Genomic DNA, 72,089 nt, shown 5'->3' with positions numbered 1-72,089 from the left:
TACCTGATACTGTAAAGACCCAGATCCTGGCCTGACCTAAATACCCAGACTCACTCTACAGACCCCTAATTGTTTGTTTTACAGCAACACGGTGCACCAAGTCACTGTGCTGGAGTGTTTGCATGGTTTCTGTGCTCGGCCGCTCTTAGTACCCTGTTTCCCCGATAGTAAGACACCCCCGATTGTAAGACGTATCGGGGGTTTCAGGGGGATCGGCTAATATAAGCCATACCCCGAAAGTAAGACATATGTCTTACTTTCGGGGAAACACGGGGGTATTGCCGGGGGGGGAGCCCGATGACGTGGCTTCCAAGCTCCCCGCGCGCCCCTCACCTTCGCCTCGCCGCGGCGCCACCGCCTTTTCCCCAGCTTGGCAAAGCGAAGGACGGCGCTGGTCCGAAGCGAGCCGAGCGGGCGGCGGCTTGCAGCGAAGGCGCTCGTCCCAGCAACCGAGTCCTGCTGAGGCTCGGCTGCAAGCGGCCAGTGAGGCCGACCAGCTCCGAGGCGAGCGGCCGGAGCTGCGCCCTCCTTCGCCCGCCTCCTTTCCGGCAGGCAGGTGGGGCTGCCAAACTGCGCAGAGCGGCTCCTCCCCTCCAGACACACGCTTCCCAGACACGCGTCTGTGGCTCCACGCGTGCACGCCGCTTCACTGTTTTCTGATGATTAAAAAAAATCCTCTCAAAATGGATTTTTGAGATGCAAGCACATGGAGAATGTTACCAAACTGCTGAGGCCACTTCACAAGTCGCAGTTTGGGATGCTCCGCCTCTGGATTTCACTGCGAAGGGAGCATCAGTGAAATCGCAGCATCACAAAAACACCGAATTCCTTGAAACCCCACCTCCAGACCTCTGTGTTTTTGCGATGCTGCGATTTCACCGAGGCTCCCCTCGCTGGGAAATCCCACCTCCGGACTTCCGTTGCCAGTGAAGCACCCGTTTTTGCGCTGGTGGGATTCCCCTACAGCATCACAAAAACATGGAAGTCTGGAGGTGGTGTTTCCCATGGAGGGGAGCCTCAGGGAAATCCCAGCAGCACAAAAACGGGTGCTTCGCTGGCAATGGAAATCCAGAGGCGGAGCATCCCAGCGGCGGCAGTGGGTTTGTAAGGTGAAAATAGTTTGTAAGAAGAGGCAAAAAAATCTTAAACCCCGGGTTTGTATCTCGAAAAGTTTGTATGACAAGGCGTTTGTAAGACGAGGTATCACTGTATCTGGTTCTTCCAAAACTGCGACTTGTGAAGTGGCCTCAGCAGTTTGGTAACATTCTCCATGTGCTTGCATCTCAAAAATCCATTTTGAGAGGATTTTTTTTAATCATCAGAAAACAGCTGGTCAACAAATTGGCATATTTTATTTAGAGACCTTTCAAATATATCTCTAATCTCCATCAGATAAGGACTCATTATCAAGATCTCTGCAGTAAACTAAATTCCAGGGTTTCATTCTAACATTTCTTCCTCCTTATCTGATTGTGGCTTGTGGCAGTTTGTTTCTGCTTGGGTCAGTCAGGCGATGTGTCTTAATCGCAATGTTGATCAGACTTAGCTCTTTGCGTCTAACCTTGGCAGTTCCATTGTCCTGCTGGTGGGAAGAGTTGGAAGGGACCTTACAGGTCATCTAGTCCATCCCCCTGCCCAAGCAGAAGACCCTACACCTGCCTCTACCTAGGATAGAACACACAACCTCATGATTGTAAGGCAAAAGCTCCACCTCTGAGCCACAGAAGCTGGGTTCTTCTAAAGAACTTACCCTAAAGCAGTGTTTCTCAATTATTTTCGGTTATCCCCCCCTCAGGCCCCTGGAAGAAGTAAACATTTCACATCCCCCCAATTCTCCGACAGGATGATTGTTTGCAATATTCTGTTGTGGTTGGCTCTGGCCCAACTCCTGCCCAAGGAATGTGGAGGTGGATGCATGGGAAACACCAACATGTCATAGGCCTGTTTTATTGCTGACAGAGTCAGGTAGTGCAGTTTCCTCAGACGAAGAAGGTGGGAGTGGCTTGGAAGAGGGGGGCTTGGCACACAGCCCAGGAAGTCAATCTCCATTATCTTCAGTCAATTCGGATGCGGAAGTCTTGGACCCACGCAGGCGCAGAGTTATGAGTAGAAGAGACCAATTGAGGACATATTACAGGAGATAAGAGAGGCCACCTGTGTTTGGGTGGGGCTCTAGTAATTAGAGCTGCTGATACAAATAGCAGTGTGTTGGTTTGGCCGTTGTGGAACATTATCTGATCGCAGTTCTTTAGGACCGTGCCTTGCTGTTTTCCGGATTTTGTTTGTTGATTTTTCATGCCTATGAAACCAAAGCAGAGCAAAGTTTGTGTGTGTCTCACTTCATTGGAAGAAGGAGGGCTGTGACGTTTCTTCACAGCTGCTAGCTAAGTACTTAAGGACTGATTAAGGGAATTGTACAGCCTACAAGGTTGTTTTTGGACGAGTGCTCTTTGCAATACAAAAAGGGTACTTTGTTTCTTTTGAATTTTGTGATAAAGAACATTGTTTTGAATTTTCAAACGTGTGTGTGTCTGAAATTTGTACCCTTGAATTTTTGGGAGGCTCATACCAGAGAGCCCAGCAGAACAATATAAATTTCACTGAAAAAACTCAAGCGGCTTATCAGTGATTGGAGTGTAATGTGTTTAAGTGATGCCTTAATTTATTTGGCTTCATAGTTTCTGCTGCCAACATTTTTAGACACAGTAAACCTACTGGACTTTCCTCACCCCCCATCATAGTCACTGTGAAGCCAAGCACTACATATGCTTTGTCATATTTCCTCGTCTTAGCTTTTGGGAGACTTACATTTGTCTCATTATCTTCATCTCTCTCCTCCTTTCTTTTCATCCCAGTTAAATATTTTTCCATGGGGTCTCTTAAGGGTTTGTTATATGCAGTTCATATCTCCTGCTCTGTGCTGTGTGCTATTGTTCGGTGCAAAAACTCCCTAATCCCTGCGGCAAAAAAAGCACTTTCCCTGGGGGGTCACGCATCCCCCTGGCATTGCTCCATGCCCCTCCAGGGGGGACTGCTCCATATTTGAGAAACACTGCCTTAAAGCCAGCTCACAACTTTAATTCCTCTTTTGGGGATCAAAGCAGGGGTGGGCTACTGGCCGGACGGGGACGACGACGGACGCAGTGGGATAGTGAAAATGGAGCTCTACCCCCAGAACACCCAATTTGCAAAGATATTGAAAGAAATGCAGGGTGTCCTGCATAAACCACGCCCACAGTATGTTAGTAAAAATTTTGGTAGCCCTTCACTGGATGAAAGTATTGACATGGGGATTGTGGTAAGACCACCAGATCAGGGCTTCAGATCAGGGCTACCTCCAGGTCACTTAAGTGATCAAATGGGATTTGCAATCAAAGTCTAGTTGTCCTAGTTAGGAATTACTGGTATCTATCCTCTGCTGTTGTGTACATCCTCTTCATTCTCCCCTTTCAAAGGGAGAATAACTGAACAAATGATGATGGGAATATTCCAAATACTAGAGCTGTCCACTGTAACATCTTTCTGTTCTAATGCTTCCCAGCTGGTAATGCTTTCTGCAACTACAGTCTTCTTCCTTTATTGGAGAAGGAGATTTTGGATGGTCTCCTAAAACAACCTTTGGATTCTTCTTCTCCCCTCTCCTCTCCTCTCCTCCCTCCCTCCCTTTCCTTCTTTCCCTTCCTTCCTTCCTTCCTCTCCCCTCCACTCTTCTCATTTCCTGTCTTCTTTCTTTCTTTCTTTCTTTCCTTTTCCTTCCTTCCCTTCCCTCCCTTTCCTTTTCTTTCTTTCCTTCTTCCTCCTTCTTTTGGAATATCCACTGTTTCAATTAAGTACAAATGAGAAACATCTACGATTATATTTAGACCTTTTCCACTTAAATTCTTCAGTCATATTTTTATATATCATTGCATTAGGGGCTAATCATTAGACTTGTTCGTGATGAATGGCAACAAGTAATAAAAATCCATGAAGAGGATTTTGGAAAAATATACGGTCAGAAAGAATATGACTTCAACTCTTTTGCACAGATTCATCTGTCAGCCTTTTCGTTAACGTAGATAGAAAAGGCAATCCAACTCTTTCACAGATCAGTTTTTTCGTTTCCCCGCCCCAGGCTGACTCATATTCTCTAATCTTTTGCCCTTAGAGAAAATACAAGGAAGTGATACAATTCCTCATAGACCTTTAGCTCAGATTTGTTTTTCAGACATGATCTGTGTGCTCAGCTGCGTTTGGTCAGCTACACTGTGGAGAAAGAAAAGCGAAAAAAATTGAGCGCCCTCCAGGACTGTTCTTCATTTTCACTTTTCAAATAGTTGCTGTAGGAGAAAGAATGGCAGGAGGTGGGGTCAAAAGAGGGATCAACCTAGAATCCCTACATAGTCACAAGCAAACTTAAGCCCAACCCAATTTGAATTCCATTGGCCCATGTTCAATTTCAAGCAGGTGCATTAAGTTGAGAAGATTCCTGTGCATAGGCTTTTAGCAATCAATCAGTTGAATTGAAGCTTCGTGTATGGACTTGGTCTTTTGTACCTGACAAGTGTTCTGTCTGGGTCACTCCGGAAGCCAATACCAACCCAAAAAGAGAAGCCAGACACACCGGTAAAAGGCAAAGGCAGTTTATAAAATTCAAGCAAAACACAGGTAACAGAAAATGTCCCTACAAACAGGAAAATGCTGTATCTTCAGATATATCCACGAAGGCAAAAGTCCATGCAGCAATACAGAATTCTTGCTGCCAAGCCGAGGCTGTAGATAGCAGACCTACACCTCCCATGGGTCTTCCAAACTGCTGGGCCACAAGCCAGGAACAGAGACGCCGAGAACAAAGCAGGACACCGTAACTCCAACTGATAACACTCCACATGGCTTCAAGGGCTTGCCTGCCTTTTAAACCCTGCTGAGGACCATACCCAAGCCCAGCTGTTCCTAATTCAGTGCTGATAATACTTCTTTAATTGCTCCTTTCTTTGATCTGAACGTCTCTGTCGCATGCCAATGACGGCTTGTGCTTCATCACCTAATGACTCCAAGCTACTGGCTGGGGAGACCCCCCCCCCCGGTGTTCTCATGCTGTTCTCCTTCATCCCATTCCTGACTTTCCTCTCCCCCATCCGACTGTTCAGCCCCCTCCTCTTCACTGTCATCCTCTCCGGGCATGGAGCCAGCAGAGACACAGCCGGTCCCTGAGCAGCCTCAGGCTGAACCACAACAACAAGTGCTGCATTTTTAGAGCTACCTGCAAAAATCTGGACCATCTCTAGAGGGCTACAAACCCCCCCCACCACCACCTTTGCAGCTATCTTGTAGCCGTGTGGAGTTTTGCAGCCCAATTCAGGTAGCCCTACTACATAAAATGAGAATATGAGGGATCACTTGTATTGAAAATGCATCTCTTCTCCCTCAACTCCTCTCTTCCTCCTGAGATCTGGATGGGCTTGACCCTTCTGGCTTTTCATAAGGTATTTGGCTCATCAATGTTGTGATTCAGCCTGAGGCTGCTCAGGGACCAGCTGTGTCTTTGCTGGCTCCATGCCCGGAGGAGGATGACAGCGCAGAGGAGGGGGCTGAACAGTCAGACGGGGGAGAGGAAAATCAGGAATGGGATGAAGGAGAACAGCATGAGAGCCCCGGGGGGGGGCCTCTCCCCAGCAAGTAGCTTGGAGTCATTAGGTGATGACGCACAAGCTGTCATTGACATGAGACAGCGACGTTCAGAGCAACGAAAGGAGCAGTTAAAGAGATATTTTCACCATTGAATTAGAAACAGCTGGGTTTGGGTGTGGTCCTCATCAGCAGGGTTTAAAAGGCAGGCAAGGCCTTGAAGCCATGTGGAGTGTTATCAGCTTGGCCTGGCGTTATCCTGTCTTGTTCCTCGGCTTCTCTGTTCCTGGCTTGTGGCCCAGCAGCTTTGGAAGATCCGTGGGAGGTGTAGGTCTGCTATCTACAGCCTTGGCTTGGCAGCAAGAATTCTGTATTGCTGCATGGACTTTTGGCCTTCGTGAATATATCTGAAGATACAGCATTTTCCTGTTTTTAAGGACATTTTCTGTTACCTGTGTTTTTCTTGAATTTTATAAAACTGCCTTTGCCTTTTACCAGTGTGTCTGGCTTCTCTTTTTGGGTTGGTATTGGCTTCTGGAGTGACCCAGACAGAACAATCAAGATATTAAACCTGTATGTTCCTCCAGACACTTAGGTCTGCAGGTTATAAACCTGTCCTGCTATTACATTTGTTACTTTGGTCTCCATGGATTAAAAACTTCAGTATGTAAAGACCTAGAAACTGAATAGTTTCTAGGTCTTTATATAAACACATTTGAATAAAGATGAATCTATATACTGTATTTTTCAGAGTATAAGATGCACCAGAATATAAGACGCACCTTAGTTTTGGGAGAGGAAAAAGGGGAATCTGCTTACCAAGCATGTAAAGCAATGAAAAAAACTGTACAAAGACAGGGTTTGGAATACATTCTTGGCAGAGAGTAACAGTGAAAGAGTTTGCAAGCCGGTAAAAGCTGGGAACATTGTTAGCACCTGGTTAGGGCTGGAAAGAAACATTTGGAGCAAATAAAGAATTTTTAAAAAAATCAAAGACAGGGTTTGGAAAAAATTCTTTGCATAGAGTAACAATGAAGGAGCTTGCAAGCTAGTAAGAGCTGGGAACATCATTAGCACCTGGTTAGGGTTGGAAAGAAACTTACTCAGAGCAAGTTAGAGTAATGAAAAAAACCCTGCAAAGATTTAGGGCTTGGATAACATTCTTCACAGAGAGAAACAATGAAAGAGCTTACAAAGTAAGAGCTGAGAAGATCCTTAGCAGCTAGTTAAGGTTGGGGGCGGGAGCTACATTCAGAGTATTAGATACACCCAAATTATCAGCCTCTTTTAGGGAGAAAAAAGGTGTGTCTTATACACCTAAAAATATGGTATATAAAAGCCAAATATCACTCATTCATCATGAAATCTCTAGAACTCCAGAACTTAAAAGACCCTAGAATACTCATATTGAATTACCTAAGTGCCAAAGCCCACTGCAACAACATTAGAAAAAAGGCTTCAAGAGTTGTCAACCAGAGCTTCTTCTCCAGTAATATCACTCTACTAACCAAACAAAACCTTCGCCAGACCAATCCTTGAATGTCTGGAACCCAAACCACATTTTGGACATAATACATTAGAAAGCATCCAGAGATACTTTAGGAGAAGAGTCCTCCATTTCTCTACTCAAAACAGAATACCATATGTAACCAGACTTGAAGTCCTAGGCTTAGAAAGCTTGGAGTTTTGTCACCTTAAACACGACCTAAGCGTAGCCCATAAAATCATCTGCTACATCATCTGTCAATGACTATTTTGGCTTCAACCAAACCAATACACGAGCATATAACAGATGCAGACTCAAGGTAAACCGCTCCAAACTTGACTGTAGAAAATATGACTTCAGCAACTGAGTTGTTAATGCATGGAACTCAGTACCAGACTCTGTTGCTTCATCACCAAACCCTCAAAACTTTACCCTTAGAGTATCCACTGTTGACCTCACCCGATTCCTAAGAGATCAGTAAGGGGTGTGCATAAGTGCACCACATGCCTACTGTCCCTGTCCTAAGTTTCTCTCTTATTAGTACCAATATAATATATATATATATATATATATATATATATATATATATATATATATATATACTGCTCAAAAAAAATAAAGGGAACACTTAAGCAACACTATATAACTCCAAGTAAATCAAACTTTTGTGAAATCAAACTGTCCACTTAGGAAGCAACACTGATTGACAATCAATTGCACATGCTGTCAGCACATTCAGCTTTGCACAGGACAATGAGAATATTTCATTCATTCAGATCTAGCATGTGTTCTTTGAGTGTTCCCTTTATTTTTTTTTCAGCACTGTATGTAAAGTGCTATTTCTTGTATACTACCAATACGTACTTGACAAAAATAAATGAATAAATAAAATAAACTGTAAAACCTATAAACTTGAAACTTGGCACACATGTTCCCCTTGGCTTCTAGGTGCTCACTAAGAAAGGATTCTTCAAAATGACCATCAGATCATTAGTATTTCTTATACAATATTCTATTAACACGTTCTGATGCTAAGGAGTTAGACGTTCTACTCCCCCTCCCCACCTGAAAAAAACTCCATTCCAACTGCCAGTTGACTTAGACTAACACACACTGATGCTACATTCTACATAAATGTTCAAACTTTAGGTGTCAATGTATCAAGTCTAATCTCAACAATTTATTGATTGTCAAGTTTTCAGTATCAATTTATTAAGCCCAATCACTATAGTTTCCAAGCAAAGCATGGGTATCCATCTACTAGTTTTTACTATAACGGCGCTAGACCCCGTAGAGCTCCATGGTTCAACGAGGAGCTCCGGGAGTTGAAACACCAGAAGAGACGTCTAGAGAAGTGATGGAGGAAGAGTAAGTCTGAATCTGATCGAACATTTGTAAGAGCTTTTATTAAGACTTACAAAGTGGCGCTCAAGGTGGCAAGATGCACGTATCATGCCGCCTTGATTGCATCAGCGGAATCCCACCCGGCCGCTCTGTTTAGGGTGACCCGCTCCCTTCTTAATCAGAGGGGAGTTGGGGAGCCCTTACAGAGTAGTGCCGAGGATTTTAACACGTTTTTCGCTGATAAAATCGCTCAGATCTGGGCGGACCTCGACTCCAATTGGAAAACAGAGTCGGCTGACAACGAGTCAGTTGAGGTGACTGGGGCCCGTACTTGTCCATCTGTCTGGGAAGAGTTTGATCTGGTGACACCTGATGAAGTGGACAAGGCCATTGGAGCTGTGAGTTCCACCACCTGTTTACTGGATCTGTGTCCCTCCTGGCTGGTTTCGGCCAGCAGAGAGATGACACGGAGCTGGGTCCAGGAGATTATCAACGCTTCCTTGGGGAGGGGATCCTTCCCATCATCCTATAAAGAGGCGCTCATGCGCCCCCTCCTCAAGAAGCCTTCCCTGGACCCAGCCGTACTTAATAACTACCGGCCAGTCTCCAACCTTCCCTTTATGGGGAAGGTTGTCGAGAAGGTGGTGGCACTCCAGCTCCAGCGATCCTTGGAAGAAGCCGATTATCTAGGTCCCCAGCAGTCAGGTTTCAGGCCCGGTTACAGCACGGAAACTGCTTTGGTCGTGTTGATGGATGATCTCTGGCGGGCCCGGGACAGGGGTTTATCCTCTGTCCTGGTGCTTCTTGACCTCTCAGCGGCTTTCGATACCATCGACCATGGTATCCTTCTGCACCGGCTGGAGGGGTTGGGGGTGGGAGGCACTGCTCTCCAGTGGTTCTCCTCCTACCTCTCCGGTCGGTCGCAGTCGGTGTTAGTGGGGGGTCAGAGGTCGACTCCGAGGTCTCTCCCTTGTGGGGTGCCTCAGGGGTCGGTCCTCTCCCCCCTGCTATTTAATATCTACATGAAACCGCTGGGTGAGATCAACCAATGGCATGGGGTAAGGTATCATCAGTACGCTGATGATATCCAGCTTTACATCTCCACCCCATGTCCAGTCAATGAAGCAGTGGAAGTGATGTGCCGGTGTTTGGAGGCTGTTGGGGCCTGGATGGGTGTCAACAGACTCAAACTCAACCCGGATAAGACGGAGTGGCTGTGGGTTTTGCCTCCCAAGGACAATTCCATCTGTCCTTCCATTACCCTGGGGGGGAATTATTGACCCCCTCGGAGAGGGTCCGCAACTTGGGCGTCCTCCTCGATCCACAGCTCTCATTAGAGCAGTGTTTCCCAACCTTTTTTGAGCCGCGGCACATTATTCATATTTTCAAAATTCTGGGGAACACTGAGGGGGGCGGGGGGGCTAAAGAAAAGTTTGGACAAAAAAAAATCTCTTCCTCCATTTCACTCTATTTCTCCCTCCCTCTTTCTCTCTCTTCCTTCCCTTCTTTCTCTCTCTCCATCCCTTTCTTTCTTTCTCTCTTTTTTGCTCTCTTTCTCTCTCCCTCCTTCCCTCCCTCTATGTCTTTCCCTCTCCCTCCTTCCCCCCTCTCTTTCTCTCTCTCTCTTGCTTTCTTTCCCTTTCTCTTGCTTTCTTTCTCTCTCATTCTCTCTCCCCTCCTTTCTCTCTCTCTCTTTCTCTCTTGTTCACCACGCCGGCAACAGAGAGAAAAAGAAAGAGAGAGAGACAGAGAGAGAGTGGAGGGAGAGAGCCGGCGGCCGTTGTCTTCACCTCCGCCTGCCGGCTCTGCAGCTAAGAGGCAGCAGCCATCAGCCCCCTCGCCCTCCCAGACATCCCCAGCGCCCAGCCACACGCCACCTCCCTTTAGCCCGGCTGACTTTTCCCTGCTGCCGTTTTCTCTTCATGGCGCAAAGCCACAGTCCTGGACTCCCGGATCGCTCGCTTCTCCAGCCAGCAAGCCGGCTTCCTGGAAAAGCATCGCAGTTTTTCAATGCGCGGCGCTTTCCTGAGCAGATGGCTTTGCTGACCGGAGAAGCGAGCAATCCGGGAGTCCGAGACTGTGTGCCTTTGCGCCATGAAGAGAAAACGGCTCGGGCAGCAGGGAAAAGTCGGCCATTTTCTCTTCATGGCGCAAAGCCACACAGTCCCGGACTCCCCGATTGCTCACCCCAAGGCAGAAAGCGGCGGCGGAGAAGAGGGTGCAGATCGTGCCCCAAGACAGGAGGCGGCGGCGGAGGAGGAGGAGAGGGGGCAGCTTACGGGGAACGGTGCTTGCAGCTGTCCCCCGGCTACTGCCAGATGCCGCTGTTTCCAGCGCTTTCCTGCTGGGCCCCAAAGAAGGAAGGTGGGAAAAAGGAGGCGCGAATAATGAAGCTCTACTTTTTCCCACTTTCCTTCTTTGGGGCCCAGCAGGAGAGCGCCGGAAACAGCTGCATCGGGCAGTAGCCGGGGGACAGCTGCGAGTGGGAGCTCCAGGTCCGAGGCACCGGTGGTCCGGCACCGGCAGCGCCCCGCCCAGCTGGAGCTTCCCTAGGCTTCGCGGCACACCTGGCCGTGTGTGCCGCGGCACACCGGTTGGGAAACGCTGCATTAGAGAACCATCTTTCAGCTGTGGCGAGGGGGGCATTTGCCCAGGTTCACCTGGTGCACCAGTTGCAACCCTATCTGGACTGCTCACAGTCACTGCTCACAGTCACTCATGCCCTCATCACCTCGAGGTTCGACTACTGTAATGCTCTCTACATGGGGCTACCTTTGAAAAGTGTTCGGAAACTTCAGATCGTGCAGAATGCAGCTGCGAGAGCAGTCATGGGCCTACCTAGGTATGCCCATGTTTCACCAACACTCCGCAGTCTGCATTGGTTGCCGATCAACTTCCGGTCACAATTCAAAGTGTTGGTTATGACCTTTAAAGCCCTTTATGGCACTGGACCAGAATATCTCTGAGACCGCCTGCTGCCGCACAAATCCCAGCAACCGATTAGGTCCCACAGAGTGGGCCTTCTCCGGGTCCCGTCAACTAAACAATGTCGGTTGGCGGGCCCCAGGTGAAGAGCCTTCTCTGTGGCGGCCCCGGTCCTCTGGAACCAACTCTCCTCGGAGATTAGAACTGCCCCTACTCTCCTTGCCTTTCGTAAGCTCCTTAAGACCCACCTGTGTCGTCAGGCATGGGGGAACTGAGACATCTCCCCCGGGCATATACAATTTATGAATGGTATGTGTGTATGTATGTGTGTCTAGAAAATGGGGTTTTTTAAATGTTTTTAGTAGAAATTTAGATTTGTTGTAAATTGTTTTTTCACTTTGTTGTGAGACGCCCCGAGTCTGCGGAGAGGGGCGGCATACAAATCTAAATAAATAAACAAATAAACAAACTATAACATATTTTTGAACCATAAGATGCACCAGGATTTCAAAGAAGCAAGTAAGAAGAAAAAGGTTTTAACCTCCCCAGCCTGCAGGAGGACTCTGCAAGTCTCCCAAACCTTCTATGCACCCTGTTTTTTGCAAGAATGGGCCAGTCTTTCACGCAGAGGATTTGGGAAGCCTGCAGAGTGCTCCTGGAGTTGGGGGAAGGCAAAAATGCCTGTGTTTTGGTGAAAAATGGCCTGTTTTCACCCATTTTGTGCAAAAATGGGGTGCACAGAGAGTTTGGGAGGCCCACAGAGTGTTCCTGGGGGCTTGGGGAATTAGACGGAAACTTACAAACTTATTGCAGGGAACAATAATAAGATAAAGCCTTTCTGTCTTGAGATCCTGAGATAATTGTGGTTGCAATGTCCTTGTCATTAGCCGACGTAGAGTCTGTCTATCCAATATCCTGTGAAGTGTGAGTCATTGTGCCACTCAGACTTTCACAATGTTTAGGTACTTAGCAGAGAGAGTCAACGCTTCCAGATGCATTAATATTAATTTATGCACAGTTGACCCAGGAAGGAATAGAGGCCCTTGACCAGGTCAAAATATGGCAAAATGTTCTGCTAGATGGAGGGAGAACAATTCTAATAGGCAGGACCGATTTTAAAAAAATGATTTTGTTTTTTTTTCCCCTTCTGTGCTCTGAGTACGTTTTTCCTACCACAGTAAATTAGTTTGAATGTGTATAATTTTAGAAGAGCTGTGCATATTTATATGTGTGTACATACACATACAGTTTATATAATATTTTGTATGCCTGTGTGTAATATGCGTGCATATGGCCCCGGGTTGGGCTGAGAGGCAAAAACGGAGCTGTGATGTTCCTTCAATATACCAGGGTGATTCAACACAAAAAAACATGTAACCCTTCCCTGGTACAGAGCTGAAGGGATTGGATACTGTAGCCTAGAGGTTAATTCTCTGCCTTAGAAAGCAAAAGTTGCAAGTTCAAGTCCCAGTGAGGGTATGGCTAGCTAATAAGGCCAGAACAAGGCCGAAATAGCGCTATCCTAGTCTCCCTTAATTTTAAAAATTCAGCAAAAACATGTAATATTATATATATATGTCACATATTTTTTCTGAATTTGAAAATTAAGGGAAACTAGGATAGATCTATTTCGGCCTTATTCTGGCCTTGTCATCAGCTATAATTCTCTGCCTTACAATGCAAAGGTTGCAAGTTCAAGTCCCAGTGAGGGTATGGCTAGCTGATGAGGCCAAAATAAGGACAAAATAGATCTATCCTAGTTTACCTTAATTTTCAAACTCGGCTAAAACATATCACACACACACGGACATATCACATTATATATATGTGTGTGTGTGTGTGTGTGTGTGTCACATGTTTAAGCTGAATTTGAAAATTAAGGGAGACTAGGATAGATCTATTTCGGCCTTATTTTGGCCTCATCAGCTAGCCATACCCACTGGGACTTGAACCTGCAACCTTTGCCTTGTAAGGCAGAGAATTATCCTCTAGGCTACAGTATCCAATCCCTTCAGCTCTGTACCAGGGAAGGGTTACATTTTGTGTCGAATCACCCTGGTATATTGAAGGAACATCTGTGAGCCCAATCTTGGGTACTGGTGATGAGTGTAACTCTGGCCCTGGGCTCAGGTTGCTGCTGCTCAATGCCAGGTCGGTGGTAAATAAAGCTCTCCTCATCCGGGTTCTGATCCTGGATGAGGAGGCCGACCTGGCATGTATTACTGAAACCTGGCTGGGCCCAGAGGGGGGTGTTCCTCTCTCTGAAATCTGCCCAGCTGGGTTTCAGATATGGCATCAACCTCGACCCCAGGGAAGGGGGGGGGGAGTGGCTATTATAGCCAGGGAGAGCCTTTGCCTACGTAGACTCATTGCTCCGGAAATTGCGGGTTGCGAGTCTCTCTTGATGAAGTTGGACTTAGGGGTTCAGGTGGGCTTATTTCTCACGTACCTGCCTCCCAGCTGCGTGTCAAAAGCCCTGCCTGTGCTACTCGAGGAGGTAGCTGGGTTGGCGGTGGAGTTCCCCGGACTTATTGTCCTGGGGGACTTCAACCTGCCGTCACTCGGCGAAACCTCTGGGTTGGCACAGGAGTTCATGGCCACCATGACAGCCATGGACCTGACTCAAGTAGTACAGGGTCCGACTCACGAGGGAGGGCACGCACCTGACATGGTATTCCTTTCCGAGCAATTGAGTAATGGTCTGAGACTAAGGGGCTTAGAAACATTGCCTTTGTCATGGTCAGACCATTTTCTACTACAGCTTGACTTCCTGGCTCCAATCCTTCCCCGCAGGGAGGCGGAACCAATTAAGATGTTCCGCCCCAGACGCCTGATGGACCCAGAGGGCTTTCAGACGGCGCTTGGGGTTATTCCAGAGGCACTCATCCACAGTTCGGCGGAGTCTCTTGCGGAGGCCTGGAATACGGCTGCTGCGGAGGCTCTCGACCGGATTGCGCCTTTGCGACCTCTCCGCGGCGCTAGACCCCGTAGAGCCCCATGGTTCAACGAGGAGCTCCGGGAGTTGAAATGCCAAAAGAGACGTCTAGAGAAGCGATGGAGGAAGAGTAGGTCTGAATCCGATCGAACACTTGTAAGAGCTTTTATTAAGACTTACAAAGTGGCGCTCAAGGCGGCAAGATGCGCGTACCATGCTGCCTTGATTGCATCAGCGGAATCCCGCCCGGCCGCTCTGTTTAGGGTGACCCGCTCCCTTCTTAACCAGGGGGGAGTTGGGGAGCCCTTGCAGAGTAGTGCCGAGGATTTTAACACGTTTTTCGCTGATAAAGTCGCTCAGATCCGGGCCAACCTCGACTCCAATTGTAAGACAGAGTCGACTGACAACGAGTCAGTCGAGGTGACTGGGGCACGTACTTGTCCACCTGTCTGGGAAGAGTTTGATCTGGTGACACCTGATGAAGTGGACAAGGCCATTGGAGTTGTGAGTTCCGCCACCTGTTTACTGGATCCGTGTCACTCCTGGTTGGTTTCAGCCAGCAGGGAGGTGACACGGAGCTGGGCCCAGGAGATTACCAACGCTTCCTTGGGGAGGGGAGTTTTTCCATCACTCTATAAAGAAGCGCTCATGCGCCCCCTCCTCAAGAAGCCCTCCCTGGACCCAGCCGTACTTAATAACTATCGTCCAGTCTCCAACCTTCCCTTTATGGGGAAGGTTGTTGAGAAGGTAGTGGCACTCCAGCTCCAGCGGTCCTTGGAAGAAGCCGATTATCTAGGTCCCCAACAGTCGGGTTCCAGGCCCGGTTACAGCACGGAAACCGCTTTGGTCACGTTGATGGATGATCTCTGGTGGGCCCGGGACAGGGGTTTATCCTCTGTCCTGGTGCTCCTTGACCTCTCAGCGGCTTTCGATACCATCGACCATGGTACCCTTCTGCACCGGCTGGAGGGGTTGGGGGTGGGAGGCACTGTTCTCCAGTGGTTCTCCTCCTACCTCTCTGGCCGGTCGCAGTCGGTGTTAGTGGGGGGTCAGAGGTCGGCTCCTAGGTTTCTCCCTTGTGGGGTGCCTCAGGGGTCGGTCCTCTCCCCCCTGCTATTCAACATCTACATGAAACCGCTGGGCGAGATCATCCAAGGACATGGGGTGAGGTATCATCAATATGCGGATGATACCCAGCTTTACATCTCCACCCCATGCCCAGTCAACGAAGCAGTGGAAGTGATGTGCCGGTGCCTGGAGGCTGTTGGGGCCTGGATGGGTGTCAACAGACTCAAGCTCAACCCGGATAAGACGGAGTGGCTGTGGGTTTTGCCTCCAAAGGACAATTCCATCTGTCCGTCCATTACGCTGGGGGGGGGGGAATTATTGACCCCCTCAGAGAGGGTCCGCAACTTGGGCGTCCTCCTCGATCCACAGCTCACATTAGAAAACCATCTCTCAGCTGTGGCGAGGGGGGCGTTTGCCCAGGTTCGCCTGGTGCACCAGTTGCGGCCCTATCTGGACCGGGACTCATTGCTCACAGTCACTCATGCCCTCATCACCTCGAGGTTTGACTACTGTAATGCTCTCTACATGGGGCTACCTTTGAAAAGTGTTCGGAAACTTCAGATTGTGCAGAATGCAGCTGCAAGAGCAGTCATGGCCTTACCCAGGTATGCCCATGTTTCACCATCACTCCACAGTCTGCATTGGCTGCCGATCAGTTTCCGGTCACAATTCAAAGTGTTGGTTATGACCTTTAAAGCCCTTCATGGCATCGGACCAGAATATCTCCGAGACCGCCTTCTGCCGCACGAATCCCAGCGACCGATTAGGTCCCACAGAGTGGGCCTCCTCCAGGTCCCGTCAACTAAACAATGTCGGTTGGCGGGCCCCAGGGGGAGAGCCTTCTCTGTGGCGGCACCGACTCTCTGGAACCAACTCCCCCCGGAGATCAGAACTGCCCCTACTCTTCCTGCCTTCCGTAAACTTCTCAAAACCCACCTTTGCCGTCAGGCATGGGGAAACTAAACATCTCCCCCTGGGCCCGCTGAATTTATACATGGTATGCTTGTGTGTGTGTATGTTAGTATAGGGGTTTTTTAAACTTAATATTTTAATTAATTGGATTATGTATTGGATTGTTTTTTCACTTGTTGTGAGCAGCCCCGAGTCTTCGGAGAGGGGCGGCATACAAATCCAAATAAATGAAATGAAATGAAATGAAACATCACAGCTCCTGTTTTGCCTCTCGGCCCAACCCAGGGCCATTTCCAAGGCAGTTAATTTTCTTGATAGCCGACAATTCTATCTGTATGTGTCACATGTTTAAGCTGAATTTGGAAATTAAGGGAGACTAGGATAGATCTATTTCGGCCTTATTTTGGCCTCATCAGCTAGCCATACCCACTGGGACTTGAACCTGCAACCTTTGCCTTGTAAGGCAGAGAATTATCCTCTAGGCTACAGTATCCAATCCCTTCAGCTCTGTACCAGGGAAGGGTTACATTTTGTGTCGAATCACCCTGGTATATTGAAGGAACATCACAGCTCCTGTTTTGCCTCTCGGCCCAACCCAGGGCCATTTCCAAGGCAGTTAATTTTATTGATAGCCGACAATTCTATCTGTATGTGTCACATGTTTAAGCTGAATTTGAAAATTAAGGGAGACTAGGATAGATCTATTTCGGCCTTATTTTGGCCTCATCAGCTAGCCATACCCATATATATATATATATATATATATATATATATATATATATATATCCATATGTGTATATATATATATATATATATATATATATATATATATATATATATACACCCTGTTTTCCCGAAAATAAGTCACCCCCGAAAATAAGTCACCCCCGAAAGTAAGACATAGGAGAGGTTTCGTAGAATGGCCTAATATAAGGCATCCCCCAAAAGTAAGACGTAGGAGACGTTTTGTTTTGCAGCATTCCCGAATAGAACATATATAACACTGCGGTCCATAAATTGCATCCCAAAACGCTGCATCAATCAGATTTAAAACACATCCAACATGCGGCTGCGTGTTTGGATGCGTTTTTACTGCTGCAGGATGCAGGATACAATTCATTGAAAAAAAATAAGACATCCCCTGAAAATAAGACATAGCACATCTTTGGGAGCAAAAATTAATATAAGACGCTGTCTTATTTTCGGGGAAACACGGTATGTCACACACACACACACACACACACACACACACACACACATATATATATATGTCAAGTGTTTTCTCATCTTGCATCTCTTTCAAAAATTTCTGTACTACCAGAAGCTCCCAAAGCATATGCAGAAACAACTCTCTCTCCTGACAACCATGCCAACAGAGTGCCTTAGCATTCTTAGACTGTTGTGTTCCTCGTTGTGTTCAGAGAAGCCCATTGTAAAAGAAAACTTTTCGCAAGTTAAATCAAACTTCTTGAACTCACGAGAAGTTTTCTTTTACAATGGGCTTCTCTGGACAGAACGCTGAAGAGCATGACGGAGCTACAAATGCCAGGTAATTTGGGCATCTCACGGAGGCAGGAGATAATTGCAAGTCTGGGCAGACTGCCAAAAGCTATTACTAGAAATAACAAAGCAGATCTGGAAAATACTCAAACCCAAGCTAAAAATAACACATCAAGGAAAAACTCCCTTTTTCCTGGCCCTTAACCCCCAAGATAGGAAAGTTAAAGGTTGTGGGACAAGATTAACCCATTAAGCCAGGATCCAGGGCAATGGCTTCAACTAAAGGCACACATCAAAACCCATCAAACTGTAGGAGCTTCAAAGGAAAATAAAGTATAAGGAGGCATGGGTTTGCCTCCCCCAATCTACTTGCACGCCAGGAATGCTCCAGCTGTGTCACTTTTGCTTCTTGCCTGCTTATATTAAAAAAATTCCACTTTCTGGCAGCTGGCTTCTGAATCCATTTCTTTGCAGGGTCTGTGGTATGTCCCAGCCAGAGAATGAACCTAGGCGTTTTTCTTCCAACACTAACAATAAGATTGATATTTTAATCACTACACGGAACAATTAGCAAATTACAGGGAGCAGGTAAATGTGAAATCTCTGCCAAGCGACAGAAGCAATCTTCCCTCTGGAAAGAAATTGATGTTTGTTGTGCAAAATATCTTTCTATTCCTGTCGGGTTATTTCTCTAGATTAGTTTCAATTTTTATTTTCTGATTTTATTCCTATTTCATTTTCAGCTTCAATCCTTAACTTACTCTGTTGCTCAAAACTGGGACGGAACATCGAGTTAATGCAAGAGATTATTTCTTTTGTAATTCCTTATTAATTTCTTTTGCAGTTCCTTTGTCCTTTGTTAGCATTTTTCTGTCTTTATTCATTGCTTTGAACATATCTGAAGTTGGTAGTTTCTCTTTTGCCTTCCATTTTTTATCCCTTGGCAGAGTTGTTTGCCATTGTGTTTTTAAATCTATTTTTCTTAAACATTTCAGCCTGGTTTTTTATTATGTTGGCTGATGGATGCTGATTTTGCATACTCCTTAGTGTAGTCAGGAATGCTGTAATTTACAAATTCATAAAAATAAAGATAAGATACATTGTGGGCTTTTTTTTCCATTGGTTGGCAGCTTATAACATATAAAACAATGTAACATCATAAGGTTACTCCTTCCACAGAGTTATCATTGTTCTGAATGGGTTTTTTTCTAATACAGTGGTACTCTACCTACAAACGCCTCTACTTATGAACTTTTCCAGATAAGAACTTCTCTAGGAATCTCCTGGGAAGAAACAGGGCCAAAAAAGGCGGGGAGAAGCCTCCATGGGGGCCTCTCTAGGAATCTCCTAGGAGGAAACAGGCCAGAAAAGGCAGGGAGAAGCCTCCATGGGGCCTCTCTAGGAATCTCCTGGGAGGAAACAGGGCCTCCAACCTCCCTGTGGTTTCCCCAATCGCACACATTATTTGCTTTTACATTGATTCCTATGGGAAAAATTGCTTCTTACAAACTTTTCTACTTAAGAACCTGGTCACGGAATGAATTAAGTTCGTAAGTAGAGGTACCACTGTAGTTGTTCCAAACCACATGTGACATGGAATGCTGGACTTGATGGGCTTTGGCCCGATTCAGCATGGCTCTTCTTATGTTCTTATGTCCGGGATGGCAAACCTATGGCACACATGTCACAGATGGCATTCAGAGCACTGTCTGTGGGCACATATGCCGCTGCCAGCTGCTTTTCTGGTTTCTAGCGTGCCATGTGCACTGGCCAGCTAGTCTTTGTGGGTGCTGGAGCACCAGAAAATGGCCGCAAAACAGCCTTGAAAGTGCCCAAAAAACAGGCATGCATGTGCCAGCCACTGGTCTTCAGGTTTCCAGTGCTCCGATGCGGACACATGTGCACATGTGTAGGTGTGTTCCGGTTTGCACACGGTGCTGGAAATATTCACCACCACTGTTGTATGCATAGTTTTGTAAATATAATTCTACTATGACATATCTCATGCTGATTTAAAAATAAGTTTGACACACCTGTTGAAGCTAATAAAATCCTGTTTTGAACATGGAACTGTGTTGCCATTATTTGAAAGTTCAAGAAATAACTTTTTAAAAAACCAAGCAATTGGAACTGCTACAGCAGGATTCGAAGCTGATTGGAATTACAATCTAGAGACAGATGGTGGCAGACATCCAAACATCATTCATAATTAGCTGAGTTGAAATAGCATACATACTATCATTTGCCAAGAGTGAGTTTGCTTTAAGGAATTTGTGCGTGTAAGTATTATAGGGAAGATTCTGCCATGGGCTGTAGTAATGAATGCTAAGTTAGGAGAAACTGAAGATATTGGAAAAAAATATTTATTTATTTATTTGATTGATTGATTTTTATTTTATTTTTATGCCGCCCTTCTCCTTAGACTCAGGGTGGCTTACAACATGTTAGCAATAGCACTTTTTTTAACAGAGCCAGAATATTGCCCCCACAATCCAGGTCCTCATTTTACCCACTTCGGAAGGATGGAAGGCCGAGTCAACCTTGAGCCGGTGATGAGATTTGAACTGCTGACCTACAGATATACAGTCAGCTTCAGTGGCCTGCAGTACAGCACTCTACCTGCTGCGCCACCCTGGCTCATATACATCTGGTTCAGTTTCAGGGAGGGAGAAAAACACTAGAAACATGGAGGCTGATTGATAAGAGGGTTTAATGATGAATAGACTACCAAGCACACAGTCCTGGTACAGCTAACCACATGGAGTTGAGAATAAGGGGTATTTATACCTTATTTTGGGGCTTCCTGTTCCTATGCAAGAACATATATTCTTTTGGCTGTTGTCAGACTCCCATGGGGCCATGTGAGTTCAAATTTGTCTGAGACAAGTTTGGTTGAAGTTTGCTGATGCAATGTCCTTAGGAGGCTTTGCAATGCAGTGAATCCTGCTGCTGGATGGATTAATCCTAAAAATGTCCTGGAAGATCATGTCTTGATCCCATCATTCTGGAGCTGAAGGTCTTTTGTCTTGAAGAAAGGATAGCCCAGTCCTTCTTAATGGGCACCAAATATATGCTGGGGGCAGGGAATTGGGGTTGAGTTTCCTTTAAGATTTCTTAGGGGAAATATAATATTCTGCCTTTTTAAATGTTTCTCAAAATATTAGCCAGGGTGGCCCAGTGGTTAGAGTGCAGCACCATAGGCTACATCAGCTAACTGCTAGCTGTAGTTCAGAAGTTTAAATCTCACCACTGGCTCAAGATTGACTCAGCCTTCCATCCTTCCGAGGTGGGTAAAATGAGGACAGATTGCTAGGGGCAATATGCTGATTCTTTAAAGTAGAGGCACAGTACAAACATCCTGTGTTCTTGGCACCCGAGACTGGCAATGAAGAAGACATGATGTCAGAGACTGAAGAACAACCAGGATCTTCTGCACTGCCTGAGATGAGGAAGAGCCTCTTATTGATGCCAGGATTCGCAGGGCCTCTAGGAGGCATGAGTGATTACTCAGGTTTATTTGTGAGTAGCACTGCTGACTAATGGGCCACGCCCCTCAGGGTATTTAAGATGGTGTAACACATTGCTTCTGCACAGGGAACAATGTGGTTCATTATTGCATTTAATTTCCAGTTCTTGTTCCTTCAGAATTCCAGCTGGGCAATTATTGTTGTGCTTATCTCTTTCTTGGACTCTAGCCAGCTGATAAGACTTTATAAGCATTATGGCAAAACTTTTTAAAGATTGAAAGAGTAGTCGATGCTTGGAACAAACTTCCGGCAGACATGGTTGGTAAATCCACAGTAACTGAATTTAAATATGCCTGGGATAAACATATATCCATCCTAAGATAAAATACAGGAAATAGTATAAGGGTAGACTAGATGGACCATGAGATCTTTTTCTGCCGTCAAATGTTCTATGTTTAGTTTCATTTTGAAAAAGAACTTTAACTGCAAATATTTATTTCTTTATTTAATTTATTGATTGATTGATTTTGTCCATTACACAATGAGGGTTTTAGTGGGTATACACATAGTAAAATACATAATGAAGGTTATAGAGAATATACTCATAGTAAAATATATCTAAGAAAGAATAGAAGATATAGGAATAAAATATATCAATGAAAGAATAGAAGATATAGGAATAAAATATATCAATGAAAGAATAGAAGAAGAGATATAGGAATAGAAGAAAGGCATAGGAGATATAGGAGAGCAATAGGACAGGGGACGGAAGGTACCCTGGTGCACTTATGCACGCCCCTTACTTACTCTCCAGATTCTTAGGAATCTGGAGAGGTCAACTGTGGATAATCTAAGGGTAAAGTGTTGGGGGTTTGGGGATGACACTATGGAGTTCCACGTTTCGACAACTAAGTTACTGAAGTCATATTTTTTACAGTCCAGTTTGGAGCAGTTAATATTAAGTTTAAATCTGTTGTGTGCTCTTGTGTTGTTGTGGTTGAAGCTGAAACTGAAACTGAAGTAGTCAGGCAGGATGGTGCAGCATATAATCTTGTGGGAAATACTTCTTGTACATAGCAATTTTTTTCTTATTTAAAACCGGTGTTGTGCATTTGGTTTCTGGGGGCTCGGTACTGGAACAGAATTACCTTACATCTCTAGGAAATATGATGCACTAATTTCCCTGTCCACAGAAGCCTTGGGTTAATGCCAGCTGGTCTCCAAAAAGCCAGACCAAAGCCTGAGATGAACACAAAGGAGACCACCAAGAAAATGCAAAAATTGTAGATGAAACAGAAAGCACAGGGGGGAAAAACCAACCCCTTTTAAAGAGAAACACTCAATTCAGAGTGACTAACAATCCTGTGTCTCCCGGCATGCCCCCAATTTAATTTGGATGCAAAAATGCCAGATTGAAGAGAGGTGGCTCATTTGCTAACTTGGCTGATTTTTTTTTTTAAAAAATACTCTACTCTTCCCTTCATTTTAATTATTTTTTCTCACTTTGTGTTCATATTTTTAAAAAAATACTTTCACTTTTATATTATTATTTGCTTTTATTTTCCTTCTTTCCTTTCTCATCTCAGACTTTTGAACATACTTGTTCATTATTTTTGCTTTAATATTATTTTTATTATATTGATTAGTACTTTTATTCATTAAAGAAATAACATTTGATATTGTTATTATTTTTAATAATTATTTTTATTATTGTCATTTTTTTCTTTGATATTTCATTGTTTGAGGAAACTTTTCATAGCTGTTCTAATTTTATTGTATAAATTCTCCTTATTTTGATTCAGTCCTCGAGTTATTCTTCTATTTTTATTTTTCAACTTCTCTATTTTAATTTCTTTTTTCAAAATCACATTCAGTCACGAGCTGCCTCCCCTTTGCTCTCTCCCGAAATGGTCCCGCCGCACAGCGCTCCGTTTTCTTTCGGCACAAATTCCTCGGGCACATAACCCAAACCCTCCCCCCCTCCAATTGCGGGCGAATGGTTCCTCCCGCTGCCGCCCCCCCCCCCCCCCGCCCGGTGAAACTACGCCTCATCGGCGAGCAGGGGAATCCCTTTTGGCTCTCCAGCCCGGTTGGTCTTTTCGTCTCGCGAGACATGGGAGCCCAGTTCCCACGCCTGTTGCACCTCAGCCTGAAGGGGCGATAGACAGAGGGGGAGAGAGAGCGAGAGAGCGGCGGGGAGCAAAGCCCTGTAAGTAAAAGGAGTGGGCGGGACCCAACGCAGCGTTCTCCTCTTCTTTCCCCCCTCTTAGCCCCGCCCTTCTTTAAAAAAAAAAGAAATTAACAATAATAAAGCTCGCGCATGCGTATTGCCGCGCCCGGCCACTTTTTTTTGTGGAGCCGGGAGGGGGGGGGGGAAAGGAGGATGCATCCGTTCGCGCGGCAACTCGCGCACTCGTATGCCCTCACGCAGGCGCGCGCGCGGCAGGCCCCCTGGGCCGCCTCTCGCGAGAGTAGGAGTTTTGGCGAGAGTTTGTGGAAGATGGCGCCTGTTGTGACAGGGTAAGTACGGGGGGGGGAGTGGTGGCTGCGCGGGACGGTTCCTCCGGAGTCGCCTCGTCCTGCCCTCACGCGAGACCCCGGGGCTTCGGCTTCCTGCCGGCCTCCCCTCGGCCGGCGGCCGCAAGAGACGCGCGAGGCCTTCCCTGTTTTGGGGACACCCCAGCTTCCTCCTCTCCACCGGGGGGTTCCTTCCCTTAGAGGACCGGCCGGGCGGGAGGCCACGTCTCGGGCTCGTTGAAGCTGAGGAGTTTCGGATGGAGGGGGACTCATTTCCTGAGGGCCGGATCCGTGGAGGTTTGGGGGGGCCAGAGCTTCTCGCGCGTAAGGCGAGAACGTGTGAAGGCGTAGACACGTGAAACCGCCTTTTGTAAATGATTGGGGTTTTTTGCTGAGGGGTTCCTCCCTGGCATTTAGAGGCAGCCCTTTCTTCCTGCAAAACGCCAACCCTGTTTGCCGGCTTGCGAGAGAGACGGGGGAGGCTGCCCCCCCCCGTCCCACCACAGGGAGGAACAGAACAGAATAGAATTCTATTCTTGATTGGACACACAAGGAATTTGTCTTTGGAGCATATGCTCTCACCATGAGGTACAACACTTAAATGATTGTCATAGGGGTTAAATAAGCTACGAAGAAACAATCAACATTAATAAAACTTAAGGATACAAGCAACAAGTTACAGTCATGCAGCCATAAGTGGGAGGAGATGGATGATAGGAATGATGAGAAAAAAACTAGTAGTAATAGTAGTGCAGACTTACTGACTTTACTGACCCCTTGCATCCTGGACATAAACTGTTTCAACTTCTACCCTCAAAACTGCCTAACAAAACAACTAGACACAAGAACAGTTTTTCCCTTCCCGAACGCCATCACTCTGCTAAAGAAATAATTCCCTCACCACTGTCAAACTATTTATGAAGTCTGCACTACCATTACTATTAGTTTTTTCTCATCATTCCCATCACTCATTTGTATCCTTAAGATTTTTATTAATATTGTTTCTTCATTGCTTATTTGATCCCTATGACAATCGTTAAGTGTTGTACCTCATGATTCTTATCAAATGTATATTTTCTTTTATGTACACTGAGGGCATATGCACCAAAGACAAATTCCTTGTGCGTTCAATCACACTTGGCCAATAAAGAATTCTATTCTATTCTACTTAGTAAATAGTTTGCCAATGTTGAGGGAATTATTTCTTTAGCAGAGTGATGGCGTTCAGGAAAAAGCTGTTCTTCTGTCTAGTTGTCTTGGGGTGCGGTGCTCTATAGCCATGTTTTGAGGGTAGGAGTTGATACTGTTTATCTCCAGGATACCAAGGGTCAGTAAATATTTTCACTGCTCTCTTTTTGACTTGTGCAGTATACAGGTCCTGAATGAAAGGAGGTTGGCAGCAATTTTTTTTTCTGCAGTTCTGATTATCCTCTGAAGTCTGTCGGTCTTGTTGGGTTGAAGAACCAAATCAGACAGTTAGATGACAGACACAATGATTCCTCTGTAGAAGGGCAGTTTGAGCTTCCTGAGTTGGCGCAGAAAGAACATTCTTTAGGGAGCTTTTTTGATGATGTTTTTGATGTTAGGTGACCATTTTAGGTCTTGAGATATGATAGAACCTAGAAATTTGAAAGTCTGTTCAACACTGTTGATACTGTGTTGTCTAGTATTGTGAGAGTTGGTAGGATGGGAGGATTTCTCCTAAAGTCTATCACCATTTCTACGGTTTTGAGTGTGTTCAGTTCTAGACTGTTCCAGTTGCACCACGAGGCTAGTTGTTCAACCTCCCATCTGTATGCGGTTTCATCATTGTCTCGAATGAGACCAATCACTTTTGTATTGTCTGCAAACTTCAGTAGTTTAACAGATGGATTGTTTTGAGATGCAGTCATTGGTGGATAAAGAGAAGTGGTGAGAGTACACAGCGGGGTGTGGGGTGGGGGGCTGTGTTAATTGTACAGATATCTGATGTGATTTGGAGCATCCCCTTCACCATGCCAGCCTGGAGAGCATCAGTTTTTTCAGAGTCCCGATTTCTGCCAAGTATTTTATTATTATTATTATTATTATTATTATTATTATTATTATTATTATTATTATCATCGTCATCATTATTATTTGTTTTTGCACCACTTAGAAATTGTGCGTTCTACAGCGTTTCTTTCCCCTGTGGCTCCTTCTCTTCCTCCTGTGTCCTCGTTTTGTTGCTTCTGGAGAATTGGGTGCCTCAATTTTCCTGTACTGGATGCTTTTCAAGAAGTAAAAAATATAAGTGAAAAAAATATTTATATTGTTTTTTACTTGTTGTAAGCCGCCCAGAGTCCTTCAGGAGTTGGGTGGCATACAAATTTAAATAATGATGATGATGATGATGAATGGGCTGCCATCTGTCAGAAATGGTGTAGGGTCTCCTATTTGGGCAGGGGGTGGGTGGATGCGTTGGGGTTGGACTAGATGACCTACAAGGTCCCTTCCCAACTCTCTTCATTGTGTTCTGTTCTATAACGAGTATACGGACCATGGTAAACTTTGTTAACATATCAACAATGAAAGTTTAGTGGAGGTATGACTCACTTCGGATGGGGTGAGTTTCTATAAGGAAGACTTGGCTTTTCTGAAGGGAGAGCTGTCATTTCAATCCTATAATTATCTGGCTGTAATGGGTCACCTCGGTTGCATAACGTGGTTGGTTTCCCCATCTTTCCTGCACCAGGTTGATAACCTGTTTAAGGGCTGAGCTGCTTTCTTGAAATTGGGTTTCAAACACATTTGACAGATTTTGTAATAATGGGGGATTAGCAAGGACAATTTGGGGTCACACACATGTTCCATTGTGAAATGTTATTTCAAGCAGAAATGGCTACCTCCTCTTGTCTTAAGTTTCGTCTCCAATTTGTTCTCTATAAATATTATTGCTTCTGCAAATACAGTAGTGTATAAGCTTTGGAGCCTTAAAATATATTGAGATGAGAGTTGGGGATTCCGCCTCTATTTTTGTTTTTCTATTTAAAGCTTTCATTGCTTGTTATAAATAAAGAGTGGTTCACTCAGCATCTATTACCTGAAAGTACTTAATTTTCAGTGATGGAGAGCATGATTTGCTGCTTATAGTAATCTTCCTTGCAAACCTTTTCAAAATATATGAAGTTGTCTCTGAGATACGAATATAACTTCTGTAAAAATTACCACAGTATGCTGTGGTTGCTTATCAGAATTGTCTTCCCTTGCTGATTCTGTATTGTCTGTTCTGTAGTAATAGTTACTTGCTCAGTTTTTTACTCTTAACACTTTTGTTAAAATGAATTCATGTCTCTTTTATTTACGGTTGTCCATTGGTCTTATATATTTTTCCTCTTTAAAAAAAAGTCAGGATTTTTTTTCCAAATTTGAAATCATGTCCTTAGATACCAAAAATTAAGATATCCAATTAAAACAGACTTTGAAGTTATGTCTCAACTTTTCTGGGATGTAAATATAATAAACTATTTGCTGTTTTGTTAATTACTTGTGTGAATGTTCTATTATTATTATAAAATCAATTAAAAAGTCTATAAAAATGAAATTATTGATATCACAACTAAATGGATAACTATCACACTTTAAATAGATTATATGTTGGGGGGGAATCCCATATTTGTTGCCATAAGCATGACAGTTCAATTAAACCTATTGCTGACTGAAGCATTGATTTAAAAAAAACCTGTTTTGTTTTGTTCTAGTGCTTTCTAATGTTCTTATGAAATGGTTGTTTGGATATTATTCCTGAACATTTACAGGAATTGTGGAGAAAAGTTTAGCTTTGCAGAAAAGATGGGAGTTTAGAGAATACTGCCTGATGGGTGGATAAAGCAGCTCATAGTGCTTTCCAAATTAAGCATTAAGATACATTTACAGAATTTATCCATTTGAAAAAAGTCATCTTTGCAAACACATTTATATTACATTCATAATTGTTCCTTTCCTTGTTTTTTCATTTGTGGGTTGGACTTCATTAGCTGTTTTCAAAACACAATGCTTTTAGCATATTTTAATTATTTAAGTACATCTTTTATTCTGCAAATGAGATATTAGGACAAAAATTGCCAGTAAGTCATAGAAAATCTACACATTGCCCATTATAATCCTCGGAGAGGGGCGGCATAAAAGTCCAACCAACCAACCAATCAATCAATCAATCAATTTCATTGAAAATCTGAATATTTTATTAAAGAGTCATTCAAAAAAAAGGAAAAGGATTGAAGAATGGACTAACAGAGCTTATGAAATCTCAACACTTGAGGATAGCATAAACATTACAAATTTGTATTTATTTGTATGCCACCCAACTCCCAAGGGACTCTGGGCGCTCACAACCAAAGACTATAACATACAGTTTAACATTAAAACCCTTACAACAATCTAAAACAATTTTAAACCAACAATTTAAAAACAATTAAAACAATTAAAAAACATACATGTCATTAATGGCCAGATCCCAATGTACCATGAGACCAATGGCCCCAAGTCTGCTGGAACAGCCAGGTCTTTACAACTTTCCGGAAGGCCAGTAGGCTGGGGGCAGTCTGGATCTCAGGAGGTAGCTGGTTCCAAGGGGTCGGAGCAGCCATAGAGAAGGCCCTTCCCCGTGGATTTGCCAGTCGGCACTCTTTAGCTGATGAGATCTGGAGAAGACCAACTCTGTGGGCCCTTATCGGTCGCTGGATGCTATGTGGTAGAGGTCAGTCTTGAAGACAGTCTGGCCCTAAGCCATGTAGGGCTTTAAAGGTAATGACCAACACCTTGACTCGTGCCCGGAGATCAATTGGGAGCCAGTGCAGTCTGCAGAAAATTGGTATAGTGTGGGTGTACCTAGGTGCACCCCAACAGCTCATGCGGCTGCATTCTGAACCAGCTGTAGTCTCCGAACGCTCTTCATGTAGAGCACGTTGCAATAATCTAACCCTGAGGTGATAATGGCTGTGGAGTGACTGTGAGAAGAGCCTTCTGATCCAAGTATGGTTGCAATTGGTGCATTAGGTGAACCTGTACAAAGGTCCCCCTAGCCACAGCTGTCAGATGTTAGTCTAATCCTAGCTATGAGTCTAGGAGGACACCAAAATTGCAAATATTGCCAGTCTGATGTTTAGGAAGGCAGTTTAAGAAAGCTAAAAATCATTTGATGCCACTTCTCATTTTTGGATGTTGCTACTCCTGAACATTCGCAGGGATCATAGTGAAAAGCATAGATAGTTTTGCATAGAAGACTAGAAAATTTAGAAAACTTCATCATGATAGAATAAAGCAGTTCATAGTGTTTCTGTGGCAGTTTCCTAATCTGATCTTTAAAATACTTGAACATATCTAGGTATGTTGAGGCTCAAAGCCTATCATGATATAGTTATGTAATGCTTTTTAAATTTGCCTTTTAAAATTGCAATCTAAGAGTAGCTTATAATGAAAAATATCCTATATCAGTATAACGTTTTTTAAAAACACCCAAATAAATGGCTTTCTGAAATATTTCAATTAAAAGTCAAAGAAATATATTCATAAATAACTTACATAAATAACTTTCATAATTGGATTGCTATGTATGTTGAGATTGGTCTTTGGCATCATATGAATTTTGTTGCATGGGTATACTGTGTATATACATACAATGACAATAAAGTATTTATTTATTTATTTTATAATCCCATTGTGTATAGACCATCAGTGAAGGCACCCTTTAACTATTCAGGAATATCAATGTTCTTATCCAGAGATCTTCAAACTTGGCAACTTTAAGTTTTGTGGACTTCAATTATAAAACAAGATAAAACAATGTTTCCCATAGGAATCAATGTAAAAGCAAATAATCCGTGCAAACCCATTAGGAAAATCCAAACTTTAAGGCTTAAAAAAAAAAGCGGCGGGCGGACAAAGTGAAAGCTAACGGAGTGGAGACAGACTGTGAGGAGAAGCGAGGAATGGAGGTCCTAATGAAGGCTAACACCACCCCAAATCACTCCAAAAATCACCCCTCCAAAAGCTTCCTACGTTGCCCCAAATCGCTCCTAAAATCACCCCTCCAGTCGCTTCCTATGCCACCCCAAATTGCCTCCAAAATCACCCCTTCAAACGCTTCCTATGCCACCCCAAATCGAGATCCTAACGAAGGCAAATGGATTGAAGAAAGGCAGCAAGGAGAAATGAGGCAAACACTTACTATGCCACCCAAATCGAGGTCCTAATGAAGGCAAATGGAGTGAAGAAAGGCAGCAAGGAGAAACGAGGCATTTTGAAAGGAGAGGTGACTTTGGAAGACTTTGGAAACAATTTGGGGCGGCGTAGGAAGCTTTTGGAGAGGTGATTTTGGGAGCGATTTTGGGTGGTGTAGGAAGCTTTTGGAGAGGTAATTTTGGGTGGCGTAGGAAGCTTTTGGAGAGGTAGTTTTGGAAGCGATTTGGGAGCGGCATAGGAAGCTTTTTGGGAGGTGATTTTGGGAGCGGCATAGGAAGCTTTTTGGGAGGTGATTTTGGGAGCGATTTTGGGTGGCGGAAGCTTTTGGAGAGGTGATTTTGGGTGGCGTAGGAAGCTTTTTGGGAGGTGATTTTGGGAGCGATTTGGGGCGGCGTAGGAAGCTTTTGGAGGAGCGATTTGGGGCGGCGTAGGAAGCTTTTGGAGAAGTGATTTTGGGACCGATTTGGGGCGGTGGAGGAAGCTTTTGGAGGGGTGATTTTGGAGGCGATTTGGGGTGGCATAGGAAGCTTTTGGAGAGGTGATTTTGGGAACGATTTGGGGTGGTGTAGCAAGCTTTTGGACTGGTGATTTTGGCAGCAAGATGGGGCAAAAGAAGCAGAAGGCTAGGGGGAATTTTGGTAGCGGGATGGGTGGCTACGGGGAGCAGAGGAAGCGGAGGGCTAGAGGGGAAAGTGGCCGGGAAATGGGGCAGCTCCGGCATTCCCTGCCTCGGGACTGCAGGTGCAAGCAAAAGGAGGCGGGGAATCCCGGCAGGGGCGGCAAGCAAATGGGAAATCCTGGCGGTGGCAGTCACAAGGCAGGGGAATCTCTGCGGCAGTAAGAGAGCGCACACGCAGTAAGAGAACCCACGCACCCGGGCTCAGGTTCGTAAGGTGAAAATGGTTCTTAAGAAGAGGCAAACAAATCTTAAACACCGGGTTCGTATCTCGAAAAGTTTGTATGAAGAGGGGTTCGTAAGAAGAAGTATCACTGTATTATGTCCGTTTGCAAAAGAGATTATTCAGGATTCCAATTGAAATCCATATCCTACAGGCTTGTAACATTTCACACTTAGCTTAGTGACATTGCAAAACTTGTAATAAGTTGTGGAATTTGCTGTGTATTGAGTGACAGTATTAAACACCTGCACCCATTTTATTAAGCAGTTTACACTAATGATTTGATTATGCTAGAAAAAATTCTAGGCAAAATAGTGTAGGAAAGAATTAACCTTAAAGTGTCATGTGAATTATAAATTCAAGATACTATCTTTCTATCTAACTTTTCTGCACAACAGAATCATGACAGACTTGTAATGTGAGCTGAGTTTGCTCAGAGCCTAAGCCTTTAGCTGAACTGAGATTTTTAATGTGAGGTTTCTCTCTTTCCAGCAGTCAATGCATTATGGTAGGGTGGGGGAGAGTGTTCCTCTTTAGTTTTATTAGTAAGTTTCAAAGGAAAATTAAAAAGATGCTTATTTTCTGCTACGTTCCCTTATGTTGAAATGCAAAGCTAATTATTAATTACTTTCTCCCAGTGTGTTGTAACTTCAGATTTGTAAACAAAAAGGTGCCTGTCAGATTAAAACTGAAAAATAAATTGTTTCTCCAGATTCCTTGCACTTTTCGGAGAAATAATTGAAGCAGGTTTCATTAAATATAGCATGTAAGTACGGTAATCGCTTAAATGAGCCTTGTATCAGTTTCCCTCAGATGAACAGCCAGGAAAGCTTTTTAAAAAAATACATAGGTAACCTTATTTTGGTAGTCATTCTCGAAACTACAGTATGTAAACACGGTTGTACAAGATAGCAAAAGAGCTTACAAATCTCTTACAAATTTCTTTTTTGCAATATTTTGTTGCAGGGATAGGCAGCTTTGCTGTTTCCACGGCTGTAGCAGCAAAGAAATGAGGTAATTTTGTTAAAGGTTGGGGTCTACTTTGTAAATAAGAGGGTGTTGCACTTAGAAAAGAAATTATAGAGTTTTACCAGGTAGCATTTTCACTACAGTGATCCCTCGAGTTTCGCGATCTCGATCTTCGCGAAACGCTATATCGCGATTTAAAAAAAAATATTAATAAAAAAAACACCATTTCTGCGATTGGCTTCGGGAGTCAGCTGGGAAGCGGCGCGGCTGTTTTAAAAGGTCGCAGCCGGCCTGGGGAGCTTCCCAGCACCCCCCCGAACCCCCAACCTGGGTCTTCCCGGCCGCCCACGCAAAGGGGAAACCCCGGCTCCTCGCTGATGCCCGCCGCTCGCCCGCCCGCCAGCAAGAGGGTGAAGACCCAGGGAAGGTTCCTTCGGCCGCCCAGCAGCTGATCTGCTCGGTAGCGCAGCAGCAGCGAGGAGCCGAATTGGGGTTTCCCCTTTGCGTGGGCGGTGGGGAACGCAAACTCCACCATCTACGCATGCGCGGCCATAGAAAAAAAGGGCGCGCATATGCAGATGGTGTTTTTACTTCCGCAACCCTACATCGCGAAAAATCGATTATCGCGAGGGGTCTTGGAACGGAACCCTCGCGATAATAGAGGGATCACTGTATTTCCAAAAAAAAACCCCATCACCCCAATTGACAAGAATTTATGCCATAACATGACAAGTTAACATGAAATGAGATTAGAGATGCTTTTGTAGATAAATTCCTCCAAAGAAAAATTCATGAGAGTTGGAATTGCCTGGGATCATGTAGCCTCGTTGAGTTCATGTCCCTAATTCCATTTATTTATGGGTGCTTCTCTTAAACTTGTCCCCCCATCCATATCTATGCTTATTTCTTAAATTTTCCTAGGTATATTAACTAGGGTATTATCTTAATGCTGCCTCCTCAATTACATAATTTTTTCACCTGAATCTCCCACCTTCAATTTTCTATTTTCTTCCAATTTATAATCAATATTACTTATATTCTATACATATTCATTTTCTAACCAATTATACAATTTCCCCCCTACATTATAATATTCAGAATCTTCCTTATCTTTGATTTTTCATTGTTAGTCTATTCATTTCCACACAATCCAATACTTTTTTAATTACCTCCCTTTTGAAAGGGGCTTTTGTTGCTTTCTATTTTTGTACAAATGCAATTCGAGCTGCTGTAATTATATGAATAATTAAATATGTATCTTCTAAATTTCTCTGATACTCTACCGAACAGAAATATCTCTGTTTTCAATTCTATACGTTGTTTCAATATTTTTTCTTACCACATTTGAATTGAATTCCAATGCACTTTGGCTTCAGCACATGTCCACTATATATGATCTGGTATTTGCTCACATTTCCAGCATTTCATAGATTTATCTTTAAACATTTTAGCTATCCTTTCCGGTGACTTGTGCCCCCTATAAAACATTTTATACAAATGTTCTTTATAAGCTGTCGCCATTGATGATTAGGATTTGAATGGTATTTATTCCCAGGGTGAAAAGCTAGACTGACAAGTGATTAAAAAAAACATCTTAGAAGAAGGCAACTAAAAATCAGTACTGAAAAAAGGAAGTTAAGTGAATGCAAGGAGCTTAGTTCAATATTTAAGATATATTATTTATTTTGGAGAGTCAGTTTGATCCAATGATTAATGCATCAGGCTAGAAATCAGGAGGTGGTGAGTTCTAGTCCTGTCAGAGGCATAAAAATTGTCTGGGTGACTTTGGTCCAGTCTGTCTCCCTCAGCCCTATACACCTTACAGGATTGTTGTGAGAAAAATAGAACAAAGTTGTACAGTATTAGGTATGTTTGCCAACTTGAGTCCCCGGAGAGGGGTGGCATGCAAATCCAATAAATAAATAAAATAAATGGTACTACAGTGATCCCTCGATTTTCGCGGGGGTTACGTTCCAAGACCTCCCGCGAAAATCGATTTTCCGCGATATAGCGGCGCGGAAGTAAAATACCATCTGTGCATGCGCGGGGAGCGACGAAAGTGCAGAAGCCGACAGATTGCTTTGAATGTTGGCTGCCCCCGACCCCCCAGCGCCTCCGGCGCCCTCGCCACTACCGCCCGCCCGCCCGATCCACCCCTCTCACCGCCGAGTCCTCCTGCAGCAGCACTTGCCTCCGTTCCCCGTAGGCGCTCACCTGCTCGCCCGATCCACCCCTCTCACCGCCGAGTCCTCCTGCAGCAGCGCTTGCCTCCGTTCCCCGTAGGCGCTCGCCCGCTCGCCCGCCGCTCGAGAGCAAGAGGGGGAGAGATAGAGAAAGAGAGAGAAGGAAAGAAAGAGATGAGAGAGGGAGGAAGAGAGTGTGAGAGAGGAAGAAGCAAGATAGAGAGAGAGAGGGAAAGAAAGATGAGAAAGGAAGGAAGTATTTCTAAAGTATTTTTAAATTATTATTTTTTGAAAAACCTTGGTATAGCGTTTCGCAAAAATCGAGACCGCGAAAATCGAGGGATCACTGTATAAGATTGATTAATTATGTATTCACTCTTAAGTGTTACATTGTAACGATTACATTATAGTACATTTAGTGGAAATTCAGGACAGCATATCTACCGTATTTTTCAGAGTCTAAGACAAACCAGAGTATAAGACGCACCTTAGTTTTTGGGGAGGAAAGTAGAGAAAAGAATCTGCTTACCAAGTATTCATCTGGCTATCGTCCTTAGTCTGGTAGATTCAGCCCATTATTTTATCCCCAGTTTAAGGGCTTTAAAAAATTATTCTGAGAGTGTAACAATGAAAGAGCTTGCAAACTAATAAGAGCTGGGAACATCATTAGCACCTGGAAAGAAACAGTCTGAGCAAATAGACCAATGGAAATAACCTTGCAAAGACTTAGGGCTTGGAAAACATTCTTTGCAAAGAGTAACAATGAAAGAGCTTGCAAGTTGGTAAGACCTGGGAACATTTTTATTTGTTTGTTTGTTTGTTTGTTTGTTTGGTTGTTTGGATTTGTATGCCACCCCTCTCCGAAGACTTGGGGCGGCTCACAACAAGTGGAACAAATCATAAATAATCCGACTAAATATTTGAAGATTTAAAAAACCCCATATACTAACAGACACACACACAAGCATACCATGTATAAATTAAACATGCCCAGGGGGAGATGTTTCAGTTCCCCCATGCCTGACGGCAAAGGTGGGTTTTAAGGAGTTTACGGAAAGCAGGAAGAGTAGGGGCAGTTCTAATCTCCGGGGGGAGCTGGTTCCAGAGGGCCGGTGCCGCCACAGAGAAGGCTCTTCCCCTGGGGCCCGCCAACCGACATTGTTTAGTTGACGGGACCCGGAGAAGGCCCACTCTGTGGGACCTAATCGGTCGCTGGGATTCGTGCGGCAGGAGGCGGTCTCGGAAATATTCTGGTCCAATGCCATGAAGGGCTTTAAAGGTCATAACCAACACTTTGAATTGTGACCGGAAACTGATCGGCAGCCAATGCAGACTGCGGAGTGATGGTGAAATATGGGCATACCTAGGTAAGCCCATGACTGCTCTCGCAGCTACATTCTGCACGATCTGAAGTTTCCAAACACTTTTCAAAGGTAGCCCCATGTAGAGAGCATTACAGTAGTCGAACCTCGAGGTGATGAGGGCATGAGTGACTGTGAGCAATGAGTCCCGGTCCAGATAGGGCCGCAACTGGTGCACCAGGCGAACCTGGGCAAACGCCCCCCTCGCCACAGCTGAAAGGTGTTTCTCTAATGTGAGCTGTGGAATCGAGGAGGACGCCCAAGTTGCGGACCCTCTCTGAGGGGGGTCAATAATTCCCCCCCCCCCCAGGGTAATGGACGGACAGGTGGGATTGTCCTTGGGAGGCAAAACCCACAGCCACTCCGTCTTATCCGGGTTGAGCTTCAGTCTGTTGACACCCATCCAGGCCCCAACAGCCTCCAGGCACCGGCACATCACTTCCACAGCTTCGTTGACTGGGCATGGGGTGGAGATGTAGAGCTGGGTATCATCAGCATATTGATGATGTCCTTGGATGATCTCGCCCAGCGGTTTCATGTAGATGTTAAATAGCAGGGGGGAGAGGACCGACCCCTGAGGCACCAAGGGAGAGACCTAGGAGCCGACCTCTGACCCCCCACTAACACCGACTGCGACCGGCCAGAGAGGTAGGAGGAGAACCACTGGAGGACAGTGCCTCCCAACCCTTCCAGCCGGTGCAGAAGGATACCATGGTCGATGGTATCGAAAGCCGCTGAGAGGTCAAGGAGCACCAGGACAGAGGATAAACCCCTGTCCCGGGCCCACCAGAGATCATCCATCAACGTGACCAAAGCGGTTTCCGTGCTGTAACCGGGCCTGAAACCCGACTGCTGGGGACCTAGGTAATCGGCCTCTTCCACTCCAGCTGGAGCTGGAGTGCCACCACCTTCTCAACAACCTTCCCCATAAAAGGAAGGTTGGAGACTGGACGATAGTTATTAAGTACGGCTGGGTCCAGGGAGGGCTTCTTGAGGAGGGGGCGCACGAGCGCTTCTTTATAGAGTGTTGGAAAAACTCCCCTCCCCAAGGAAGCGTTGGTAATCTCCTGGGCCCAGCTCCGTGTCACCTCCCTGCTGGCCGAAACCAACCAGGAGGGACACGGATCCAGTAAACAGGTGGTGGAACTTACAGCTCCAATGGCCTTGTCCACTTCATCAGGTGTCACCAGATCAAACTCTTCCCAGACAGGTGGACAAGTACGTACCCCAGTCACCTCGACTGACTCGTTGTCAGTCGACTCTGTATTACAATTGGAGTCGAGGTCAGCCCGGATCTGAACGACTTTATCAGCGAAAAACGTGTTAAAATCCTCGGCACTACTCTGCAAGGGCTCCCCAACTCCCCCCGGTTGAGAAGGGAGCGGGTCACCCTAAACAGAGCGGCCGGGCGGGATTCCGCTGATGCAATCAAGACGGCATGGTACACGCATCTTGCCGCCTTGAGCGCCACTTTGTAAGTCTTAATAAAAGCTCTTACAAGTGTTCGATCAGATTCAGACCTACTCTTCCTCCATCGCTTCTCTAGACGTCTCTTTTGGCATTTCAACTCCCAGAGCTCCTCGTTGAACCATGGGGCTCTACGGGGTCTAACGCCACGGAGAGGTTGCAAAGGCGCAATCCGGTCAAGAGCCTCCGCCACAGCCCTGTTCCAGGCCTCCGCGAGAGACTCCGCCGAACTGTGGACCAGTGCCTCTGGAATAACCCCAAGCGCCGTCTGAAAGCCCTCTGGGTCCATCAGGCGTCTGGGGCGGAACATCTTCATTGGTTCCGCCTCCCTGTGGGGAAGGATTGGAGCCAGGAAGTCGAGCCGTAGTAGAAAATGGTCTGACCATGACAAAGGCAATGCTTCTAAGCCCCTTAGTCTCAGACCATTACTCAGTTGCTCGGAAAGGAATACCATGTCAGGTGCGTGCCCTCCCTCGTGAGTCGGACCCTGTACTACTTGAGTCAGGTCCATGGCTGTCATGGTGGCCATGAACTCCTGTGCCAACCCAGAGGTTTCGCCGAGTGACGGCAGGTTGAAGTCCCCCAGGACAATGAGTCCGGGGAACTCCACCGCCAACCCGGCTATCTCCTAGAGTAGCACAGGCAGGGCTTTTGACACGCAGCTGGGAGGCAGGTACGTGAGAAATAAGCCCACCTGAACCCCTAAGTCCAACTTCATCAAGAGAGACTCGCAACCCGCAATTTCCGGAGCAATGAGTCTACGCAGGCAAAGGCTCTCCCTGGCTATAATAGCCACTCCTCCCCCCCTTCCCTGGGGTCGAGGTTGATGCCATATCTGAAACCCGGCTGGGCAAATTTCAGAGAGAGGAACACCTCCCTCTGGGCCCAGCCAGGTTTCAGTAATACATGCCAGGTCGGCCTCCTCATCCAGGATCAAATCCCGGATGAGGAGAGCTTTATTTACCACCGACCTGGCATTAAGCAGCAGCAACCTGAGCCCAGGGCCAGAGTTACACTCACCACCAGTACCCAAGATTGGGCTCACAGAGCCAGAACAAGGGACCGTTATTAAGCAACGATCCCTCGTTCCCCTGGAACGGCTAACTCTGTGGCCCCCGCCATAACTGCCTCTCCCCAGCAACACAGGGATATTCCGACCCCCTGCCACCCCAGAGATCGGTGCCCCTTCCTCTCCTGTCTCCCGAGCGTCAGGTGGGCCAGACCTATCATTCACACTACTATCACTCAACTCATCCATACCATAACCCCACCCACCCCCACCCACCCAATCATACCAGTCATTCCACTCATACCCACAAGTATATTTATCCCAGTCATCCATTACTTTAGAACCCCAATTATGTTAAAAGTCAATTAAATTCGTAGCAGTGTAAAATAGCAGTTAATAACAATTTAAAACACTAAAACATTAAAAATATAAGTATATAAAATATAAGATAAAAATTGTAAGTTAATATTAGCACCTGGTTAGGGCTGGAAAGGAATATTCGGAGCAAGTAAAGCAATGAAACCCCCCCCCCCCCCTACAAAGACAGGGTGTGGAAAAACATTCCTCGCAGAGGAACAACGAAAGAGCTTGCAAGCGGGTAAGAGCTGGGAACATCATTAGCACCTGGTTAGGATGAATCCATACATCATTTTGAAGAACTAACTGCTAGATATATGCAACAGGAAGGTCTCTAAAGCTACCAGCCTACCCCCAAGATACCACCAAAATGCATGTTCAAAATCATTGGGAAAACAAATTGTTTATCATTCCTATCCTGAGAACACTGGATAACTAGTTGAGCTTAGTGAGATTTTCTGCAGTTAAGAACATATTTGCATTTCTGTTTTTATACCTCGAAAGAGTTAGCTTTGTTGGCATGCTCTTTCCCTTTGGTATATAAGCTCCCCCATGTGGCAATACATTGCATTTTGCCTTTTGAGCTGAAGATGCTCCCTAACACCCAAACTCAGAGAGCACTAGGAAATCTGTACTGCATTTTCCCTTCGTTTAAGTCCACAGGGGTAGGCAAAGTTGCCTCTTTCATGACATGTGGACTTCAACTGAGCATGATTGGCTCAGAAATTCTGGGAGTTGAAATCCAGAAGCCATAGAGGAGCCAACTTTGCCTACACTTAAGATAACATTTATTTGTAGGAAATTCCTTTTCATGGGATGGTCTCATTTGGTATCTTTGCCAGAGCTGTTATTAATCCGTCCAGTACATATGTTTGGGGGGGGGGGATTGAGAATGGGAGTGTGAGACCTGTGTGGATGGGAAAAATAAATGAAGGCAGAACTTTGTGCTTGAAATGCTCAATGGGATTTATATAATCTGAGCCTTGGGGAATGGATCTTGGTTTTATGTCCCCAAGATGATGACTGCATATTTCAGTTTTTAAAGGGAAGCTTTCTACCATAATATTTTTACAGATTTATTTGTAGGATTTGTTGTAATAATGGCATTAATATTTATTGCTTTTTTTCATTTTTAATAAAGCAAGGTAGCCACTCATTTCTGCTTAGGCTGTTGTAAGTTATGAGTATTTAATTAGGTAAACTGCAGCTCCCCCCATCAGTCCTCTTGGGGGAATGCTATCTTTGAGTCAGTTGTAGAGACTATGGTTACTATGCAGCAACCTGAAGAGGAACTGTGTTGCACCTTGCGATTTCTAATTACCGGTAACATTTTGTGTTCAACCATGCTGTGTATTATGATATGATTACTACACGTGATCTTAGCCAAACAAGTGATGATGTTTAATATTATTCAAGGCATGCAAAATGTGATAAACCCAGGGTAATTGTTCCATTGAAGTTTTCAACAGAATTCTGTTTTAATAAGAACTACAAAGATGAATGTGAATAGGCATATTACTGTACTATGGAGGGGAAAAAATCGCATTTACAAGTGTCTATCTTAATATTTCTCAACCTCGGCATACTGGCTGGGGAATTCTGGGAATTGAAGTCCAGACCTCTTAAAGCAGCTAAGTTGAGAAACAGTGGTCTATTCCTGGGGGTCTTGGCAACTTTAAGACTTGTGGAACTGGGAGTTGACGTCTATTAGTCTTAAAGTCTATTCAATAGCACAGCATAGCTGAAGAAGTATAGCCTTGGATTCTAATTGATTTCCAGGCAATTCTACAGTTTCTTTTTCAGCCTCTGTTTTTGTCAAAGCAAGGGTGCAGATGGGTTGAAGGTGGTCCTCAACCTATGACCACAATTGAGGCCCAAATTTCTGTTTTTTTAAAGGAGACATTTTTAAGTGAGTTTTGCTCCATTTTATGATATTTTCTTGCCATAGCCGTTACGTGAATCACTGCCATTGTTAAGTTAGTAACACAGTTGCTATAAATGAAGGTGGCTTCTCCATTGACTTTGCTTGTCAGAAGGTTACGAAAGGTCATCACATGACCCCCGGATACTGCAACCGTCACAAATATGGGCCAGTTGTCAAGAGACTGGATTTTGATCATTTCACCATGGGGATGCTGCAGAGACCCTAAGTGTGGGAAAATATTCATAAGTCAATTTTTTTTAATGCCGTTGTAACTTCAAATGGTCACTAAACTATTGTAAGTCAAGGACTACCTGCATTCATGAAATAGAATACAGTACTGGTTTCTGACTGGAATGGATGGGGATGTCAGCTCAAACTGGATTACAACAGGATTAGTTAGCAAGTTCTTAGAACAGTTGTTCTCAATCTGGGGGTCGGGAACCCTTTGGGGGTTGAACGACCATTTCACAGACAAAGACAAATTTCCCATGGTGTTAGGAACTAAAGCTTCTATTATGGCACCTTGGAACAATCTAACCAATCAGATCTGTCTCACTCACCTTCCTGCCAATCAGCTTAAAGCTCTGTTGGGAGAATTGGCAATAGACTTATGGTTGGGGTCACCACAACATGAAGAATTGTATTAAGGGGTCGCGGCATTAGAAAGGTTGAGAACCATTATCTTAGAAGGGAAGTTTGGAGACTGGGCGATAGTTATTAAGTACGGCTGGGTCCAGGGAAGGCTTCTTGAGGAGGGGGTGCACAAGTGCCTCCTTGTACGGAGCCGGAAAGGACCCCCTCCCCAAAGAAGCATTGATAATCTCCTGGACCCAGCTCCGCGTCACCTCCCTGCTGGCCGAGACCAGCCAGGAGGGATACGGATCTAGTAAGCAGGTGGCGTAACTCACAGCTCCAATGGCCTTGTCCACTTCATCAGGTGTCACCAGATCAAACTCTTCCCAGACAGGTGGACAAGTACGGGCCCCAGTCCATAGTTCCCTCTAAGCTGAGCAGTGAGCAATCGCTCACTTAAAAATCATCATCAACTCAGAGTTTTCCAAACCTGCCCAGAAGCCGAGAGGGAAAGAGTGAGAGGGAAGGAGAGAGAGAGGAAGAGAGAGAAACAGATAGAAAAAAGAGAGGAAGGAAAAGAGAAAGAAAAAGAATGGGAGTAAAGAAGAGAGAAAGAAAATCAAAATCTAGTTTGAAACTAGCTCAACTATTTAAGTGCCTATTTTGATATTGAGAGAGTTGCCCTATTATGGGCTCACTGTTATAGACACACAGTACAGTATTTTATTTTGAAATTATCTGAGGCAAAACAGGGTGGGGTTTTTTATTTATTTGTTTGTTTATTTGTTTATTTATTTATTTGTTTGTTTGTTTATTTATTTATTATTTCTGTGCCGCCCAGTCCCGAAGGGACTGCCGCTCAGACACTATACTTCTCCGCCCACCCCCAAATAAAATTAGAGGGAACACTGCCCCAGTCACCTCAACTGACTCATTGTCAGTCGACTCTGCTATCCAATCGGAGTCAAGGTCCGCCCGGATCCGAGCGATTTTATCAGCGAAAAATGTGTTAAAGTCCTCGGCACTACTCTGCAAGGGCTCCCCAACTCCCCCCTGATTAAGAAGAGAGTGGGTCATCCTAAACAGAGCGGCCAGGCGAGATTCCGCTGATGTAATCAAGGCGGCATGATACGCGCATCTTGCTGCCTTGAGCGCCACTTTGTAAGTCTTAATAAAAGCTCTTACAAGTGTTCGATCGGGAGAAAGGGAAGAGAAAGAAGGGAGGGAGGGAGAGCGAAAAGAAAGGAAAGGAAGAAGAAGAAAGAAAGAAAAATATGAAGAAAGGAGGAGGGAGAAAGGGAGGGAAAAAGAGGAGGGAGAGGGAAGGAGGTAGGGAAATAGGGAAAAAAGAAAGAGGAAAGGAAAAGAAAGGAAAGGAAGAAGAATATCCATGTAGTGGATGGATATTCTGCAGTATTCACTTAACAGTTGTGACAAGAAAGATCGTAAAATACAGTAAAAAATCGCTTTAAAAATGTCTCACTTAGCAACAGAAATTTTGGGCTCAGCTATGGTCATAAGTCAAGGACTACCTGTAGATATTTGAGTACTATTTTGCTTTGCTGTATATTCGGGTGCATATTCGTATATTTATATCTAGCTGGGCATTCAAGGTGCCTCTCTGAAATATAGCAATCTAAAAACCACTTGCATATTGTCCTACTAATAGAGCTGTAGAGGATAAACCAGGGGTCACTAAACTTGGCAACTTTAAGACTTGTGGACTTCAACTCTCAGTATTCTCCAGACAGCTGGAAAATTCTGGGAGTTGAAGTCCACAAGCCAGCTGGAGAATTCTGGGAGTTGAAATCCACAAGTCTTAAAGTTGCCAAGTTTGGCGACCCCTGGAATAAACTACAGTATTCCTTTGTTTTCTCTAAGTAACTAGATTTATTATTATTTTTAAACTGGCTGATACCTTTAAAATGTGAAATCTCTGCTGGTTTTTAGATATCTCCTACACTTTGATAGACTCAGTACATACAAGCACCTAATTAAGCATGACTAAACCTGGATGCTAATTAGAGCTAATCTTGACCCAGATTAATTTTTCAGTTAGGTATATAATGCCTGACTTGTTCCAGATTGTTACTTAGAATGCTAAGCGGGAGGCGTGGTGCCAAGACAATTTCTACAAGGCTGAACACTAAATAAATGCAATCACCAGATGAACTTGTACAGAAGTGTCTTTGCCTTTTAATCTTCAATTAGGATTAGTAATAGTTACGTGCTACTGTCTCAGAAGTTTCTCTTTGACGATAATCTGAGGCACTTTCCTGTGTTGCTCCACTGACTTCACCTAAGGTGGGTTAATCTTTGATTAGTTTCTGAAGTAAGTCAAGGACTACCAGCAGTCATTTTCTTGTTTTGTATTTTATGTGACATCGGGCAATAAAACATCATATTTGTAACATAAATCTGGAGTGTTATTTCTGTAGAAATCATGATTTGATTTTCTTCTTTAATCATCTTCTGTTATTTATGCATGATGCATGGATTGTGTTTTCTTGCAAGTTATCTTTAGCAATAGCATCTATGTCAGAGGTCTTCAAACTTGGCAACTTTAAGACTTGTGGACTTCAACTCCCAGAATTCTCCAGCCAGTGTAGCTGGCTAGAGAATTCTGGGAGTTGACATTCACAAGTCTTAAAATTGCCAAGTTTGGGGACCCCTGATCTACGTAACATTCTACTTTTCAGAACCTTAATAATATATTTCATATATTATAAAATAAATAAATGGAACACAAAAATAAATGGAACACTTAAAGAACACAATATAACTCCAAGTAAATCAAACTTCTGTGAAATCAAACTGTCCACTTAGGAAGCAACACTGATTGACAATCAATTCCACATGTTGTCAGCAGATTCAACTTTGTACAGAACAAAATATTCAATGAGAATATTTCATTCATTCAGATCTAGGATGTGTTCTTTGAGTGTTCCCTTTATTTTTTTGAGCAGTGTATTATGCCAGGCTCTAATGTGCTTTGGTTAAACTTTTGGTGTGAAACTACCCAATATGCTTTTGAGTTCTAACATGGATGGGTAGCTGGCAACCCCAATTTTTAAAAATCTGTACTCATTTTTAAAATAATCAGGGTCCAATTCTGATTTAATTCAGTTCATCTGTTTTGTTTAAAAAAAAATATTTTTATCCCAATTTTTTTCCATACAGTTTCTTCTTCATAATCCTTCCTCTTCTCTGTTTTTCCCACAATGACAATCCTGTGAGGTGGGTTGGACTGGCCCAAAGTCACCCAGATGGTTTTTCATGCCTAAAACAGGACTAGAACTTATAGCTTCCTGGTTTCAGACCAGTGGTAAGCAAAGTTGGCTTGTGGACTTCAACTCCCAGAATTCCTGAGCCAATCATGCTAGTTCAGTGATTCTGGGAGTTGAAGTCCGCATGTCATAGAAAAGAGCCAACTTTGCCTATCCCTGTTCTAGACCAATGCATAGATCATGCAGAATGCAGCTGCGAGAGCTATCATGGGCTTTCCTAAATACGCCCATGTCACACCAACACTCCGCAGTCTGCATTGGTTGCCGATCAGTTTCCGGTCACAATTCAAAGTGTTGGTTATGACCTATAAAGCCCTTCATGGCACCGGACCAGAATATCTCCAGGACCGCCTTCTGCTGCACGAATCCCAGCGACCAGTTAGGTCCCACAGAGTTGGCCTTCTCCTTCTCTTGGTTTCTAAATTGGGGTTTTTTAATTAACTTAAATATTAGATTTGTTTACATTGTATTATTATTGCTGTGAGCCGCCCCGAGTCTGCGGAGAGGGGCGGCATACAAATCTGATTAATAAATAATTAATAAATAAATAAATAAATAAATACTAGTGATGGTGAACCTTTTCAGCACCCAAAAAAGGGAGTGTGCACATACGCTTATTTGGACCACGTCCCAGAAGAGGAGCTAATCAGGGGGCATGCGTGCGCTGTAAAATGAACTTCTGGTTTCTGGTACACACATGCGCGCCAGCCAGCTAATCTTCCGGTTACTGGTGTGCATGCATGCACAACGATCAGCTGGCTGGCAGGCATGTTCACAATGGAAAATGGAAGCTCTCCCAGTTTCCGACACTGCTGTATACACAAAGGTGTCAGAAACCTGGAAAACCTGGCTCTATACCATGGTATCTTATAATTATGGTTGGTCACACAATTATTCAGTTGTTTAGATTTGGCATTTAGTCAAGTTCTTCCCATGGACCTGAGATAGGCAGATGTTGCTTAGTAATATTAAATGATTCAGGATGGAATTTATGCAGGTGGAGAAGGAATGTGTGTGTGTGTGTGTGTGTGGGAGAGTGTGTTTAATATCAAGCATAGCTCTATGGCTTCCGAGGGAGGAAGCAAAACATACCAAGAGAAGGCCCAAAAGAAGTGGCTGCACAGTCCTGAACTGGATGAGGGAATGTGGAAAAGATTCAGGATAACCCCACCGTAGGATCTCCCAGGTTATGTCTATTAAGTTAGTTGTTATAGTTGTAGTCTGTCAAGATTCTGTCTATTAGGAGAAGAACTGAAATTATCTTTGGACTTGGGCTTGACTTTTGTAATTGAGGATTTTGTCAATGGTAATGGTGTTTGAATGATGCTCTAGAGCAGGGGTCTCCAACTTTGGCAATTTTAAGACTTGTGGACTCCAACTCCCAGAATTCCTCAGCCAGCTGGCTGAGGAATTCTGGGAGTTGAAGTTTGAAGTCCACAAGTCTTAAAGTTGCCATGTTTGGAGACCCCGATCTAGATATTTTGTGATTGCCCCCCAAGGGTGCCTATTCTTATTGCTACTATCTTTGATTTTATTATCATTATCAGGTAATTGGCCAGTCAGAATTATTTTTGAAAAAATATTTCAGCGTCTATCCTCCTGACTTTGAATGAAGTTAAAGAGAGAGTCCACAATCAAGTTGGCACACGCTGGCACCATTTTGCTTGTATCTTGTGCCCATTTTGTAATTCATGACTTGTTTTTTTTTTCCCCTACAGGAAATTCGGTGAGCGACCTCCACCTAAGCGGCTCACCAGGTAAGGTTCAGTCCTTGTGTTCAGGCCTAGAGTGGGCTCCTTCCCCAGTGGTGTGGGTTATAATATCCACTGCCTCTCTGGAAAGGCAAGAAGGATCATTGAAGCAGTCACTGCCATTACAGTAGGCAGTCTGTTCTGTTGGCTTCTAAGCTCAGCTTGTACAGCAGTGGGCAGCTTCACCTGCGCCCTCGCAGAGCTGCTAATATTACTCCTTACATTGATCCTTTAGAATAGAATAGAATAGAATAGAATTCTTTATTGGCCAAGTGTGATTGGACACCCAAGGAATTTGTCTTTGGTACATATGCTCTCTGTGCACACAATGGAAAATGTACATTTGTCGAGAATCACGAGGTACAACAATAATAATTGTCATAGGGGTCAAATAAGCAATGAGGAAACAATATTAAAAATCTTAAGGATACAAGCAACAAGTTACAGTCATAAAGTCATAAGTGGGAGGTAATGGGTGAAAGGAATGATGAGAAAAAACTAGTAGTAATAGTAGTGCAGACTTAGTAAGCAGATTTAGACTTTATGGAAAATGTGGAGATCAGCCAATGTGTTACTACAAACAGGAAGTGGCCTCTTCCCTCCCAGAAATTCATAGGTGTGGAGCATCCCTTCCTTAATATTACAGCCCTTAATTGTATCCAGTCCACTGACACTGTGTTGTGGCCCGCCAGCAGCCCGTGCAGTTGGTAGCGGATCCCATCCGCAAAGAGGCCAGTGTGATCTGCCAGCAGCTTGTACAGCTGATACCTGAGTTGGACAGTGAGGACTCGGTGCCAGAGGCAGAGCTTCAGCCAGGGCCTTCAGAACCTCCAGCATCTCACATCACTGATAAAGAAGAAGAGGAGGATCCTCTTCTTAATGAACAAACATGCAGAGCTGCCAAAAGGCAGGAATGGTTCCTCAGGAGGAGGTCTCCTTGGGAGTAAGGCTTGGGGCTAAGTGAACACTCCCCTAGCCTACTTAAGGGATGTCGATAATAGCAAAAAACTCTGCAGGAAATAACATTTGTTCATTCTGGTCATCTTATCTGTTTTGGCTTTCTTCCTGCAGACTCCTAGGCATTTTGCCAACCCTTATAAGCTTCTTGAGATATCCAAGACTAATTGCTTAGACTTGATTTATTACTTTATGGACTTCTGCTAGCTGTTATTGTTTAATTAACATTAACAGCTAGCAGAAGAACATTAAGAGCTAGCTTTTCAAGAAAAGACTGATTTAATTGATGTTTGTGTGTGTCAGCTACTAAACAAGTTTATTAGTAGTCCTTCATTGAGTAAACAAACTCTGCGTGTGTGCTACATTCTTTCTGGTCCGTTCAAACTGAGATTTGAACAAACCATGTGCAATATGTTCTTTCTGGTCCATAGCTGGGGCAGAACACACTGGTGGAAATCAACTTGATCACTACACATAGTCCTTGAGTTGAGTTCCTGACAACTGCAATTGAGCCCAAAATTATGGTCATAAGGGATAGGATGGGGTGAGATGACAAGGTGGCCATGAGAATTTGGAGTGAAGGATGCTGTCAGGATGGCTCCACTCAATATTTAAGAAAAGTAAAACTCAGAGTCCATTTTGAACTTCAAAAGTAAAGTTTACTAAATCAGAAGTGAATGCATCAGAAGCAAAGCAAAGTCTAAGGAAAAAGGCGTGATAGTTGCCCATATCAAAGTATCCCACTTGCCCCCCTTTGGGAAACAACCAATTCCCATTGTCCATCTTAGGTGGACGCATCTTTACCGTCGTGTCATGCTTATGGAATGCACGCCACTAACGGATCTCCTTATCACATTTTCTCAGGAGAAACGAAACTCCCCTGGCCTTCACCAGAAGAAACGAAACTTACTAAGGCCCCTCCAAAAACGTCCCCTCCCAAATCCCAAAACACCTAGCCCTCCCCTGCCCCCTTACTTATGACAGCTGAAGCGTAGTTGAAGGATGAAACATAGCGAGGCTGACAGGTGCCCTAATAGCTTTGGCAGACCCCACAAGAGAAACACAGCTTCACGAAGTTCAGACACATAGCAATGGGGTGCTTTAAAAATAGGTGTATAAAAATTGGTTTTCTATTGACTTGATTGCCTTTGTTTTTCAATTCTTAGGGAAGCTATGAGGAACTATTTAAAGGAGCGCGGTGATCAAACAGTCCTCATACTTCATGCAAAAGTGGCTCAGAAATCCTATGGAAACGAAAAAAGGTAACAACAAGTATCTTGAATTATGCACTGGGCTACCATGTTTTTCGTTGTATAAGACGCACCTTAGTTTTTAGGAAGGAAAATAGGGAGGGGGAAAATCTGCCTACTAGGTATTCATCTAGCTAGCATCCTCAGTCTGGTCACTTCAGCACATTATTTTATTCCCTGGTTAGGGCTTAAAAAATCCTTATTCGGAGGGAGTAGCAATGAAAGAAAGCCTGCAAAGACTTAGGGCTGGAAAAAATATTTTTCAGAGAGTAACAATGAAAAAGCCTGCAAGAGAAGATCATTAGGACCTCATTAAGGCTAAAAAAAAAAGCTTTGGAGAAGCTACATTCGGAGTAGAAGATGCACCCGTGTTTTCAGCCGCTTTTAGGGGTGGAAAGGTGCATCTTACACTCTGAGAAATATGGTATTTTGCAATTGAAATTTTTTAAAAGGTATGTAGACAGCAGCTTTCAACAATCATTTTCTATTTGGATGTCATGGATTGTAACTATTAGAATTCCTGGCTGAGAAGGAAGCCCGCAAGGGCAAGTTTTATTATAAGGAGGTAATGAAATTAATGATGCAAAATTTCTGGATTTTGTGTTACAGAAATTTAACATAACTATGTTTGGGGGGGGGGGGGGTTTCTCTTTCATTTTTGAAATAACAAACTGTAGCTTAAAAAATAAATCCTGAAAAGCATCCATTTAGGAACCTTAAGATTTTGCATTGGAAAGGTTGCTCTGAATTATTTTAAATGGTCTTTGTTAGATTCTTGTGTAGAGCTCCATCTAGTGACCATTTAAAATAAGTTTTCAACAAGCATACATTTCTGTCAACCAAATAAATTACAACAAAATACTTTTTAAAGAAAACAGAGTGGGTGTATATGCCTCAGGATTTCATTTTTTAATATACGCCATGTGTTCACAGAAACAAAGTGACAATAAAGGTCTTGCCTTGGCCTTTCCTTGGTTTTGTCTCCCTAAGCAAAACTGGCTTACAGGATTATTGGGGAAACTGTTTAAATTGTAGTACTTTAGATTAATTTCTTACTAGCATTCTTTCAAATTGTCTCCTCTCATTTTTGTAGCTTAAAAATCTGTAAATCGAAAGATACAGTAATCATCTAATTTTTCAAAAGGCAGTACAAGCATTCTCAGGAAATAACATGTTCTAAATCATTGATGGCGAACGTTTTTTGGTTTGCGTGCCAATGTGCTCACACCCCTTCCCTACCCCCTACATGTCCTGTCCCCCCCGTACTGCCCCTCGAGCATGCGCACAGTCCTTTCTGAAGCCTGGTAGGCAGTGTGGTCAAGTGCAGTGATTTTCAACCTTTTTTGAGCCGCGGCACATTTTTTACATTTACAAAATCCTGGGGCACACCACCAACCAAAATGACACAAAATGACACTCTAACACAGTACATATTACAGTGTTCCCTCGATTTTCGCGGGTTCGAACTTCGCAAAACATCTATACCACGGTTTTTCAAAAATATTAATTAAAAAATACCTCACTGTTTTTTCTCCTATTCCACGGTTTTTCCCGCCCGATAACGTCATATGCCATTGCCAAACTTTCGTCTGCCTTTAAAAAACATTTTTTAAAATAAACTTTAATAAATAAACATGGTGAGTAATAATCTAAATGGTTGCTAAGAGAATGGGAAATTGTTATTTAGGGGTTTAAAGTGTTAAGGGAAGGCTTGGAATACTTTTCATAGCCAAAAATAGTGTATTTACTTCCGCATCTCTACTTTGCGGAAATTCGACTTTCGCGGGCAGTCTCGGAACGCATTCCCCGCGAAAATCGAGGGAACACTATACATATAGTTAATAATATAGTTTCTAGATGTATTTATACTCACTTAGTGTGAAACCTGGGCCTGTTTCAATGAACACAAACAGGATATCCTGAAATGAATGGTAGTTTGGAGACCCATGTTTAATTTCCCCACGGCACAGCTGGTCATGTCTCACGGCACACTGGTTGAAAAACACTGGTCTAGAGTGCCGTACCAGTAGGAACCCACTGATGAAATTTTTGCCCCCCCCCCCCCCCCGGGTCTCCTGTGTTGGAAGAAGAGCTCCGTCCCTCCCTCGTCTTCCAAAGTACAGCTGAGAAGCTCCTTCTCATGAGATGCCGGGGGGGGGGGGGATCGCCAAAAATTGCACCAGTGGGTTCCTACCAGTGTGGCACTCTGGTGAAAAAAAATGCCCAAATGGGCAAATCTGAAGTGCGTTTTTCCGAACTTCCGGTTTGTCCATTGGATAATTTTTTTTTGCCTCCGGGGCTTTAGGGAAGCTTCCTGGAAGTGTCCAGAGGGCGAAACGGCCTTTCCTAGGGCTGAAAATGAGCTCCCATGTGTTGGAGCTGAAACATGGAAAAATCTCCCGTGTCCTCACATATTGCTCCGCGTGCCACCTGTGGCATGCATGCCATAGGTTCACCATCACGGTTCTCAATGCAATTATTAGTTATGATCCGTCATTCAATATTTTAATTTTTTAAATAACACACATCTACCCTTGAAGGCCTACCTCCGTGATGGTTGCCCAAAGTGTGGTGATGCCCAATTTTATTCATTTATTTATTAGATTTGTATGCTGCCCTTCTCCAGAGACTCGGGGCGGAACAGTGCTGTTCCAGGTTTCTGGCACATGATGTTCCGTTGGCCTTTTTATGCATGGCAGTGTCAGAAACTGGAAGGGATCACCTTCTGTTTTCCTGCATGAGCATGCACGCCAGCCAACTGATTGTCACGCGTGTGTTTTCGTGCGCACCAGAAACCCAGAAGACTAGCTCGTGCACCAAAAACCGGAAGTTCATTTTCAGGCACATGCATGCGCCCTGGGTAGCTCCTCTTCTGGGTAGCGGCCCAGAGGAACACTCACACATGCTCCCTTTCCGGCACTCAATGCCAAAAAGGTTCCCCATCACTGGCGTAGTTGGTAAAGATTTAGGTGAAGGTACTACCTTTCCAACTAATTCCAAGTTTGCCACAAAAGAAATATTTTCATCTATATAAACAAGCAAAACCAAATCCTACATCTGATTGAATTTGGGGGCAAAATTAGTATTTGGAGAAGTTGTATGCATATTTCTGACTTTGGGAAGCCAATTAAGTTCCATCTTCCATTTCCCTTTTTCTGGATTTAAATAGCTCAGCGACAAAATCGAGCTACCGGTTAAAGGCATCAGGCTGGAAACCATCAGACCATGAGTTCCAGTCCCTCCTTAGGCATGAAAGTCAACTTAATGGCTGAGCCTGTTTTTCTCATCTAATTAACCTCACAGAGATGTGCGGAAAATAGGAGTAAGGAATATTAAGCATGTTCACTACCTTGAGGTTGTTTTTTTTTAAAGCTCCTTCAAAAATCTTTTTTTTTTAATTATCTCTTGTTCAGATTATGTACAATTTATTTATTTATTTATTTATTTATTAGATTTGTATGCCGCCCCTCTCCGTAGACTCGGGGCGGCTCACAACAATAACAAGAACAATGTAAAAAACAAATCTAATAATTTAAAAAACACTAAAAAACCCATTATTAAAAGCAAACACACACACAAACATTCCATGTATAACCTTTATAGGCCCGGGGGAGATGTGTCAATTCCCCCATGCCTGACGACAGAGATGGGTCTTAAGACCTTTACGAAAGGCAAGGAGGGTGGGGGCAGTTCTAATTTCCGGAGGGAGCTGGTTCCAGAGGGTCGGGGCCGCCACAGAGAAGGCTCTTCTCCTGGGTCCCGCCAAACGACATTGTTTAGTCGACGGGACCCGGAGAAGGTCAACTCTGTGGGACCTAACCGGTCGCTGGGATTCGTGCAGCAGAAAGCGGTCCTGGAGGTATTCTGGTCCGATGCCATGAAGGGCTTTATAGGTCTTAACCAACACTTTGAATTGTGCCCGGAAATTGATCGGCAACCAATGCAGACTGCGGAGTGTTGGTGTGACATGGGCATATCTTGGAAAACCCATGATTGCTCTCGCAGCTGCATTCTGCACGATCTGAAGTTTCTGAACACTTTTCAAAGGTAGCCCCATGTAGAGAGCGTTACAGTAGTTGAACCTCGAGGTGATGAGGGCATGAGTGACTGTGAGCAGTGAGTCCTGGTCCAGATAGGGCCGCAACTGGTGCACCAGGCGAACCTGGGCAAACGCCCCCCTCGCCACAAAAATGGCATTTTGTGCTGGATACAAATGACTTGGCAACCAACGGGATGTGTGTTTCAGGTGTTCTTAATTTTCTGCTCTTTTGTCTTCAGATTTTTTTGCCCTCCTCCATGTGTCTATCTCATGGGTAGTGGATGGAAGAAAAAAAAAGAACAAATGGAACGAGACGGCTGCTCTGAGCAAGAGTCTCAGCCATGCGCCTTTATTGGGATTGGAAATAGTGACCAAGAGATGCAGCAGTTAAACTTGGAAGGAAAGGTGGGTTGAAAGCAATGTTATAGTTGTTATACTGACATATCAGGGTCAGTGTGAGTAATAAATCAGTTCAAAGTACGAACGCATTAAATTTGGCTCTTCTCTGTTCATTCTTAGCCACTGAGTATCTTTTGGCTTTTGTCCTGCTTTTATGCACAAAAATTAATAATTAGATGGTCTCATGGGGGGTTTTAGATCTTGTTTTTATACTTCTTTAGTGACTACAGTTGTACCATCACCTCAATCTTTAAACAGAGTGGTTGCTGAGTGAAAAATCACACGCTCACAACTGCCTTTATGATTTTATTTCAGCTTTCTTTTGCTTTGCAGTATCGGGAGGATAGCAATAGCACTTACAATTATATAGCAATAGCATTTTGACTTATATACCACTTCATATACCCTCTCTAAGCAGTTTATAGAATCAGCATAATGTCCCCAACAATCTAGGTCCTCATTTTACCCACCTCGGGAGGATGGAAGGGTGAGTCAACCTTGAGCCGGTAGTGAGATTTGAACTACAGCTAGCAATTAGCTGAAGTAGCCTGCAGTGCTGCACTCAAACCACTGTGCCACCCAGGCTTATATACAGCTTTATAGCCCTCTCTAAGCAGTTTACATAGTCAGCATATTGCCCCCGAACAATCAGGGTCCTTATTTTAACCCCCTCGGAAGGATGGAAGGCTGAGTCAACCTTTGAGCCTGGTGAAGAATCGAACTCCTAGCAGTTGAATGTAGAGTTAGCCTGCAATGCTGTGTTCTAACTGCTGCCCAACCACGGCTCAAGATATTGCCCCAAACATCTGTGTCCAACGATGGGAATTCCCATCCAATGATGGGAAAAGTTTTAAAGCTCGACTCACAAGGAAGCTCGGTAAAAAGACAAATCTTTTAGCCCTTTCCCCCCACTTTTCTGCCCTTCGGATGCTCAACCCGCCACTGAGATAATTAGGAAGCAGATAATTGATATTTGCATTTACATTACAGAGAAAGGAATTACAGTAGACTACACAGGACACATAGTGTGCTTGTGTACACATAGTACACAACACACAACAAAGGAACGAAGTAGTGCCAGATGTTTTCCTGGCAGGATTCCTGTTAACTACTACTGGACAAACAAAGGTTTTATCATGAAACTGATTAGGGTCTTGTCAGTTTCAGGCAAAGTTTATCAGCTGGAGGGTTCTAATCAGCTAATTAAGGTTACAGAGCTGAGTTTGTTAACTTGCAGTTGGTAATTTTGCATTGTGGATAAAAGGACCTTGGAAAGTGATCACTTGTTTTGGCAATTTGGGTTAAAAATAGGTTAAAATAGGACAGGGTGTATTAACTGATTGTAGGTGAACATCTACCGGAGAGAGATGTTGCCAAGGTTGTAAGTATGGACATTGGGTACTGTTTACTTTTTCATTACCATTGAGCTGCAAATAGTCACTGCCTGGGGCAGTCAGTAAACGCGGATTACCTGTAACTAAATGCTGAACTTTCTTTGTTGAACAAAGTGCATACAAAATATACTGCTCAAACAAAATAAAGGGAACACTCAAATAACACATCCTAGATCTTAATGAATGAAATAGTCTCATTGAATACTTTGTTCTGTGCAAAGTTGAATGTGCCCAATAGCATGTGAAATTGATTGTCAGTCAGTGTTGATTTCACAGACTTTTGATTTATTTGGAGTTATATTGTGTTGCTTAAGTGTTCCCTTTATTTTTTTGAACAGTGTACATGGTGGTGTTGATAAATGTGCAAACATTCTGGCTAATGAAAGAAAATGCTCCTTTCCTTGCTTTCGCTCACTGAAAGGAATCACTTTTATTCCTAAATATCCTGCTTGAAATCATTTTCCGACATCGGTGGCTTCGTTTCTCTCAGCAAAATGAAATTTCCTTCCCTATTTATCAGAGAAAATGAAAACATAAAATATAATACCGTATTTTTCGGACTATAAGATACACCAGTCTATAAGATTCACCAAGACTTCAAAGAAGTAAGGGGGGAAAAGGTTTTGGCCTCCCCAGCCCCCAGGAGCACTTGGCAAGCCTCCCAAACCTTCTGTGAACCAGTATTTTGCAAAAATGGACCTGTTTTTGCAAAAAAACAGGTCACGCAGAGGGTTTGGGAAGCCTGCAAATTTCCCTGAGGGCTAAGTCTGCAGAGAGGGGGAGCATACAAATCTAATAAATAAATAAATAAATAAGAGAAGTTTTTGCAAAAAATGCTGCATTTTTCACCCTTCTTTGCAAAAATACGGTGCATAAAGGATATGGGAGGCCTGCAGAGTGCTCCTAGGGGTTAAGGTAAGGCAAAAATACCCCAGTTTTTGTGGAAAATGGCCTGTTTTTTGCCCCCTTTTTTTGCACACATTGGGGGCATTTTTTGCCTTCCCCCAGCCCTTAGGAGCACTCTGCAGGTCTCCCAAACCCTCTGTGCACCTCATTTTTGCAAAAAAAGGTCCCATTTTTTGCAAAAATGGGACATGGCAGGGCTTCGGGAGAGTCAAAATAGCTGTATTCAGTGTATAAGACGCACTGACAGTTCCACCCTCTTTTTTTGGGGGGGGGGGAGGTGCCTCTTAATACTCTGAAAAAATACAATGGTTTCATGGTGAGAGACCGTGCCTTCTTTTGCAGGGATTATAAGCATTACACGATGGAGAGAATTCTTAGTCTAATACGACTTCAGGATTGTATCACTCACAATAATGAATTGGTATATTAAGCTCGTAGGGATGCTATTTTATTTATTTTTATTTAATTCCCCCCTTTATTACATTTATCAATAACTCAGGGTGTTGGGCATCCCTAATGTTCCTTCCTCTTCATGTTCTCCTGACCACTCTGTAAGGTGAGGGGCTGAGAGTGAATGATTAGCCCAAAGTCACCTAGCTGGTTTTCATACTTAAAGTGTCACAATAAGGCAGCACTGTTGTTTTATCCTAGTTTATAATGAACAAATGATTTACAGTATACTGCACTGAGAATATTTGCTTTCATTTCACGCAGAGTAAATTGTATAAAGATGCCTAAAGAATGTAATGAATTATATCAACATCACTGTATTGAAATAATACAACCTATCAAGATTTATCACACAGAGTAGTGCGGTGGCCTAGAGGTGGAGCTCTCGCCTCACTACCTGTGAGTTCGATCCTAGGTAGAAGCAGATATTTCTGTCTGGGTACAATGAGAATATATCTGCCCTGAGTACAGAGATATAGTCGCATTGAGTACCAAGGTATTACGCGGCTTAGAAGTCTAAATAAATATGTAAATCAATCAATCTATTGAACAAAACTCCACATTAGCAACAGGAAGGGCATCTGATCATTAAAACTCTCTGCTAGCTCCATTCAGTTGCCCAGACTCCACCCCTCAAAGGATTATAGTGTTGTTAAATCAGTGTTTCTCAAATAGTGGGGCGGGGGCCCTGGGGAGGCGTGAAGTGATGCCGCGGGGGCACATAACCCCGGGAAATGTGGGGGTTTTGCCACAGGGAGTAGAGGTTTATTGCACGGAACGGCACAGAGCGGGAGATATGAAGTGCATATAATAAACCCATAAGAGACATCATGGAAAAATATTTAACAGGGATGAAAAGAAAGGAGACAGACAGACAAAGATAACGAGACAAATATAAGTCTCCCGAAGCTAAGAGGAGGAGATATGATGAAGCGCATGTAGCGCTTGGCTTCACTGTGACTACGGTGGGAGAAGTAGTTTACAATGTCTAAAATTGTTGGCAGTGGACAGCATGAAGCCAAATAAATTAAGGCGTCCCTAAAGCACCCCAATCACACGGATCACATGTTTGGATGGTACAATCCTGTTTTATTTGGAAGAAATCAACTAATTTCTTCCAAATAAAACCTCTCCCCGAGTCTACGGAGAGGGGCGGCATACAAATTTAATAAATAAAAAAATAAATAAATAAATAAAACTCTGGGTTCAAATGACAGAAAAAGCAATATATTTCCATTTAATTTTCCCTTTTGTAGGAAAAGAATAAAGCAGGAATATGTGTATCGACTACTTATAGCAGAGTATCTTATAGATACTTGATGTTGATGTAACTCATTCACTTTCTCTTTGTGAAGTTGGGAACTCACATGTACTTCCAATTCTCACCATGCTGTTAACTTTTTTTTCTGAAATGCAATAAACGAGCCATTTTCAAACTTATTATGATTTTAGAATACTACTAAAAACTTTCAATTGGTATATCTATGCATAATTATCTTTAACGGTGCTTCATTGGAAAATACTAAATTACTGTCTCTTTATACCCACAGAACTATTGCACAGCTAAAACTTTGTACATATCAGACTCTGACAAGCGAAAGCACTTCATGTTATCCGTAAAAATGTTCTATGGCAATAGCGACGATATCGGTGTTTTCCTTAGTAAACGGATCAAAGTCATCTCCAAGCCTTCAAAAAAGAAACAATCGCTGAAAAACGCAGACTGTAAGTATTGGCAGGCGAGCTTCATTGACTGTAGTCTATGTTTCACATATGTGCTGGGAGTTTATGAGTTTTCCATTTATCTCTTTAAGAATGCCTTTGGTAGAACAATCCCATTATCAAATAACTTTGTTGTTGCAACAAAGAAAGTTTTTGATTTCAGCTTACAACAATCTCAGTAGTGAGAGAGAGAAGGGGAAAACTATTGTATGCGTTGTATTTTTCAGATTACCCAATTAAAGAGGTACTGTATTTTTGGCGTATAAGACGCACCTTAATTTGGGGGGAGGAAAACAAGGGGGAAAAATTCTGCCTTTGCCTCCCAACAATTTCCCTCACAGCAAACAGCACAGATGATATACACTGTTTGCTGTGTGTTTCTGTGCATGTGTGCCTGACCCATAGAAATAGCAAATAATTGGAGAAATGTACATTATAGCAGGATATTAATGCGAGAATTTTTTTTTAATGTAGTCACACTAACTCCTCCCAATTATTTAAATAGATCTACTCCAAACATGGACTAAGTCAGGGTTTGACTCAGCTGCCTTATCTTAATACTTAATACTAAATCAGGACACTGTTTCATTTCAGACTCTACTTGTACATATGCTGTTAAAGTTTCTGGAAGTATACATTATTCTCTGCTATTTCAAAGAAAATGCAAAAGCACTGGGCCTCTTCAGATCAAGCATTTCTTTTAAAAAGCTTCTTCATTTTGTTAAATTATTTAGATCAATAATAAAGCAGTCTTTAAAAAATAAGTAATAATTTGAACACTATACAGACATTTATAGTTATAGTTGCCTCCTTGATCCAGTTACAGCAGTCTGATTAGCATAAAATTCTGCTTCTGCCTATACCTCCCAGCAATTTGCTTCCTGGTAGCTTCAGTTTCAGTTTCAGCACATGATCTGCCTGCAGCTTCAGTCAGCTGTGGGTCGGGAAGCTGATAATGAGTTGCTTGGCTTAACAGGCTCTGTTCTGTTTGCTGCAAGGAGGTAAATTGCTGGTAGTCAGAAGCCAAAGGGTGGGGGTGGCTGGCTGGGGCTTCATTTGGTGTATAAGATACACCGACGTTTTCACCCTCTTATACTCCGAAAATGGTAACAATATTTTTAAACAAGGTTGTCCAATTGTAGCATTTTTAAGACTAGTGGACTTCAACTTCGAGAATTCCCCAGCCCAGAAGTAAGCAACATTGGCTCTTCTGTGACTTAGCTCAGGAATTCTGGGAGTTGAAGTCCAAATGTCATAGAAGAGCCAACTTTGCCTCCCCCGGTCCCAGCCAGTACAGCAGCAGTGGGTTGCTCCCAGTTCAGCGTGGTTCTTAGAACTGATAGCGGTGGCAGCGGGAGGCTCCGCCCACCCACCCAGAACACTTCTGCGCATGCGCAAACAAGTAGTAAAGGGTTTTAGAACCCACCACTGCAGTACAGAGAAGTCTGGAAGTTGAAATCCCACCGGGGACTTCTGGGAGAATTCTGGGAATCGAAGTCCAAGTTTTAAAGTTGTCAAGGTTGGACCCCCCCTGTTTTAAAGCATACTTCAAGACCCATGAAAAATAGGCTGTAAAGATAAACAGCTAAAGGATAACATTCTACACCAATTTATTCTAATTTTTATTTATTTATTGACTGACCAGGGAATTCCTAGAGAGGCCCCACAGAGGCTTCTCCCCGCCTTTTCCAGCCCTGTTACCTCCCAGGAGATTCCTAGAGAGGCCCCATAGAGGCTTCTCCCCGCCCTTTCCATCCCTATTTCCTCCCAGGAGATTCCTAGAGAGGCCTCACGGAGGCTTCTCCCTGCCTTTTCCGGTTACAGTTTTGGAGGCTCGGGTTTGTAAGTGGAAAATGGTTCTAGAGAAGAGGCAAAAAAAATCTTGAACACCCGGTTCTTATCTAGAAAAGTTCATAAGTAGAGGCGTTTGTAGGTAGAGGTACCACTGTACTGATTTCATTGCCAGCACATCTTTCCTGTCTTAGGCTATAGCTGGTATATTAAAGGCTCTGTTTTCGTTCTCCTGCAGTATGCATTGCATCAGGGACAAAAGTGGCACTGTTTAATAGACTTCGGTCCCAAACAGTCAGCACCAGATATTTGCACGTAGAAGGAGGGAACTTCCATGCCAGCTCGCAACAATGGGGAGCATTTTTCATTCATCTCCGTGAGTAAAACTGAACCCCCCCTGTGTGGGTTTTTTTTTTTAAAATTAATCTTTCCCGGGTTTGGGGAAAATCGTAGCATTATGCTTTTTTTGGGAACGGATTCAAGTTTGCCCGGCATGCTGATATATCTCTTTCCTCCGCAGTGGACGATGATGAATCCGAAGGAGAGGAATTCACAGTCCGAGATGGCTACATTCATTATGGCCAGACAGTCAAACTCGTTTGTTCGGTTACTGGCATGGCGCTCCCAAGATTGGTACATATTACATTTTCAGTGTATCGCCTCCTAAATAAGAAAAATGTATTTTTAAAAAATATTGTTAAAATGTAGAGCAGTGGTTCTCAAACTTTCTAATTCCATGATCCCTTAATACAGTTCCTCATGTTGTGGTGCCCCCCAACCACAAGTCTAGCGCCAATTCTCCCAACAGAGCTTTAAGCTGATTGGCAGGAAGGTCAGAGGGACACCTCCACTCTAAACGCCTGATTGGTCGGATTGTAAAAATATGTTTGGGGCACTTGGCATCATATCCAAGATAGAGAAGGGGGGTGGTTGTTTGTTAAAGGGAAAATAAATCAAAAAAAATTGACACTGGCGGCAATCTATGCCGCAAATGCAAAAACAAAACAATTTATAATAAATACAAAGAGGAAGTTGGATAACTTTAAGGAGGGCACAACGTTTTTGGCAGGAGATTTCAATATGCAGTTAACAAATGGGATTGGAAATAGCAGGATGTTACATTTAAATAGACTTAATATGGTGGATCTCCATGCAGACATACCAAATAGAGGTACTTATTATTCAGCAAGATATCATACATTTAGTTGTATTGATTATATATTAATGAATATGGTGGGCAATATACAAGTTAAAAAAGTAGATATAAAAAGTATTTGGTTGTCAGATCATGCCCCACTATTGGCAGAATTAGAAATAGGTCAGGAATGTAATTAAAGAATTTGGAGATATAATGCAGTGCTAACTTCTAACGAACAAGATAAAGATAAACTGCAGACAGAGTTATGTGAATATTTTAGAATTAATGATGTAAGCGATATTCAACAATCAATTGTTTGGGATGCATGTAAGGCTTATATGAGGGAACAATGCATATGTATGGAAGTAGATATAAGAAAGAGGTGGGATGGAGAAAGGGAGAGTAAAATAAGGGAAATAGACTTGATGCAAGAGCATTTGAGATTAACTAAGAGCAGGAAATGACATATCCTATTGAAATTGAAAAGGAAATAATTGAAATTGTTTAATGAGATCCAATGGAACAAAATGAGAATGACAATGCGAGAAAAAATAATGAGTTGGGGGACAAAATCAATGCAACAAATGGCAAGATATTTGAAGGAGAGCATAGTTCCCTCTAAGCTGAGCAGTGAGCAATCGCTCACTTAAAAATCATCATCAACTCAGAGTTTTCCAAACCTGCTCAGAAGCCGAGAGGGAAAGAGTGAGAGGGAAGGAGAGAGAGAGGAAGAGAGAGAAACAGATAGAAAAAAGAGAGGAAGAAAAAGAGAAAGAAAAAGAATGGGAGTAAGGAAGAGAGAAAGAAAATCAAAATCTACTTTGAAACTAGTTCAACTATTTAAGTGGCATTTTGATATTGATAGAGTTGCCCTATTATGAGCTCACTGTTATAGACACACAGTACAGTATTTTATTTTGAAATTCTCTGAGGCAAAACAGGGTGGGTTTTTTATTTGTTTGTTTGTTTATTTGTTTGTTTATTTATTTATTTATTATTTGTTTATTTATTTCTGGGCCGCCCAGTCCCAAAGGGACTGCCGCTCAGACACTATACTTTTCCGCCCACCCCCCCCAAAAAATTAGAGGGAACACTGAAGGAGAGGAAAGAAAAAGTATGTATATTAGCATTGAGAGATCCTAGTGGAGTGGTTAGATTATGGTAAACAGCAGCTAGAGAAGATAATGAGAAAATATTATGAGGATTTGTATAAAGAGGAGCAGGTAAATATAGGAGCCCTCAATGTTGGGAAAATAGTAAGTGAAGAAGATAAACAAATATTGAATGCAGAAATTACACAAGATGAAATTGCTAGAGTAATTAAAGGGTTAAAACAAGCCAAAGCACTAGGCCTGGATGGGTTTACAGGAGAATTTTATGAAACCTATATGAATGAATTGTTGCCGCATTTGGGGAAATTGTTTAATAATATATTGCAAACTCATGATATTTCGCAGACTTGGAAGATATCAGAGATTGTTACCATCCTGAAGACCGATCGAGATTTAAGAGAGCCAGGGTCCTACCGTCCTATCAGTTTGGCAAATCAAGATTATAAAATATTTATGAAGATATTGGCAAACAGACTTGAAAATATCTTACCCAAAATAATTGAAGAGGATCTATATGGGTTTGTGAAGGGTAGGAAGATAAGTGAACCAATCAAAAATGTAATAAATGTGATGCACCATGCTACTGTTACTAAAAGGAAATTGGGAATTTTGAAATTAGATGTCTATAAAGCTTTTGATAAAATTAACCACAGTTATTTATATAATTTATGTAAGGAATTAAATATGGGGGACAAATTTTGTGGAACTATAAAAGAGATTTATAAAGGGAAGGAAGCATGCATAAGAGTGAATGGACAAAGAACGCAGAGAATTAAAATTCAAAACGGCACCAAGCAGGGATGCCCATTATCTCCAATGTTATTTGTAATAGCAATAGAGACATTAGCTAATAAGATAGGACAAGATAATACTTGTCTAGGATATAAAATTAGGGGAAATAGAAATGAAATGAAACCTATTTACAGATGATGTAATTATATTGACCCAGACCCTGACGGAGATGATTAAAGGTATAAGAAATATTTTGCAAGAGTTTAAACAGGAATTGGGGTTATCGGTCAATATGGAAAAATCAGAGATTATGTGTTTAAATACAGGTCCGAGAGAGCAGATAGAAATTAGGAAGGAATTAGGGTTGAAGTTAGGACTAAAGAAAATTAAATACTTGGGAATTTGGTTATTGAGTAATCCAGCGAAAATTGAGGAGGTTAATTATAGACAAATATGGAGGAAAATGTTAAAACAGATGAGGAGTTGGAAAGAGAAAAAGTTAAGGAGAATGGCCAAAATAAGAGCATTAAAAATGATGATAGTTCCCAAGATGATGTACTTGTTTCAGGTATTGCCAGGGAGTTTGTCAGCATCAAAGTTCAGGGAGTGAGACAAAAAACTTAATTATTGGGTTGAAGAAGATAAAAGACCGAGTGTAAGGAAAAAAGTGGTTAATAGCTAATGAAAAAGAAGGTGGATGAGGAATTCCCTGTTTGGAGTTGTATAGAGACACATTTCAAATTGAAAGATTAATGGAGTTGCAATTATTTGAAAATAAATGGGTGAAATTGGAAAAAGAGATGAATGGGATAAAGAATAGAGAATTAATTTTTATAAGGTGGAATAAGAGCGATTTAGATAAACTAATTGGTCTCTTGAAAAGGACCATGGAAATTTGAAACAAATGGCAGGGGAAAATAGGATTATATAAATCAAAACTGTCATTGTTATATGTAATAAATAGAGATAATGAAACAAATCTAAGTAGGGTTATAAGAGAGTTGAAGGGAAGAGGGATAACTAAGATAGAACAGTTATATGAGAAGGATGGGAGGCCAAATAAAAATTGTATAAAATGGTGGTTGGGTAAGGGAAGATGGCTACAAATAAATGCAATATGCAAATATCTGAATGAAAGGGAGAATAAAGAAGCACTATTTAAGGAGGAGATAGAGTTAGAAAAAGTAATAAGAGAAAAAATTAGGGTACAAAGGCGCAAGCAAATAATATATATATAAGATATTAGTGCAGTCAGATGAGTATGTGACCCAAGGATTGACTAAATGGTGGCAGAGTGAATTACAAGTAGATGTGCAAGAGATGATAAATATAGTGGAGAATATAAGGAAAATTAAGAATACAAGGGTTAGGGAAATAATAAGGAAAATATTACATAAGTAGTATCACACACCCATTCAACTTGCATATTTCCAGCAGAATGTTAAAAATACTTGTTGGCATGGGTGTCAAGATAAAGGAGCGTTTATGCATATGCTTTGGGAATGCCCGATAGTGCAGAACTTTTGGGGAAAAGTGTAAGAGGATATTAATAGGATGTTAAATATACGATGGACAATTATAAAGGAAATGACAGTATTAGTTAAAAGCAATGAGATGGGAGAATTTAGAGAAATAAAACAAGCAGCAATAGAAAGCGCACAGGTGGTAATAGTCTTGGATTGGAAGGATGCGACAAAATGGACAATGCAAAATTGGTACCGGTACATGGTGGATCATATTCAATTTGAGATTATGGACAAAAGGATGAATTCAGCTAATGAAACTGATTTGCGAGAACTGATGGGACGATGGGACAAGGTAAGAGGATATATGGTTAGTAGAATTCGAAACCAAGCCACAAGGAGTACAGTGATCCCTCGTTTTTCGCGGAGAATGTGTTCCAGGAAAAATGAATTTTTGTGAAGTGAAGGAAATATATTTTTTCATGTATTTAACGAGTATTTGGACTTTTAAACCCTCCCTGTATTGTTAACAACCCACCGCTGCTGACCGCTGAGAGAGGCCAGCGTTTCTCAGCTACCGCACGGGCTGAAGGAGGCCGCCACTGCAGTGTTCCCACACACACACACAAACTGTCCCTGCCCCGACATTCTTTTCCCTTTGCAAAAAACCATGAAATAGCGAATCCGCGAAAGATGAACCGCGAAGTAGCGAGGGATTACTGTAAATTGGAATCACTTTATAATATGTAAATAGATATATTGCTCTTGAGTTAAAAGGATATATGTAAAATATGCACCCAGGTTGGTGGAGGGGTGCGAATGTTGTCTGGTGGTGGGCACAAATCACTGAGCACTTGTCGTATGTTGTGTATGTGTTTTTTAAAAATATATTTTTTAAAAAATATGCAAGAATTTTGCAAAATACATCAAGAAATTACAGCTTCCTGCAATAACACCAGCAAAAAAAGTGCTACTTGGAACATTGTACATTTTAAGAAGATTTGGTTGATACCTAAGATGCTGGCAGCAACCTATATCAACCATCAGTGCCAGTCAGTGATATTTGTGATACTTCTTTAAATGTTCACTTGATTGAGTTTCATGTTAAATGAATAAATGAGATGATGATAATAATAATAATAATAAATAACCACAATTCCTTAGCAACAGTTTTGAAAGCCATTTCCAACTGATAATACATGAGATAGCCATCCAAGGTGATACATTCATGATATTGGTGGTGATGGTGTTTTCAAAAAACTTTCTAAATATTGAACTGTATGTATTGGCAGATAATACGGAAAGTGGACAAACAAACCGCTTTGCTAGATGCAGATGATCCAGTATCCCAGCTCCATAAGTGTGCGTTCTACCTTAAAGATACTGAACGAATGTACTTGTGCCTTTCCCAAGAGCGAATTATCCAATTTCAAGTAAGTTGTATGACATACTAGTATAGTATACATTATTCTGTGATCTTTTTGACATTGGGCATATCTAAAAACTAGTACCATGATGACTATAGCACCTACCGCAGCCTTTGAGTAACTCCTCCTTTTAAAATGGTATAGCATGGTTATAGGGTTTATATTTGCAACACTGTAGGACTGCATATTTTACTTGCAGGTGGCACCTTAACCTGCCATATATTTTTGCATTGTAGTCGAAAACTGCAAGTTGGGAAGGAAGTTGCAGGGTTTTGATAGGAAGAAATGAGACCAACAAGAGAATTTGTTCAGAAAAAGACAAGTCTGAAGAGAATATATAGGGCTGTGGTCTGCATTTTGGGCCTGATGTTTTATTGAAAGCCTCTGTTGTTGTATTATTTATGCTCTTTCAAGTATCTGGCAATTTCTTTTAAAGGCCACTCCATGTCCCAAAGAACCAAATAAAGAGATGATTAATGATGGAGCTTCATGGACAATCATTAGCACAGATAAAGCAGAATATACATTTTATGAGGGCATGGGTCCCGTCCATGCTCCTGTAACACCTGTGCCTGTTGTAGAAAGTCTTCAGGTAAGCCAGAATTTCCTTTCTAGCTAATCCTGCTTGAACATGGTTAATAATAGAGGTTACAGAGAACTAGCCATTTAGTGGGTTGGGTTGGGTTGGTATGGTTGGTATTTTTGAAAATATTTGATGAAACTTACATCTTTAGGAATTCAGAAATATACATAGGGAGAACCAAATCTCTGGTGTGCTGTTTGTATTTGCTAAAGATAAAGTTTTTTCTCTCTTTCTGCAAAATTTAATTTGGGTATTGCAGTCATTCCAGTTAAGGAAAGAAATAGTCTCATTTCTTGTTTCAAAAATATAATAGTACATCAGAGTCAATTGGAAGTGAAGGATGGACAGGGAAGAGATGCTGGCTAGGGAGCAATCAAATAAGATAGGGCTTAGCCTTCAGCTATAAATAATGGGCAGAGAAAGAGACTTAGAAAGGAAATCTCAACTACTCAAGCTGTGAAAAGATAGATTTACAAGATTCTATTCATATAAAAGTAAAAAAGGTAAGAGTCCCTGTGGATTTTACTCCGCTAGTTGTTGCTGCCTTTTTACATATTCAACTAGTAAGGATGAAAAATTCTCTTCTGAAGATTCAGCTGTCTTCACACCCCACCCCACCCCCAAAAGCTCCCTTTAATTCAAATAGGGTCCCCTGAAATAACTGCATTTTTGTGCTTGTCTCACATGATAAACATAGTTCATTATCTTTCCTTTTATTTTCACAAGCTCAATGGTGGTGGAGATGTAGCAATGCTGGAACTAACCGGGCAGAACTTCACTCCAAATTTGCGTGTCTGGTTTGGGGATGTGGAAGCTGAAACGATGTACAGGTGTTGTATAATCTTTGCCTTGTTAATGTAACTCTTGGAAGCTTGCTTGGGACTCTAATGATGAAAACATTAATCAATCACTTAACCAAAATAATAAATTTACATGAATTTTCACACATGTAATCCTCAAACCTACAGCCACAGTTGAGCCTGGAATTATGGTAGTAAGTCGTGTTGGTCATTAAGCAGTTTTTACACCTAATTTTACGGCCTTTTTTCCCTCAGCGCTCATTAAGGAAATGCCATAATGCAGAGGTCTTCAAGCAGAAATATACTGGAGACATTAAGAAAACAGTAATCTACAAATCAGAAATAACACAATAACAAAAATGCTTCTATATCAGACACTTTATGTGATAGATAAGCATATTTTTGGAATCAGCACATCAAGCTCCATAAAACAGACATATTACCTTTGCTGATTATTTTTTCTGTGTGTTGACCAATGTAATCAATTAATAAAGTGATATACAGTGGCACCTCTACTTACGAACTTAATTTGTTCCAGGTTCTTAAGTAGAAAAGTTTGTAAGAAGGAGCAGTTTTTCCTATAGGAATCAATGTAAAAGCAAATAATGTGTGCGCCTGGGGAAACCACAGGGAGGGTGGAGGCCCTGTTTCCTCCCAGGAGAATCTTAGAGAGGCCTCACGGAGGCTTCTCCATGTCTTTTCCGCTTACAGTTTTGGAAGCTCGAGTTTGTAAGTAGAAAATGGTTCTTGAGAAGAGACAAAAAAATCTTGAACACCTGGTTCTTATCTAGAAAAGTTCGTAAGTAGAGGCATTTGTAGGTAGAGGTGCCACTGTAATACAAATTTGCAATGTTAACAGCATATCGAGGAAGTTAATTATCTTCTTCCGCTTCTTTCCTAGGTGTGCCGAAAGCATGCTGTGTGTCGTCCCGGATATCTCTGCATTCCGAGAAGGATGGCGGTGGGTCCGTCAGCCCGTCCAGGTTCCGGTCACGTTAGTGCGCAACGATGGCATCATTTACTCCACCAGCCTTACCTTCACCTACACCCCAGAGCCCGGCCCTCGACCTCACTGCAGCGCCGCCGGGGCTATCCTCCGAGCCAACTCGAGCCTGCTGGCCTCCAGCGAATCGAACACAAACAGTGAAGGGAGTTACACAAACGTCAGCACAAATCCCAACAGCGTCACGTCATCAACAGCCACTGTGGTTTCCTAACCACTGCTCTTTGTGTGGAACTTCTTTTTTAAAACAAAAAAAATACTCTTCAAGTGCTTCAAACAATGAAACCGAACAACTGTGGTGGTTTCCCAAGGGGAAGAAGGAGAAAGAAAAGAAAAGAAAAATAATACAACCCACTCCCTTGTCCCCATACGAACTTTTTTATCACCTACAAGTGCTGATCTCAATTCGAAGCCACAATAAAAAATGAAATGTGTTGGGAAGGGGTGTCCAGCACCCCTTTTTATGGGGAGGGGGGGAAAGTCTATTTTTAGTTGTCTTTTTAAAAATGGACACACAACTGCAGCTAAAGCAAAAGTGGCTGAGAGTCAAATTGAACTTAGAAAACATGGACAAAACATGGTTTTTATGGACCAAGGAACACTTTAGTAGAGAAAAAGGTACATTTTCACCATGCCTTTTGTATCACGACATATAGTACGCTTTTGTTACCAAATAGTTTATATATTATTATTATTATTATTATTGTTATTATTATTATTATTTTTCCTCCTCTTGAGCATTTGCTCTGAAGTATATTCAGGTTCCAAGCCTGACCATGCTTGTATAATCTACCATATTCTTCCATATATTTGCGCGGTCTGTTCCTGGAACTGTTGCATTTTTTTAAAAAAAAAAACCTGAAGTCTTGTGACTTTTTATGAACTGAATTCTGAAAAAAAAAATGTTGTTTTTATCCAGCAAGTAGAACCTTGTAAAGGCCAGCATATTTTTTTTAAGAGTTATATGAAGTTTGTGCAAAAAGCTTTAAAGAAAAATGCCGCTGCCTTGCCCGCAACACATACACGCAACGTATGTTGACTCGACGGCTCCTTTTCCCCCCATCGTTGTGCATCGTTTCTTATTTTGTGTTTCTCTCCGTTTTTTAAAAAAAATATTTATAATGTTGATTCCTGAGGTTTTTAACATTAGAAATGTGGCCTCTTGTGCAGTTATTTGAACTGCCCTTGTGTTTAATGTACGTGAGTGTTTTTAAAGGTTTTGTTCTTCCCTTTCATCAGAAAAAAAAAAAACATATTTTCAGGATTTTGTCAGGATGGCTTTATTTTTATGTTTATATTTTTGGCTACCCCTGTACATAATTTGCTATTGTAAGTTAAGTGTGTGTGTGTGTGTTTGTGTGTGTGCATAATTTGATTTTTTTTTTTTTAAAGAAAAAAACCCCAGTCTGCTCCCAATAACAATATCTGGCTGTATGTTTCTTGTCATAGGCAGACATCAGCATTTACTTCAAACAATTGCCACAATTGTTGGATGCTCCGCTTTGTTTTATATTGGGAATTGTGAAAAATTACCCTTGCTCCCCTCTTGCGTTACATCATTTTAATGAACTAATGTCCGTGTATTTTCTCCTCCTTCCTGCCATGTAAAGAGATTGTTCCCAACCTTGCAGTAATTTCTGATTGTAGAAGAAACTGAGGTGGATTGTTCTCCCTTTTTCCTTTCCCAATTATAACACCGTTATAATTGTCTCTTGGTTACATGTTAAATAAGCACCGAATTACACCACCGTTTTCTTCTACAGTCATTGAGGTTTAAACAGCGGAGAGACGTGCTGTATAAGAAATGGGCCCAGTACGACCACCATATTTAAAACCTGTGCATTAAATGGGAAGGGATTCAGTTAATTTTCCATCATCGTTGTAATTGCTTGTAGCATTTTAGAATACGCTGAAGGAAAGGATTCCTTGGTAATTCAAAAAGTTCCTTTTCCTCTGACTGTTGTAAGAAGTATCTGAGGAATTCGAAAAATTGTAGATCAAGGATCCTACGAGTTTTTTTAGGTTTGTGGAATCTTCTGAAACTGTGTTTTAAACATCTAGTGATTTGGGTTTGATGGATGATCCAGAAGTTCATGTGCTGAGCCTAGTTATGCAGATCTAACGTAATATATTGGTGGATTCTTAATAACTGGAATTCATTAATTGGGCCTTGACTTGCACTTATATGCATCAGTTTTGGTACTTGTTTAGGAATTTGTCCTGTGCTGTCTTTATCCTTTCCTCCTTTGGATAATTGATTTTAAATAATCTTATTTGCAAGCAAAGACTTAGGATCATCGGGAGTTTAGCCCCAATGGGATTTTTCCCCGTTGTCATAAAAGGAGATATCCTTCATTCGTTATAAATTTCCATATAAATCCAATAAATAAGTAAATAAATAAATCTTCATTGTTCCATAAACGGAAGACTTAAGTACAGTAGCCGATGCTGAACTTCTTAAAAAGTAGTCTTTGTGTGGAAAGGCAATTTCCACACTTAATCTACAGTTTTAGTTTACTGTGTTAACTTTGTTGCTTCTCCCGTTTAAAGTCTGTTTAGTTGAAGACTGCAGTTGCTAAGCACAGTTGATCAATTCAATGCCACAATCGGAAAAAAAATAGGTGTTTTATTTCCATCCCAGACTTCCCTGCATGCTGTATTTTTTTTTAAATGCCATTTCATCCTTTCCAAATAACATGTTCGTTAATGTTTGGTCCTTAATAATAACTAATTTCTACCTTGCCTCGTCTCATTCTTTGCAATGACCAAAGGCAAGGATTTTTTGTGGCCTTATCACTTGCTTGAATCTGCTCCCAGGAGCCTTCATATTTTTCCTGTTTCATTGTTGCTTGTTGTGATGTACACGGGAAAACCCTGTGTAGTGTAAAGAGTTCTACAGAGTGTAATGCCACACTTTTAATGGAATAGGCTACAACCTTTTAGCCAACTGTTTTGAGGATGAAAAAACTGATGGCATCCTAGGTTTCCCTTAATCTTCGGGAACTTAATTGTCTCATTACAGAATTGATTAAAACTGCTATAAGCCTTTAGCCTTCACAGACTGAAGTTTTGGCAAACTCTTAGACTTCTTTGCCGTAGTTCAGCATTAACGTCTTTCTGAATCGCTTGCCAGATAATCTGTTTAGTTTTGTTCAGTCCTTGTTGAACAGAAGATACTCCTTATTTTGCATCTTTGAAGGACTCTTTGAAGACAAACAAACTTAAAATGTTCTCTCTTTTTTTTAATCTACCTGTAACAACTATGAGAGCATTGGAGAGGGAGGGAGGAGGACTAGTTTATTTTTCACGGCATCTTTTAACCTTAGCTTTTGCAGATTTATCGGAGGGATTGGGTGGAGGAACAATTGTCTTTGTAGGTGTTGTAGATTTGGGAAGAGTCTCCCGCAGCCAAACTCGTGTGGCCTAGTTTTCAACTTTCTGAGTCAGTCTTATCTCTTATCAGCTGCATTTTTGCGTCATTGGAGTATTTGTTCAGTGCTTAGAACAGCAACCTCAAATAAGTTCATGTGGCATTTGTTTCCCACCATTTATTTGTACAAGAATAAAACTGCCAAGCCTCTGTTCTCTTACGAGTCCAAGTCCCTTGACTAACCATCTATAACTTCCTGCTTGGAATCGGCAGTCAGTTTTACAGCACCTATTCGGTCCGGCTTTCCTGGTAGCTACTAGGTGGGGAGGGTACATTTGGGAATATTATTAAATCCATCAAGCCCACGACAAAACCACGTGTCTGATGAAGGGACCCTGCTTTCTCCTACATTGGCCCAAGAATCTCTTCCCCACCCACCCTCTTTAACAGGTCCTGCGACCATTGAATCAATCCTAATTGCAATCCAGATGCTTCCATTGTTAAGGAGTGGAGAATTAATTTGTTGTTTGAAACATGTTTTTCTTGATAACCTTAAAAAAAAACCACAAAAAGCCCACCACCAAGTGAGTTTGCTTTGTTCTGCTTGGGAAGAACTTAAATTGTGAGCCTCACAGCTGCAGTTTTAAGAAAGGTCTGTATTTTTCAATGGATAGCCTCTTGTTTGTCCAGGATTCAAAATAAGCCGCCTAAATGAGCATCCTTTTAATGCAATGCAGTCCAGTGTGGACCAAAGAGCTTTAGGTGGCTTTCACTGCAGAATGAAATAATCTGTTTTCACCAATCAATTTTGCTGTTTACTTCCACTTTAGGGAAGCTGTGTATATGATGGAATATCAGAATTGTGTACTGTACTTCTTTGCGTCCAACCTTTATTTCTTTTTTTAACCTTTTCTGGCAAAACTAAATGTAGGATTGAGTGGAAGCGCTGTGTCCTAGAAATAAGATTTGGGGTTTCCTTCCTTCCCTCCCTCCCTCTGTTCTCTTCTCTCCCTCTTCCTCCTCCTCTTCCTCTGGAATGTGTTTTTCTTACGTTCCATTGAAACTGCAATAGGCACAGCTGCTTCAACATGGTTTTTGAGCCCTCCAATGTGTGTCCGGTAATAATTCACACATATGTCTGAGTCCAAGAGGAGAAGGAAAAAGGAAAAAACATCTGTAGCCCTCTCTCTCTAGTGCTATAACTTGGAAGTATTCACATACAGCAGCATGGAGGGATGGTTTACGACTTCAAGCGTGCATTCTTACAAGCAAATGCTAGCTGCCTTGGCCCAACAGGCGTGAGTAGCTATCGGTAGTCTGTGCAAAACTTTCCATTCAGTTGGCTGCAGTCTGATTTAGTGGTCATACAGCTGCCCTGTAGAGCTCCAGACACATAAAAGAGGAAAGGTTTTTCCTTATGGATAGTAATGGGTATCCATGAGTGTATGTGTGTGTATGCTTGCATAGGTAACTAGGCTGCAGTATAAATGACAGCAGGGCTCACTGAATTTAACTTCCATGCAACCTTAGTGTAAACGGGGACAATTAGGAAATCGCCCGCCATCTGCTATGATTTGCAGGCTCTAGTTATGACATATTTCTGGTGTTTGTCTGTGTACCTGGTCATTTTGTCCTTTTAAAAAACTTTTTATTTTGCAAACGACGCACCTGTAAAGTTTCGTAGCAATAAGAAGACCGAAGAAGTCTTCACCGTACTTTTTATACAAATGAAAAACAAAAGGAAAAAAAAACTTCAATCTGCTCGTTGACCTGTTAGTTTTTTTTTAAAAAAAGAAAGTCTCCAACCTGAA

The 72,089-nt window shown here is 42.7% G+C and overlaps 1 protein-coding gene across 6 annotated transcripts; it reads left to right on the top strand.

Annotated features, from left to right (window-relative positions):
* The first annotated feature begins 23,289 nt into the window (after positions 1-23,289).
* On the top strand, positions 23,290-67,250 carry RBPJ (recombination signal binding protein for immunoglobulin kappa J region). 6 transcript variants are annotated; one of them, XM_070757131.1, is made up of 11 exons: positions 23,290-23,453; positions 45,710-45,748; positions 47,866-47,961; positions 52,228-52,393; positions 56,688-56,862; positions 58,889-59,026; positions 59,171-59,283; positions 64,388-64,528; positions 64,959-65,114; positions 65,832-65,935; positions 66,807-67,250. In XM_070757131.1, the coding sequence occupies exons 3-11, from the start codon at positions 47,873-47,875 to the stop codon at positions 67,120-67,122; spliced, it is 1,398 nt and encodes a 465-aa protein (XP_070613232.1). In that variant the 5' UTR covers positions 23,290-23,453; positions 45,710-45,748; positions 47,866-47,872; the 3' UTR covers positions 67,123-67,250. The 6 variants fall into 6 exon arrangements, with proteins under 6 accessions (XP_070613232.1, XP_070613236.1, XP_070613237.1 ...); XM_070757136.1 differs by lacking the exon at positions 23,290-23,453 and adding an exon at positions 23,712-23,764; XM_070757130.1 differs by lacking the exon at positions 23,290-23,453 and adding an exon at positions 31,178-31,875.
* The last annotated feature ends 4,839 nt before the right edge of the window (positions 67,251-72,089 follow it).

The sequence above is a fragment of the Erythrolamprus reginae genome, chromosome 7, assembly GCF_031021105.1.
Source record: "Erythrolamprus reginae isolate rEryReg1 chromosome 7, rEryReg1.hap1, whole genome shotgun sequence".
Classification (NCBI taxonomy): Eukaryota; Metazoa; Chordata; class Lepidosauria; order Squamata; family Dipsadidae; genus Erythrolamprus; species Erythrolamprus reginae.
This window is presented reverse-complemented; position numbering and strand designations above follow the sequence as displayed.

What these genes read in the sequence shown, in the direction of transcription:
- RBPJ (XM_070757136.1), top strand. Translation starts at nt 23,745, where the DNA reads ATGGCGCCTGTTGTGACAGG. An exon ending in TCCTATGGAAACGAAAAAAG is followed by an intron (nt 47,962 to 52,227) that starts GTAACAACAAGT and finishes TTTTGTCTTCAG; the next exon opens with ATTTTTTTGCCCTCCTCCAT. An exon ending in AGCGAATTATCCAATTTCAA is followed by an intron (nt 64,529 to 64,958) that starts GTAAGTTGTATG and finishes TTTCTTTTAAAG; the next exon opens with GCCACTCCATGTCCCAAAGA.